We start from the raw sequence: 72,089 nt of genomic DNA on the forward strand, positions 1-72,089 counted from the left end.
TTCTCCGGATATTATGAACGGATTTTATGGTTTTGCATGTTTTTTATCAGGGAACATTTAATTTTGTACCGTAGAAACACTAATTGGTTCCACACGGAGACACCAGCTCTACACATTTGTATTTTCTAGGGAGAAAGCTAGAGGAACTGCGGCAAACAAACATGATATTTCTGTTTGTATAGATGACATTTTATGCACTTTCCTAACAAAAAGACTTTACTTTTCTCCAAAACCATTTTTACTGTGATTTTCTCGGTCCATTGCATATGAATTCCACCTCGCTTTGTCCGGATATGACTGGATGAAACCAGAAATATCCGTTTTTTTTTTTTTTTGGCTTACTATATCCCAGATATTACTACAGACTCTGTGTTTGTGTTTTCTGGATATTATCGATGGATTATATTGTTTTGAATGTTTTTATCAGGGAACATTTAATTTTGTGCTGGGAAACACTAATTGGTTCCACATGGAGACACCAGTCTACACATTCGTATTTTCTAGGGAGAAAGCTAGAATAACTGCGGTAAACAAACATGATGTTTCTGTTTGTATAGATGACATTTTATGCACTGGCTTAAGGAAAAGACTTTGTTTTACTCCAAAACCATTTTTACTGCGATTTTCCCGGTTCATTGCATACGAATTCCACCAAACTTAGTCCGGATATGACTGGATGAAACCAGAAATATCCGGTTGTGTTTTGGCTAACTCAATCCCAGATATTGTGAAAGCTTCTGTATTTGTGTTCTCCGGATATTATGAACGGATTTTATGGTTTTGCATGTTTTTTATCAGGGAACATTTAATTTTGTACCGTAGAAACACTAATTGGTTCCACACGGAGACACCAGCTCTACACATTTGTATGTTCTAGGGAGAAAGCTAGAGGAACTGCGGCAAACAAACATGATATTTCTGTTTGTATAGATGACATTTTATGCACTTTCCTAAGAAAAAGACTTTACTTTTCTCCAAAACCATTTTTACTGTGATTTTCTCGGTCCATTGCATACGAATTCCACCTCACTTTGTCCGGATATGACTGGATGAAACCAGAAATATCCGTTTTCTTTTTTTTTGGCTTACTATATCCCAGATATTACTACAGACTCTGTGTTTGTGTTTTCTGGATATTATCGATGGATTATATTGTTTTGAATGTTTTTATCAGGGAACATTTAATTTTGTTCCTTAGAAACACTAATAGGTTCAACATGGAGACACCAGTATACACATTCGTATGTTCTAGGGAGAAAGTTAGAGGAACTGCGGCAAACAAACATGATATTTCTGTTTGTATACATGACATTTTATGCACTTGCATAACGAAAAAATCTTTGCTTTTCTCCAAAACCATTTTTACTGTGATTTTCTCGGTCCATTGCATACGAATTCCACCTCGCTTTGTCCGGATATGACTGGATGAAACCAGAAATATCCGGTTGTGTTTTGGCTTACTACAACCCAGATATTGTGAAAGCCTCTGTGTTTATGTTTTCCGGATATTATCAACGGAATTTATGTTTTTGCATGTTATTTATCAGGGAACATTTAATTTTGTGCTGGGAAACACTAATTGGTTCCACATGGAGACACCAGCTCTACACATTCGTATTTTCTAGGGAGAAAGCTAGAGGAACTGCGGCAAACAAACATGATATTTCTGTTTGTATAGATGACATTTTATGCACTTTCCTAAAGAAAAGACTTTGCTTTTCTCCAAAACCATTTTTCCTGTGATATTCTCGATCCATTACATATGAATTCCACCCCACTTTGTCCGGATATGAGTGGATGAAACCAGAAATATCCGGTTGTGTTTTGTCTTACTATATCCCAGATATTGCTACAGCCTCAGTGTCTGTGTTTTCTGGATATTATCGATGGATTTTATTGTTTTGAATGTTTTTATCAGGGAACATTTAATTTTGTACCGTAGAAACACTAATTGGTTCCACATGGAGACACCAGTCTACACATTCGTATTTTCTAGGGAGAAAGCTAGAATAACTGCGGTAAACAAACATGATGTTTCTGTTTGTATAGATGACATTTTATGCACTGGCTTAAGGAAAAGACTTTGTTTTACTCCAAAACCATTTTTACTGCGATTTTCCCGGTTCATTGCATACGAATTCCACCAACCTTAGTCCGGATATGACTGGATGAAACCAGAAATATCCGGTTGTGTTTTGGCTTACTACAACCCAGATATTGTGAAAGCCTCTGTGTTTATGTTTTCCGGATATTATCAACGGAATTTATGTTTTTGCATGTTATTTATCAGGGAACATTTAATTTTGTGCTGGGAAACACTAATTGGTTCCACATGGAGACACCAGCTCTACACATTCGTATGTTCTAGGGAGAAAGCTAGAGGAACTGCGGCAAACAAACATGATATTTCTGTTTGTATAGATGACATTTTATGCACTTTCCTAAAGAAAAGACTTTGCTTTTCTCCAAAACCATTTTTCCTGTGATATTCTCGATCCATTACATATGAATTCCACCCCACTTTGTCCGGATATGAGTGGATGAAACCAGAAATATCAGGTTGTGTTTTGTTTTACTATATCCCAGATATTGCTACAGCCTCAGTGTCTGTGTTTTCTGGATATTATCGATGGATTTTATTGTTTTGAATGTTTTTATCAGGGAACATTTAATTTTGTACCGTAGAAATACAATTTGGTTCCACATGGAGACACCAGTAACACATTCCTATGTTCTAGGGAGAAAGCTTGAGGAACTGCAAATCGATATGATATGTCTGTTTGTATAGATGACATTTTATGCACTTGCGATGGAAAAGACTTTTTGCCTTTCTCTAAAACCATTTTTACTGTGATTTTGTTGGTCCATTGCATACGAATTCCAACCCACTTTGTCCGGATATGACTGGATGAAACCAGAAATATCCGGTTGTGTTTTGGCTTACTATAACCCAGATATTGTGAAAGCTTCTGTATTTGTGTTCTCCGGATATTATGAACGGATTTTATGGTTTTGCATGTTTTTTATCAGGGAACATTTAATTTTGTACTGTAGAAACACTAATAGGTTCAACATGGAGACACCAGTATACACATTCGTATGTCTAGGGAGAAAGTTAGAGGAACTGCGGCAAACAAACATGGTATTTCTGTTTGTATACATGACATTTTATGCACTTGCATAACGAAAAAAACTTTGCTTTTCTCCAAAAGCATTTTTACTGTGATTTTCTCGGTCCATTGCATACGAATTCCACCTCACTTTGTCCGGATATGACTGGATGAAACCAGAAATATCCGTTTTCTTTTTTTTTGGCTTACTATATCCCAGATATTACTACAGACTCTGTGTTTGTGTTTTCTGGATATTATCGATGGATTTTATTGTTTTGAATGTTTTTATCAGGGAACATTTAATTTTGTACCGTAGAAACACTAATTGGTTCCACACGGAGACACCAGCTCTACACATTTGTATTTTCTAGGGAGAAAGCTAGAGGAACTGCGGCAAACAAACATGATATTTCTGTTTGTATAGATGACATTTTATGCACTTTCCTAAGAAAAAGACTTTACTTTTCTCCAAAACCATTTTTACTGTGATTTTCTCGGTCCATTGCATACGAATTCCACCTCACTTTGTCCGGATATGACTGGATGAAACCAGAAATATCCGTTTTCTTTTTTTTTTGGCTTACTATATCCCAGATATTACTACAGACTCTGTGTTTGTGTTTTCTGGATATTATCGATGGATTATATTGTTTTGAATGTTTTTATCAGGGAACATTTAATTTTGTTCCTTAGAAACACTAATAGGTTCAACATGGAGACACCAGTATACACATTCGTATATTCTAGGGAGAAAGTTAGAGGAACTGCGGCAAACAAACATGATATTTCTGTTTGTATACATGACATTTTATGCACTTGCATAACGAAAAAAAACTTTGCTTTTCTCCAAAACCATTTTTACTGTGATTTTCTCGGTCCATTGCATACGAATTCCACCTCACTTTGTCCGGATATGACTGGATGAAACCAGAAATATCCGGTTGTGTTTTGGCTTACTACAACCCAGATATTGTGAAAGCCTCTGTGTTTATGTTTTCCGGATATTATCAACGGAATTTATGTTTTTGCATGTTATTTATCAGGGAACATTTAATTTTGTGCTGGGAAACTCTAATTGGTTCCACATGGAGACACCAGCTCTACACATTCGTATGTTCTAGGGAGAAAGTTAGAGGAACTGCGGCAAACAAACATGATATTTCTGTTTGTATACATGACATTTTATGCACTTTCCTAAAGAAAAGACTTTACTTTTCTCCAAAACCATTTTTCCTGTGATATTCTCGATCCATTACATATGAATTCCACCCCACTTTGTCCGGATATGAGTGGATGAAACCAGAAATATCCGGTTGTGTTTTGTCTTACTATATCCCAGATATTGCTACAGCCTCAGTGTCTGTGTTTTCTGGATATTATCGATGGATTTTATTGTTTTGAATGTTTTTATCAGGGAACATTTAATTTTGTACCATAGAAATACAATTTGGTTCCACATGGAGACACCAGGAACACATTCCTATGTTCTAGGGAGAAAGCTTGAGGAACTGCAAATCGATATGATATGTCTGTTTGTATAGATGACATTTTATGCACTTGCGATGGAAAAGACTTTTTGCCTTTCTCTAAAACCATTTTTACTGTGATTTTGTTGGTCCATTGCATACGAATTCCAACCCACTTTGTCCGGATATGACTGGATGAAACCAGAAATATCCGGTTGTGTTTTGGCTTACTATAACCCAGATATTGTGAAAGCTTCTGTATTTGTGTTCTCCGGATATTATGAACGGATTTTATGGTTTTGCTTGTTTTTTATCAGGGAACATTTAATTTTGTACCGTAGAAACACTAATAGGTTCAACATGGAGACACCAGTATACACATTCGTATGTCTAGGCAGAAAGTTAGAGGAACTGCGGCAAACAAACATGATATTTCTGTTTGTATACATGATATTTTATGCACTTGCATAACGAAAAAAACTTTGCTTTTCTCCAAAACCATTTTTACTGTGATTTTCTCGGTCCATTGCATACGAATTCCACCTCACTTTTTCCGGATATGATTGGATGAAACCAGAAATATCCGTTTTCTTTTTTTTTGGCTTACTATATCCCAGATATTACTACAGACTCTGTGTTTGTGTTTTCTGGATATTATCGATGGATTATATTGTTTTGAATGTTTTTATCAGGGAACATTTAATTTTGTGCTGGGAAACACTAATTGGTTCCACATGGAGACACCAGTCTACACATTCGTATTTTCTAGGGAGAAAGCTAGAATAACTGCGGTAAACAAACATGATGTTTCTGTTTGTATAGATGATATTTTATGCACTGGCTTAAGGAAAAGACTTTGTTTTACTCCAAAACCATTTTTACTGCGATTTTCCCGGTTCATTGCATACAAATTCCACCAAACTTAGTCGGGATATGACTGGATGAAACCAGAAATATCCGGTTGTGTTTTGGCTAACTCAATCCCAGATATTGTGAAAGCTTCTGTATTTGTGTTTTCCGGATATTATCAACGGATTTTATGGTTTTGCATGTTTTTTATCAGGGAACATTTAATTTTGTACCTTAGAAACACTAATTGGTTCCACACGGAGACACCAGCTCTACACATTTGTATTTTCTAGGGAGAAAGCTAGAGGAACTGCGGCAAACAAACATGATATTTCTGTTTGTATACATGACATTTTATGCACTTGCATAACGAAAAAAACTTTGCTTTTCTCCAAAACCATTTTTACTGTGATTTTCTCAGTCCATTGCATATGAATTCCACCTCACTTTGTCCGGATATGACTGGATGAAACCAGAAATATCCGGTTGTGTTTTGGCTTACAACAACCCAGATATTGTGAAAGCCTCTGTGTTTATGTTTTCCGGATATTATCAACGGAATTTATGTTTTTGCATGTTATTTATCAGGGAACATTTAATTTTGTGCTGGGAAACACTAATTGGTTCCACATGGAGACACCAGCTCTACACATTCGTATTTTCTAGGGAGAAAGCTAGAGGAACTGCGACAAACAAACATGATATTTCTGTTTGTATACATGACATTTTATGCACTTTCCTAAAGAAAAGACTTTGCTTTTCTCCAAAACCATTTTTCCTGTGATATTCTCGATCCATTTCATATGAATTCCACCCCACTTTGTCCGGATATGAGTGGATGAAACCAGAAATATCCGGTTGTGTTTTGTCTTACTATATCCCAGATATTGCTACAGCCTCAGTGTCTGTGTTTTCTGGATATTATCGATGGATTTTATTGTTTTGAATGTTTTTATCAGGGAACATTTAATTTTGTACCATAGAAATACAATTTGGTTCCACATGGAGACACCAGTAACACATTCCTATGTTCTAGGGAGAAAGCTTGAGGAACTGCAAATCGATATGATATGTCTGTTTGTATAGATGACATTTTATGCACTTGCGATGGAAAAGACTTTTTGCCTTTCTCTAAAACCATTTTTACTGTGATTTTGTTGGTCCATTGCATACGAATTCCAACCCACTTTGTCCGGATATGACTGGATGAAACCAGAAATATCTGGTTGTGTTTTGGCTTACTATAACCCAGATATTGTGAAAGCTTCTGTATTTGTGTTCTCCGGATATTATGAACGGATTTTATGGTTTTGCATGTTTTTTATCAGGGAACATTTAATTTTGTACCGTAGAAACACTAATAGGTTCAACATGGAGTCACCAGTATACACATTCGTATGTCTAGGGAGAAAGTTAGAGGAACTGCGGCAAACAAACATGATATTTCTGTTTGTATACATGATATTTTATGCACTTGCATAACGAAAAAAACTTTGCTTTTCTCCAAAACCATTTTTACTGTGATTTTCTCGGTCCATTGCATACGAATTCCACCTCACTTTGTCCGGATATGACTGGATGAAACCAGAAATATCCGTTTTCTTTTTTTTTGGCTTACTATATCCCAGATATTACTACAGACTATGTGTTTGTGTTTTCTGGATATTATCGATGGATTATATTGTTTTGAATGTTTTTATCAGGGAACATTTAATTTTGGGCTGGGAAACACTAATTGGTTCCACATGGAGACACCAGTCTACACATTCGTATTTTCTAGGGAGAAAGCTAGAATAACTGCGGTAAACAAACATGATGTTTCTGTTTGTATAGATGACATTTTATGCACTGGCTTAAGGAAAAGACTTTGTTTTACTCCAAAACCATTTTTACTGCGATTTTCCCGGTTCATTGCATACGAATTCCACCAAACTTAGTCCGGATATGACTGGATGAAACCAGAAATATCCTGTTGTGTTTTGGCTAACTCAATCCCAGATATTGCGATGGACTCTGTGTTTGTGTTTTCTGGACATTATCAACGGACTTTATTGTTTTGAATGTTTTTATCAGGGAACATTTAATTTTGTACCTTAGAAACACTAATAGGTTCAACATGGAGACACCAGTATACACATTCGTATGTTCTAGGGAGAAAGTTAGAGGAACTGCGGCAAACAAACATGATATTTCTGTTTGTATAGATGACATTTTATGCACTTTCCTAAGAAAAAGACTTTACTTTTCTCCAAAACCATTTTTACTGTGATTTTCTCCGTCCATTGCATACGAATTCCACCTCGCTTTGTCCGGATATGACTGGATGAAACCAGAAATATCCGTTTTCTTTTTTTTTTTGGCTTACAATATCCCTGATATTACTACAGACTCTGTGTTTGTGTTTTCTGGATATTATCGATGGATTATATGGTTTTGAATGTTTTTATCAGGGAACATTTAATTTTGTGCTGGGAAACACTAATTGGTTCCACATGGAGACACCAGTCTACACATTCGTATTTTCTAGGGAGAAAGCTAGAATAACTGCGGTAAACAAACATGATGTTTCTGTTTGTATAGATGACATTTTATGCACTGGCTTAAGGAAAAGACTTTGTTTTACTCCAAAACCATTTTTACTGTGATTTTCCCGGTTCATTGCATACGAATTCCACCAAACTTAGTCCGGATATGACTGGATGAAACCAGAAATATCCGGTTGTGTTTTGGCTTACTACAACCCAGATATTGTGAAAGCCTCTGTGTTTATGTTTTCCGGATATTATCAACGGAATTTATGTTTTTGCATGTTATTTATCAGGGAACATTTAATTTTGTGCTGGGAATCACTAATTGGTTCCACATGGAGACACCAGCTCTACACATTCGTATTTTCTAGGGAGAAATCTAGAGGAACTGCGGCAAACAAACATGATATTTCTGTTTGTATAGATGACATTTTATGCACTTTCCTAAAGAAAAGACTTTGCTTTTCTCCAAAACCATTTTTCCTGTGATATTCTTGATCCATTACATATGAATTCCACCCCACTCTGTCCGGATATGAGTGGATGAAACCAGAAATATCCGGTTGTGTTTTGTCTTACTATATCCCAGATATTGCTACAGCCTCAGTGTCTGTGTTTTCTGGATATTATCGATGGCTTTTATTGTTTTGAATGTTTTTATCAGGGAACATTTAATTTTGTACCTTAGAAACACTAATTGGTTCCACATGGAGACACCAGTAACACATTCCTATGTTCTAGGGAGAAAGCTTGAGGAACTGCAAATCGATATGATATGTCTGTTTGTATAGATGACATTTTATGCACTTGCGATGGAAAAGACTTTTTGCCTTTCTCTAAAACCATTTTTACTGTGATTTTGTTGGTCCATTGCATACGAATTCCAACCCACTTTGTCCGGATATGACTGGATGAAACCAGAAATATCCGGTTGTGTTTTGGCTAACTCAATCCCAGATATTGTGAAAGCTTCTGTATTTGTGTTCTCCGGATATTATGAACGGATTTTATGGTTTTGCATGTTTTTTATCAGGGAACATTTAATTTTGTACCATAGAAACACTAACTGGTTCCACACGGAGACACCAGCTCTACACATTTGTATTTTCTAGGGAGAAAGCTAGAGGAACTGCGGCAAACAAACATGATATTTCTGTTTGTATAGATGACATTTTATGCACTTTCCTAAGAAAAAGACTTTACTTTTCTCCAAAACCATTTTTACAGTGATTTTCTCGGTCCATTGCATACGAATTCCACCTCACTTTGTCCGGATATGACTGGATGAAACCAGAAATATCCGGTTGTGTTTTGGCTTACTACAACCCAGATATTGTGAAAGCCTCTGTGTTTATGTTTTCCGGATATTATCAACGGAATTTATGTTTTTGCATGTTATTTATCAGGGAACATTTAATTTTGTGCTGGGAAACACTAATTGGTTCCACATGGAGACACCAGCTCTACACATTCGTATTTTCTAGGGAGAAAGCTAGAGGAACTGCGGCAAACAAACATCATATTTCTGTTTGTATAGATGACATTTTATGCACTTTCCTAAAGAAAAGACTTTGCTTTTCTCCAAAACCATTTTTCCTGTGATATTCTCGATCCATTACATATGAATTCCACCCCACTTTGTCCGGATATGAGTGGATGAAACCAGAAATATCCGGTTGTGTTTTGTCTTACTATATCCCAGATATTGCTACAGCCTCAGTGTCTGTGTTTTCTGGATATTATCGATGGCTTTTATTGTTTTGAATGTTTTTATCAGGGAACATTTAATTTTGTACCGTAGAAACACTAATTGGTTCCACATGGAGACACCAGTAACACATTTCTATGTTGTAGGGGGAAAGCTTGAGGAACTGCAAATCGATATGATATGTCTGTTTGTATAGATGACATTTTATGCACTTGCGATGGAAAAGACTTTTTGCCTTTCTCTAAAACCATTTTTACTGCGATTTTGTTGGTCCATTGCATACGAATTCCAACCCACTTTGTCCGGATATGACTGGATGAAACCAGAAATATCCGGTTGTGTTTTGGCTAACTCAATCCCAGATATTGTGAAAGCTTCTGTATTTGTGTTCTCCGGATATTATGAACGGATTTTATGGTTTTGCATGTTTTTTATCAGGGAACATTTAATTTTGTACCTTAGAAACACTAACTGGTTCCACACGGAGACACAAGCTCTACACATTCGTATGTCTAGGGAGAAAGCTAGAGGAACTGCGGCAAACAAACATGATATTTCTGTTTGTATACATGATATTTTATGCACTTGCATAACGAAAAAAACTTTGCTTTTCTCCAAAACCATTTTTACTGTGATTTTCTCGGTCCATTGCATACGAATTCCACCTCACTTTGTCCGGATATGACTGGATGAAACCAGAAATATCCGTTTTCTTTTTTTTTGGCTTACTATATCCCAGATATTACTACAGACTATGTGTTTGTGTTTTCTGGATATTATCGATGGATTATATTGTTTTGAATGTTTTTATCAGGGAACATTTAATTTTGTGCTGGGAAACACTAATTGGTTCCACATGGAGACACCAGTCTACACATTCGTATTTTCTAGGGAGAAAGCTAGAATAACTGCGGTAAACAAACATGATGTTTCTGTTTGTATAGATGACATTTTATGCACTGGCTTAAGGAAAAGACTTTGTTTTACTCCAAAACCATTTTTACTGCGATTTTCCCGGTTCATTGCATACGAATTCCACCAAACTTAGTCCGGATATGACTGGATGAAACCAGAAATATCCGGTTGTGTTTTGGCTAACTCAATCCCAGATATTGCGACGGACTCTGTGTTTGTGTTTTCTGGACATTATCAACGGACTTTATTGTTTTGAATGTTTTTATCAGGGAACATTTAATTTTGTACCTTGGAAACACTAATAGGTTCAACATGGAGACACCAGTCTACACATTCGTATGTTCTAGGGAGAAAGTTAGAGGAACTGCGGCAAACAAACATGATATTTCTGATGTATACATGACATTTTATGCACTTGCATAACGAAAAAAACTTTGCTTTTCTCCAAAACAATTTTTAATGTGATTTTCTCGGTCCATTGCATACGAATTCCAACCCACTTTGTCCGGATATGACTGGATGAAACCAGAAATATCCGGTTGTGTTTTGGCTAACTCAATCCCAGATATTGTGAAAGCTTCTGTATTTGTGTTCTCCGGATATTATGAATGGATTTATGTTTTTTTACATGTTTTTTATCAAGGAACATTTAATTTTGTACCGTAGAAACACTAATTGGTTCCACACGGAGACACCAGCTCTACACATTTGTATTTTCTAGGGAGAAAGCTAGAGGAACTGCGGCAAACAAACATGATATTTCTGTTTGTATAGATGACATTTTATGCACTTTCCTAAGAAAAAGACTTTACTTTTCTCCAAAACCATTTTTACTGTGATTTTCTCCGTCCATTGCATACGAATTCCACCTCGCTTTGTCCGGATATGACTGGATGAAACCAGAAATATCCGTTTTCTTTTTTTTTTTGGCTTACAATATCCCTTATATTACTACAGACTCTGTGTTTGTGTTTTCTGGATATTATCGATGGATTATATGGTTTTGAATGTTTTTATCAGGGAACATTTAATTTTGTGCTGGGAAACACTAATTGGTTCCACATGGAGACACCAGTCTACACATTCGTATTTTCTAGGGAGAAAGCTAGAATAACTGCGGTAAACAAACATGATGTTTCTGTTTGTATAGATGACATTTTATGCACTGGCTTAAGGAAAAGACTTTGTTTTACTCCAAAACCATTTTTACTGTGATTTTCCCGGTTCATTGCATACGAATTCCACCAAACTTAGTCCGGATATGACTGGATGAAACCAGAAATATCCGGTTGTGTTTTGGCTTACTACAACCCAGATATTGTGAAAGCCTCTGTGTTTATGTTTTCCGGATATTATCAACGGAATTTATGTTTTTGCATGTTATTTATCAGGGAACATTTAATTTTGTGCTGGGAATCACTAATTGGTTCCACATGGAGACACCAGCTCTACACATTCGTATTTTCTAGGGAGAAAGCTAGAGGAACTGCGGCAAACAAACATGATATTTCTGTTTGTATACATGACATTTTATGCACTTTCCTAAAGAAAAGACTTTGCTTTTCTCCAAAACCATTTTTCCTGTGATATTCTTGATCCATTACATATGAATTCCACCCCACTCTGTCCGGATATGAGTGGATGAAACCAGAAATATCCGGTTGTGTTTTGTCTTACTATATCCCAGATATTGCTACAGCCTCAGTGTCTGTGTTTTCTGGATATTATCGATGGCTTTTATTGTTTTGAATGTTTTTATCAGGGAACATTTAATTTTGTACCTTAGAAACACTAATTGGTTCCACATGGAGACACCAGTAACACATTCCTATGTTCTAGGGAGAAAGCTTGAGGAACTGCAAATCGATATGATATGTCTGTTTGTATAGATGACATTTTATGCACTTGCGATGGAAAAGACTTTTTGCCTTTCTCTAAAACCATTTTTACTGTGATTTTGTTGGTCCATTGCATACGAATTCCAACCCACTTTGTCCGGATATGACTGGATGAAACCAGAAATATCCGGTTGTGTTTTGGCTAACTCAATCCCAGATATTGTGAAAGCTTCTGTATTTGTGTTCTCCGGATATTATGAACGGATTTTATGGTTTTGCATGTTTTTTATCAGGGAACATTTAATTTTGTACCATAGAAACACTAACTGGTTCCACACGGAGACACCAGCTCTACACATTTGTATTTTCTAGGGAGAAAGCTAGAGGAACTGCGGCAAACAAACATGATATTTCTGTTTGTATAGATGACATTTTATGCACTTTCCTAAGAAAAAGACTTTACTTTTCTCCAAAACCATTTTTACAGTGATTTTCTCGGTCCATTGCATACGAATTCCACCTCACTTTGTCCGGATATGACTGGATGAAACCAGAAATATCCGGTTGTGTTTTGGCTTACTACAACCCAGATATTGTGAAAGCCTCTGTGTTTATGTTTTCCGGATATTATCAACGGAATTTATGTTTTTGCATGTTATTTATCAGGGAACATTTAATTTTGTGCTGGGAAACACTAATTGGTTCCACATGGAGACACCAGCTCTACACATTCGTATTTTCTAGGGAGAAAGCTAGAGGAACTGCGGCAAACAAACATCATATTTCTGTTTGTATAGATGACATTTTATGCACTTTCCTAAAGAAAAGACTTTGCTTTTCTCCAAAACCATTTTTCCTGTGATATTCTCGATCCATTACATATGAATTCCACCCCACTTTGTCCGGATATGAGTGGATGAAACCAGAAATATCCGGTTGTGTTTTGTCTTACTATATCCCAGATATTGCTACAGCCTCAGTGTCTGTGTTTTCTGGATATTATCGATGGCTTTTATTGTTTTGAATGTTTTTATCAGGGAACATTTAATTTTGTACCGTAGAAACACTAATTGGTTCCACATGGAGACACCAGTAACACATTTCTATGTTGTAGGGGGAAAGCTTGAGGAACTGCAAATCGATATGATATGTCTGTTTGTATAGATGACATTTTATGCACTTGCGATGGAAAAGACTTTTTGCCTTTCTCTAAAACCATTTTTACTGCGATTTTGTTGGTCCATTGCATACGAATTCCAACCCACTTTGTCCGGATATGACTGGATGAAACCAGAAATATCCGGTTGTGTTTTGGCTAACTCAATCCCAGATATTGTGAAAGCTTCTGTATTTGTGTTCTCCGGATATTATGAACGGATTTTATGGTTTTGCATGTTTTTTATCAGGGAACATTTAATTTTGTACCTTAGAAACACTAACTGGTTCCACACGGAGACACAAGCTCTACACATTCGTATGTCTAGGGAGAAAGCTAGAGGAACTGCGGCAAACAAACATGATATTTCTGTTTGTATACATGATATTTTATGCACTTGCATAACGAAAAAAACTTTGCTTTTCTCCAAAACCATTTTTACTGTGATTTTCTCGGTCCATTGCATACGAATTCCACCTCACTTTGTCCGGATATGACTGGATGAAACCAGAAATATCCGTTTTCTTTTTTTTTGGCTTACTATATCCCAGATATTACTACAGACTATGTGTTTGTGTTTTCTGGATATTATCGATGGATTATATTGTTTTGAATGTTTTTATCAGGGAACATTTAATTTTGTGCTGGGAAACACTAATTGGTTCCACATGGAGACACCAGTCTACACATTCGTATTTTCTAGGGAGAAAGCTAGAATAACTGCGGTAAACAAACATGATGTTTCTGTTTGTATAGATGACATTTTATGCACTGGCTTAAGGAAAAGACTTTGTTTTACTCCAAAACCATTTTTACTGCGATTTTCCCGGTTCATTGCATACGAATTCCACCAAACTTAGTCCGGATATGACTGGATGAAACCAGAAATATCCGGTTGTGTTTTGGCTAACTCAATCCCAGATATTGTGACGGACTCTGTGTTTGTGTTTTCTGGACATTATCAACGGACTTTATTGTTTTGAATGTTTTTATCAGGGAACATTTAATTTTGTACCTTGGAAACACTAATAGGTTCAACATGGAGACACCAGTCTACACATTCGTATGTTCTAGGGAGAAAGTTAGAGGAACTGCGGCAAACAAACATGATATTTCTGATGTATACATGACATTTTATGCACTTGCATAACGAAAAAAACTTTGCTTTTCTCCAAAACAATTTTTAATGTGATTTTCTCGGTCCATTGCATACGAATTCCAACCCACTTTGTCCGGATATGACTGGATGAAACCAGAAATATCCGGTTGTGTTTTGGCTAACTCAATCCCAGATATTGTGAAAGCTTCTGTATTTGTGTTCTCCGGATATTATGAATGGATTTATGTTTTTTTACATGTTTTTTATCAAGGAACATTTAATTTTGTACCGTAGAAACACTAATTGGTTCCACACGGAGACACCAGCTCTACACATTTGTATTTTCTAGGGAGAAAGCTAGAGGTACTGCGGCAAACAAACATGATATTTCTGTTTGTATAGATGACATTTTATGCACTTTCCTAAGAAAAAGACTTTACTTTTCTCCAAAACCATTTTTACTGTGATTTTCTCGGTCCATTGCATACGAATTCCACCTCGCTTTGTCCGGATATGACTGGATGAAACCAGAAATATCCGTTTTCTTTTTTTTTTTGGCTTACAATATCCCTGATATTACTACAGACTCTGTGTTTGTGTTTTCTGGATATTATCGATGGATTATATGGTTTTGAATGTTTTTATCAGGGAACATTTAATTTTGTGCTGGGAAACACTAATTGGTTCCACATGGAGACACCAGTCTACACATTCGTATTTTCTAGGGAGAAAGCTAGAATAACTGCGGTAAACAAACATGATGTTTCTGTTTGTATAGATGACATTTTATGCACTGGCTTAAGGAAAAGACTTTGTTTTACTCCAAAACCATTTTTACTGCGATTTTCCCGGTTCATTGCATACGAATTCCACCAAACTTAGTCCGGATATGACTGGATGAAACCAGAAATATCCGGTTGTGTTTTGGCTTACTACAACCCAGATATTGTGAAAGCCTCTGTGTTTATGTTTTCCGGATATTATCAACGGAATTTATGTTTTTGCATGTTATTTATCAGGGAACATTTAATTTTGTGCTGGGAATCACTAATTGGTTCCACATGGAGACACCAGTAACACATTTCTATGTTGTAGGGAGAAAGCTTGAGGAACTGCAAATCGATATAATATGTCTGTTTGTATAGATGACATTTTATGCACTTGCGATGGAAAAGACTTTTTGCCTTTCTCTAAAACCATTTTTACTGCGATTTTGTTGGTCCATTGCATACGAATTCCAACCCACTTTGTCCGGATATGACTGGATGAAACCAGAAATATCCGGTTGTGTTTTGGCTAACTCAATCCCAGATATTGTGAAAGCTTCTGTATTTGTGTTCTCCGGATATTATGAACGGATTTTATGGTTTTGCATGTTTTTTATCAGGGAACATTTAATTTTGTACCTTAGAAACACTAACTGGTTCCACACGGAGACACAAGCTCTACACATTCGTATGTCTAGGGAGAAAGCTAGAGGAACTGCGGCAAACAAACATGATATTTCTGTTTGTATACATGATATTTTATGCACTTGCATAACGAAAAAAACTTTGCTTTTCTCCAAAACCATTTTTACTGTGATTTTCTCGGTCCATTGCATACGAATTCCACCTCACTTTGTCCGGATATGACTGGATGAAACCAGAAATATCCGTTTTCTTTTTTTTTGGCTTACTATATCCCAGATATTACTACAGACTATGTGTTTGTGTTTTCTGGATATTATCGATGGATTATATTGTTTTGAATGTTTTTATCAGGGAACATTTAATTTTGTGCTGGGAAACACTAATTGGTTCCACATGGAGACACCAGTCTACACATTCGTATTTTCTAGGGAGAAAGCTAGAATAACTGCGGTAAACAAACATGATGTTTCTGTTTGTATAGATGACATTTTATGCACTGGCTTAAGGAAAAGACTTTGTTTTACTCCAAAACCATTTTTACTGCGATTTTCCCGGTTCATTGCATACGAATTCCACCAAACTTAGTCCGGATATGACTGGATGAAACCAGAAATATCCTGTTGTGTTTTGGCTAACTCAATCCCAGATATTGCGACGGACTCTGTGTTTGTGTTTTCTGGACATTATCAACGGACTTTATTGTTTTGAATGTTTTTATCAGGGAACATTTAATTTTGTACCTTGGAAACACTAATAGGTTCAACATGGAGACACCAGTCTACACATTCGTATGTTCTAGGGAGAAAGTTAGAGGAACTGCGGCAAACAAACATGATATTTCTGATGTATACATGACATTTTATGCACTTGCATAACGAAAAAAACTTTGCTTTTCTCCAAAACAATTTTTAATGTGATTTTCTCGGTCCATTGCATACGAATTCCAACCCACTTTGTCCGGATATGACTGGATGAAACCAGAAATATCCGGTTGTGTTTTGGCTAACTCAATCCCAGATATTGTGAAAGCTTCTGTATTTGTGTTCTCCGGATATTATGAACGGATTTATGTTTTTTTACATGTTTTTTATCAAGGAACATTTAATTTTGTACCGTAGAAACACTAATTGGTTCCACACGGAGACACCAGCTCTACACATTTGTATTTTCTAGGGAGAAAGCTAGAGGAACTGCGGCAAACAAACATGATATTTCTGTTTGTATAGATGACATTTTATGCACTTTCCTAAGAAAAAGACTTTACTTTTCTCCAAAACCATTTTTACTGTGATTTTCTCCGTCCATTGCATACGAATTCCACCTCGCTTTGTCCGGATATGACTGGATGAAACCAGAAATATCCGTTTTCTTTTTTTTTTTGGCTTACAATATCCCTGATATTACTACAGACTCTGTGTTTGTGTTTTCTGGATATTATCGATGGATTATATGGTTTTGAATGTTTTTATCAGGGAACATTTAATTTTGTGCTGGGAAACACTAATTGGTTCCACATGGAGACACCAGTCTACACATTCGTATTTTCTAGGGAGAAAGCTAGAATAACTGCGGTAAACAAACATGATGTTTCTGTTTGTATAGATGACATTTTATGCACTGGCTTAAGGAAAAGACTTTGTTTTACTCCAAAACCATTTTTACTGCGATTTTCCCGGTTCATTGCATACGAATTCCACCAAACTTAGTCCGGATATGACTGGATGAAACCAGAAATATCCGGTTGTGTTTTGGCTTACTACAACCCAGATATTGTGAAAGCCTCTGTGTTTATGTTTTCCGGATATTATCAACGGAATTTATGTTTTTGCATGTTATTTATCAGGGAACATTTAATTTTGTGCTGGGAATCACTAATTGGTTCCACATGGAGACACCAGCTCTACACATTCGTATTTTCTAGGGAGAAAGCTAGAGGAACTGCGGCAAACAAACATGATATTTCTGTTTGTATACATGACATTTTATGCACTTTCCTAAAGAAAAGACTTTGCTTTTCTCCAAAACCATTTTTCCTGTGATATTCTTGATCCATTACATATGAATTCCACCCCACTCTGTCCGGATATGAGTGGATGAAACCAGAAATATCCGGTTGTGTTTTGTCTTACTATATCCCAGATATTGCTACAGCCTCAGTGTCTGTGTTTTCTGGATATTATCGATGGCTTTTATTGTTTTGAATGTTTTTATCAGGGAACATTTAATTTTGTACCGTAGAAACACTAATTGGTTCCACATGGAGACACCAGTAGCACATTCCTATGTTCTAGGGAGAAAGCTTGAGGAACTGCAAATCGATATGATATGTCTGTTTGTATAGATGACATTTTATGCACTTGCGATGGAAAAGACTTTTTGCCTTTCTCTAAAACCATTTTTACTGTGATTTTGTTGGTCCATTGCATACGAATTCCAACCCACTTTGTCCGGATATGACTGGATGAAACCAGAAATATCCGGTTGTGTTTTGGCTAACTCAATCCCAGATATTGTGAAAGCTTCTGTATTTGTGTTCTCCGGATATTATGAACGGATTTTATGGTTTTGCATGTTTTTTATCAGGGAACATTTAATTTTGTACCGTAGAAACACTAACTGGTTCCACACGGAGACACCAGCTCTACACATTTGTATTTTCTAGGGAGAAAGCTAGAGGAACTGCGGCAAACAAACATGATATTTCTGTTTGTATAGATGACATTTTATGCACTTTCCTAAGAAAAAGACTTTACTTTTCTCCAAAACCATTTTTACAGTGATTTTCTCGGTCCATTGCATACGAATTCCACCTCACTTTGTCCGGATATGACTGGATGAAACCAGAAATATCCGGTTGTGTTTTGGCTTACTACAACCCAGATCTTGTGAAAGCCTCTGTGTTTATGTTTTCCGGATATTATCAACGGAATTTATGTTTTTGCATGTTATTTATCAGGGAACATTTAATTTTGTGCTGGGAAACACTAATTGGTTCCACATGGAGACACCAGCTCTACACATTCGTATTTTCTAGGGAGAAAGCTAGAGGAACTGCGGCAAACAAACATGATATTTCTGTTTGTATACATGACATTTTATGCACTTTCCTAAAGAAAAGACTTTGCTTTTCTCCAAAACCATTTTTCCTTTGATATTCTTGATCCATTACATATGAATTCCACCCCACTTTGTCCGGATATGAGTGGATGAAACCAGAAATATCCGGTTGTGTTTTGTCTTACTATATCCCAGATATTGCTACAGCCTCAGTGTCTGTGTTTTCTGGATATTATCGATGGCTTTTATTGTTTTGAATGTTTTTATCAGGGAACATTTAATTTTGTACCGTAGAAACACTAATTGGTTCCACATGGAGACACCAGTAACACATTCCTATGTTCTAGGGAGAAAGCTTGAGGAACTGCAAATCGATATGATATGTCTGTTTGTATAGATGACATTTTATGCACTTGCGATGGAAAAGACTTTTTGCCTTTCTCTAAAACCATTTTTACTGTGATTTTGTTGGTCCATTGCATACGAATTCCAACCCACTTTGTCCGGATATGACTGGATGAAACCAGAAATATCCGGTTGTGTTTTGGCTAACTCAATCCCAGATATTGTGAAAGCTTCTGTATTTGTGTTCTCCGGATATTATGAACGGATTTTATGGTTTTGCATGTTTTTTGTGAGGGAACATTTAATTTTGTACCGTAGAAACACTAACTGGTTCCACACGGAGACACCAGCTCTACACATTTGTATTTTCTAGGGAGAAAGCTAGAGGAACTGCGGCAAACAAACATGATATTTCTGTTTGTATAGATGACATTTTATGCACTTTCCTAAGAAAAAGACTTTACTTTTCTCCAAAACCATTTTTACAGTGATTTTCTCGGTCCATTGCATACGAATTCCACCTCACTTTGTCCGGATATGACTGGATGAAACCAGAAATATCCGGTTGTGTTTTGGCTTACTACAACCCAGATATTGTGAAAGCCTCTGTGTTTATGTTTTCCGGATATTATCAACGGAATTTATGTTTTTGCATGTTATTTATCAGGGAACATTTAATTTTGTGCTGGGAAACACTAATTGGTTCCACATGGAGACACCAGCTCTACACATTCATATTTTCTAGGGAGAAAGCTAGAGGAACTGCGGCAAACAAACATCATATTTCTGTTTGTATAGATGACATTTTATGCACTTTCCTAAAGAAAAGACTTTGCTTTTCTCCAAAACCATTTTTCCTGTGATATTCTCAATCCATTACATATGAATTCCACCCCACTCTGTCCGGATATGAGTGGATGAAACCAGAAATATCCGGTTGTGTTTTGTCTTACTATATCCCAGATATTGCTACAGCCTCATTGTCTGTGTTTTCTGGATATTATCGATGGATTTTATTGTTTTGAATGTTTTTATCAGGGAACATTTAATTTTGTACCGTAGAAACACTAATTGGTTCCACATGGAGACACCAGTAACACATTCCTATGTTCTAGGGAGAAAGCTTGAGGAACTGCAAATCGATATGATATGTCTGTTTGTATAGATGACATTTTATGCACTTGCGATGGAAAAGACTTTTTGCCTTTCTCTAAAACCATTTTTACTGCGATTTTGTTGGTCCATTGCATACGAATTCCAACCCACTTTGTCCGGATATGACTGGATGAAACCAGAAATATCCGGTTGTGTTTTGGCTAACTCAATCCCAGATATTGTGAAAGCTTCTGTATTTGTGTTCTCCGGATATTATGAACGGATTTTATGGTTTTGCATGTTTTTTGTCAGGGAACATTTAATTTTGTACCGTAGAAACACTAACTGGTTCCACACGGAGACACCAGCTCTACACATTTGTATTTTCTAGGGAGAAAGCTAGAGGAACTGCGGCAAACCAACATGATATTTCTGTTTTTATAGATGACATTTTATGCACTTTCTTAACAAAAAGACTTTACTTTTCTCCAAAACCATTTTTACTGTGATTTTCTCGGTCCATTGCATACGAATTCCACCTCGCTTTGTCCGGATATGAGTGGATGAAACCAGAAATATCCGTTTTCTTTTTTTTTTGGCTTACTATATCCCAGATATTACTACAGACTCTGTGTTTGTGTTTTCTGGATAATATCGATGGATTATATTTTTTTGAATGTTTTTATCAGGGAACATTTAATTTTGTGCTGGGAAACACTAATTGGTTCCACATGGAGACACCAGTCTACACATTCGTATTTTCTAGGGAGAAAGCTAGAATAACTGCGGTAAACAAACATGATGTTTCTGTTTGTATAGATGACATTTTATGCACTGGCTTAAGGAAAAGACTTTGTTTTACTCCAAAACCATTTTTACTGCGATTTTCCCGGTTCATTGCATACGAATTCCACCAAACTTAGTCCGGATATGACTGGATGAAACCAGAAATATCCGGTTGTGTTTTGGCTAACTCAATCCCAGATATTGCGACGGACTCTGTGTTTGTGTTTTATGGACATTATCAACGGACTTTATTGTTTTGAATGTTTTTATCAGGGAACATTTAATTTTGTACCTTAGAAACACTAATAGGTTCAACATGGAGACACCAGTCTACACATTCGTATGTTCTAGGGAGAAAGTTAGAGGAACTGCGGCAAACAAACATGATATTTCTGTTTGTATACATGACATTTTATGCACTTGCATAACGAAAAAAACTTTGCTTTTCTCCAAAACCATTTTTACTGTGATTTTCTCGGTCCATTGCATACGAATTCCACCTCGCTTTGTCCGGATATGACTGGATGAAACCAGAAATATCCGGTTGTGTTTTGGCTAACTCAATCCCAGATATTGTGAAAGCTTCTGTATTTGTGTTCTCCGGATATTATGAACGGATTTTATGGTTTTGCATGTATTTTATCAGGGAACGTTTAATTTTGTACCGTAGAAACACTAATTGGTTCCACACGGAGACACCAGCTCTACACATTTGTATTTTCTAGGGAGAAAGCTAGAGGAACTGCGGCAAACAAACATGATATTTCTGTTTGTATAGATGACATTTTATGCACTTTCCTAACAAAAAGACTTTACTTTTCTCCAAAACCATTTTTACTGTGATTTTCTCTGTCCATTGCATACGAATTCCACCTCACTTTGTCCGGATATGACTGGATGAAACCAGAAATATCCGTTTTATTTTTTTTTGGCTTACTATATCCCAGATATTACTACAGACTCTGTGTTTGTGTTTTCTGGATATTATCGGTGGATTATATTGTTTTGAATGTCTTTATCAGGGAACATTTCATTTTGTGCTGGGAAACACTAATTGGTTCTACATGGAGACACCAGTCTACACATTCGTATTTTCTAGGGAGAAAGCTAGAATAACTGCGGTAAACAAACATGATGTTTCTGTTTGTATAGATGACATTTTATGCACTGGATTAAGGAAAAGACTTTGTTTTACTCCAAAACCATTTTTACTGCGATTTTCCCGGTTCATTGCATACGAATTCCACCAACCTTAGTCCGGATATGACTGGATGAAACCAGAAATATCCGGTTGTGTTTTGGCTAACTCAATCCCAGATATTGCGACGGACTCTGTGTTTGTGTTTTCTGGACATTATCAACGGACTTTATTGTTTTGAATGTTTTTATCAGGGAACATTTAATTTTGTACCTTAGAAACACTAATAGGTTCAACATGGAGACACCAGTCTACACATTCGTATGTTCTAGGGAGAAAGTTAGAGGAACTGCGGCAAACAAACATGATATTTCTGTTTGTATACATGACATTTTATGCACTTGCATAACGAAAAAAACTTTGCTTTTCTCCAAAACCATTTTTACTGTGATTTTCTCGGTCCATTGCATACGAATTCCACCTCGCTTTGTCCGGATATGACTGGATGAAACCAGAAATATCCGGTTGTGTTTTGGCTTACTACAACCCAGATATTGTGAAAGCCTCTGTGTTTATGTTTCCGGATATTATCATCGGAATTTATGTTTTTGCATGTTATTTATCAGGGAACATTTAATTTTGTGCTGGGAAACACTAATTGGTTCCACATGGAGACACCAGCTCTACATATTCATATTTTCTAGGGAGAAAGCTAGAGGAACTGCGGCAAACAAACATCATATTTCTGTTTGTATAGATGACATTTTATGCACTTTCCTAACAAAAAGACTTTACTTTTCTCCAAAACCATTTTTACTGTGATTTTCTCGGTCCATTGCATACGAATTCCACCTCACTTTGTCCGGATATGACTGGATGAAACCAGAAATATCCGTTTTCTTTTTTTTTTTGGCTTACTATATCCCAGATATTACTACAGACTCTGTGTTTGTGTTTTCTGGATAATATCGATGGATTATATTGTTTTGAATGTTTTTATCAGGGAACATTTAATTTTGTGCTGGGAAACACCAATTGGTTCCACATGGAGACACCAGTCTACATATTCGTATTTTCTAGGGAGAAAGCTAGAATAATTGCGGTAAACAAACATGATGTTTCTGTTTGTATAGATGACATTTTATGCACTGGCTTAAGGAAAAGACTTTGATTTACTCCAAAACCATTTTTACTGCGATTTTCCCGGTTCATTGCATACGAATTCCACCAAACTTAGTCCGGATATGACTGGATGAAACCAGAAATATCCGGTTGTGTTTTGGCTTACTACAACCCAGATATTGTGAAAGCCTCTGTGTTTATGTTTTCCGGATATTATCAACGGAATTTATGTTTTTGCATGTTATTTATCAGGGAACATTTAATTTTGTGCTGGGAAACACTAATTGGTTCCACATGGAGACACCAGCTCTACACATTCGTATTTTCTAGGGAGAAAGCTAGAATAACTGCGGTAAACAAACATGATGTTTCTGTTTGTATAGATGACATTTTATGCACTGGCTTAAGGAAAAGACTTTGTTTTACTCCAAAACCATTTTTACTGCGATTTTCCCGGTTCATTGCATACGAATTCCACCAACCTTAGTCTGGATATGACTGGATGAAACCAGAAATATCCGGTTGTGTTTTGGCTAACTCAATCCCAGATATTGCGACGGACTCTGTGTTTGTGTTTTCTGGACATTATCAACGGACTTTATTGTTTTGAATGTTTTTATCAGGGAACATTTAATTTTGTACCTTGGAAACACTAATAGGTTCAACATGGAGACACCAGTCTACACATTCGTATGTTCTAGGGAGAAAGTTAGAGGAACTGCGGCAAACAAACATGATATTTCTGATGTATACATGACATTTTATGCACTTGCATAACGAAAAAAACTTTGCTTTTCTCCAAAACAATTTTAATGTGATTTTCTCGGTCCATTGCATACGAATTCCAACCCACTTTGTCCGGATATGACTGGATGAAACCAGAAATATCCGGTTGTGTTTTGGCTAACTCAATCCCAGATATTGTGAAAGCTTCTGTATTTGTGTTCTCCGGATATTATGAACGGATTTATGTTTTTTTACATGTTTTTTATCAAGGAACATTTAATTTTGTACCGTAGAAACACTAATTGGTTCCACACGGAGACACCAGCTCTACACATTTGTATTTTCTAGGGAGAAAGCTAGAGGAACTGCGGCAAACAAACATGATATTTCTGTTTGTATAGATGACATTTTATGCACTTTCCTAAGAAAAAGACTTTACTTTTCTCCAAAACCATTTTTACTGTGATTTTCTCGGTCCATTGCATACGAATTCCAGCTCGCTTTGTCCGGATATGACTGGATGAAACCAGAAATATCCGGTTGTGTTTTGGCTTACTACAACCCAGATATTGTGAAAGCATCTGTGTTTATGTTTTCCGGATATTATCAACGGAATTTATGTTTTTGCATGTTATTTATCAGGGAACATTTCATTTTGTGCTGGGAAACACTAATTGGTTCCACATGGAGACACCAGCTCTACACATTCATATTTTCTAGGGAGAAAGCTAGAGGAACTGCGGCAAACAAACATGATATTTCTGTTTGTATAGATGACATTTTATGCACTTTCCTAAAGAAAAGACTTTACTTTTCTCCAAAACCATTTTTCCTGTGATATTCTCAATCCATTACATATGAATTCCACCCCACTTTGTCCGGATATGAGTGGATGAAACCAGAAATATCCGGTTGTGTTTTGTCTTACTATATCCCAGATATTGCTACAGCCTCAGTGTCTGTGTTTTCTGGATATTATCGATGGATTTTATTGTTTTGAATGTTTTTATCAGGGAACATTTAATTTTGTACCGTAGAAACACTAATTGGTTCCACATGGAGACACCAGTAACGCATTCCTATGTTCTAGGGAGAAAGCTTGAGGAACTGCAAATCGATATGATATGTCTGTTTGTATAGATGACATTTTATGCACTTGCGATGGAAAAGACTTTTTGCCTTTCTCTAAAACCATTTTTACTGTGATTTTGTTGGTCCATTGCATACGAATTCCAACCCACTTTGTCCGGATATGACTGGATGAAACCAGAAATATCCGGTTGTGTTTTGGCTAACTCAATCCCAGATATTGTGAAAGCTTCTGTATTTGTGTTCTCCGGATATTATGAACGGATTTTATGGTTTTGCATGTTTTTTGTGAGGGAACATTTAATTTTGTACCGTAGAAACACTAATTGGTTCCACACGGAGACACCAGCTCTACACATTTGTATTTTCTAGGGAGAAAGCTAGAGGAACTGCGGCAAACAAACATGATATTTCTGTTTTTATAGATGACATTTTATGCACTTTCCTAAGAAAAAGACTTTACTTTTCTCCAAAACCATTTTTACTGTGATTTTCTCGGTCCATTGCATACGAATTCCACCTCACTTTGTCCGGATATGATTGGATGAAACCAGAAATATCCGGTTGTGTTTTGGCTAACTCAATCCCAGATATTGTGAAAGCTTCTGTATTTGTGTTCTCCGGATATTATGAACGGATTTTATGGTTTTGCATGTTTTTTGTGAGGGAGCATTTAATTTTGTACCGTAGAAACACTAATTGGTTCCACACGGAGACACCAGCTCTACACATTTGTATTTTCTAGGGAGAAAGCTAGAGGAACTGCGGCAAACAAACATGATATTTCTGTTTGTATAGATGACATTTTATGCACTTTCCTAACAAAAAGACTTTACTTTTCTCCAAAACCATTTTTACTGTGATTTTCTCGGTCCATTGCATACGAATTCCACCTCACTTTGTCCGGATATGACTGGATGAAACCAGAAATATCCGTTTTCTTTTTTTTTGGCTTACTATATCCCAGATATTACTACAGACTCTGTGTTTGTGTTTTCTGGATATTATCGATGGATTATATTGTTTTGAATGTTTTTATCAGGGAACATTTAATTTTGTGCTGGGAAACACTAATTGGTTCCACATGGAGACACCAGCTCTACACATTCGTATTTTCTAGGGAGAAAGCTAGAATAACTGCGGTAAACAAACATGATGTTTCTGTTTGTATAGATGACATTTTATGCACTGGATTAAGGAAAAGACTTTGTTTTACTCCAAAACCATTTTTACTGCGATTTTCCCGGTTCATTGCATACGAATTCCACCAACCTTAGTCCGGATATGACTGGATGAAACCAGAAATATCCGGTTGTGTTTTGGCTAACTCAATCCCAGATATTGCGACGGACTCTGTGTTTGTGTTTTCTGGACATTATCAACGGACTTTATTGTTTTGAATGTTTTTATCAGGGAACATTTAATTTTGTACCTTAGAAACACTAATAGGTTCAACATGGAGACACCAGTCTACACATTCGTATGTTCTAGGGAGAAAGTTAGAGGAACTGCGGCAAACAAACATGATATTTCTGTTTGTATACATGACATTTTATGCACTTGCATAACGAAAAAAACTTTGCTTTTCTCCAAAACCATTTTTACTGTGATTTTCTCGGTCCATTGCATACGAATTCCACCTCGCTTTGTCCGGATATGACTGGATGAAACCAGAAATATCCGGTTGTGTTTTGGCTTACTACAACCCAGATATTGTGAAAGCCTCTGTGTTTATGTTTTCCGGATATTATCAACGGAATTTATGTTTTTGCATGTTATTTATCAGGGAACATTTAATTTTGTGCTGGGAAACACTAATTGGTTCCACATGGAGACACCAGCTCTACATATTCATATTTTCTAGGGAGAAAGCTAGAGGAACTGCGGCAAACAAACATCATATTTCTGTTTGTATAGATGACATTTTATGCACTTTCCTAACAAAAAGACTTTACTTTTCTCCAAAACCATTTTTACTGTGATTTTCTCGGTCCATTGCATACGAATTCCACCTCACTTTGTCCGGATATGACTGGATGAAACCAGAAATATCCGTTTTCTTTTTTTTTTTGGCTTACTATATCCCAGATATTACTACAGACTCTGTGTTTGTGTTTTCTGGATAATATCGATGGATTATATTGTTTTGAATGTTTTTATCAGGGAACATTTAATTTTGTGCTGGGAAACACTAATTGGTTCCACATGGAGACACCAGCTCTACACATTCGTATTTTCTAGGGAGAAAGCTAGAGGAACTGCGGCAAACAAACATGATATTTCTGTTTGTATAGATGACATTTTATGCACTTTCCTAAAGAAAAGACTTTGCTTTTCTCCAAAACCATTTTTCCTGTGATTTTCTCGATCCATTACATATGAATTCCACCTCGCTTTGTCCGGATATGAGTGGATGAAACCAGAAATATCCGGTTGTGTTTTGTCTTACTATATCCCAGATATTGCTACAGCCTCAGTGTCTGTGTTTTCTGGATATTATCGATGGATTTTATTGTTTTGAATGTTTTTATCAGGGAACATTTAATTTTGTACCGTAGAAACACTAATTGGTTCCACATGGAGACACCAGTAACGCATTCCTATGTTCTAGGGAGAAAGCTTGAGGAACTGCAAATCGATATGATATGTCTGTTTGTATAGATGACATTTTATGCACTTGCGATGGAAAAGACTTTTTGCCTTTCTCTAAAACCATTTTTACTGTGATTTTGTTGGTCCATTGCATACGAATTCCAACCCACTTTGTCCGGATATGACTGGATGAAACCAGAAATATCCGGTTGTGTTTTGGCTAACTCAATCCCAGATATTGTGAAAGCTTCTGTATTTGTGTTCTCCGGATATTATGAACGGATTTTATGGTTTTGCATGTTTTTTGTGAGGGAACATTTAATTTTGTACCGTAGAAACACTAATTGGTTCCACACGGAGACACCAGCTCTACACATTTGTATTTTCTAGGGAGAAAGCTAGAGGAACTGCGGCAAAGAAACATGATATTTCTGTTTTTATAGATGACATTTTATGCACTTTCCTAAGAAAAAGACTTTACTTTTCTCCAAAACCATTTTTACTGTGATTTTCTCGGTCCATTGCATACGAATTCCACCTCACTTTGTCCGGATATGATTGGATGAAACCAGAAATATCCGGTTGTGTTTTGGCTAACTCAATCCCAGATATTGTGAAAGCTTCTGTATTTGTGTTCTCCGGATATTATGAACGGATTTTATGGTTTTGCATGTTTTTTGTGAGGGAGCATTTAATTTTGTACCGTAGAAACACTAATTGGCTCCACACGGAGACACCAGCTCTACACATTTGTATTTTCTAGGGAGAAAGCTAGAGGAACTGCGGCAAACAAACATGATATTTCTGTTTGTATAGATGACATTTTATGCACTTTCCTAACAAAAAGACTTTACTTTTCTCCAAAACCATTTTTACTGTGATTTTCTCGGTCCATTGCATACGAATTCCACCTCACTTTGTCCGGATATGACTGGATGAAACCAGAAATATCCGTTTTCTTTTTTTTTGGCTTACTATATCCCAGATATTACTACAGACTCTGTGTTTGTGTTTTCTGGATATTATCGATGGATTATATTGTTTTGAATGTTTTTATCAGGGAACATTTAATTTTGTGCTGGGAAACACTAATTGGTTCCACATGGAGACACCAGCTCTACACATTCGTATTTTCTAGGGAGAAAGCTAGAATAACTGCGGTAAACAAACATGATGTTTCTGTTTGTATAGATGACATTTTATGCACTGGATTAAGGAAAAGACTTTGTTTTACTCCAAAACCATTTTTACTGCGATTTTCCCGGTTCATTGCATACGAATTCCACCAACCTTAGTCCGGATATGACTGGATGAAACCAGAAATATCCGGTTGTGTTTTGGCTAACTCAATCCCAGATATTGCGACGGACTCTGTGTTTGTGTTTTCTGGACATTATCAACGGACTTTATTGTTTTGAATGTTTTTATCAGGGAACATTTAATTTTGTACCTTAGAAGCACTAATAGGTTCAACATGGAGACACCAGTCTACACATTCGTATGTTCTAGGGAGAAAGTTAGAGGAACTGCGGCAAACAAACATGATATTTCTGTTTGTATACATGACATTTTATGCACTTGCATAACGAAAAAAACTTTGCTTTTCTCCAAAACCATTTTTACTGTGATTTTCTCGGTCCATTGCATACGAATTCCACCTCGCTTTGTCCGGATATGACTGGATGAAACCAGAAATATCCGGTTGTGTTTTGGCTTACTACAACCCAGATATTGTGAAAGCCTCTGTGTTTATGTTTTCCGGATATTATCATCGGAATTTATGTTTTTGCATGTTATTTATCAGGGAACATTTAATTTTGTGCTGGGAAACACTAATTGGTTCCACATGGAGACACCAGCTCTACATATTCATATTTTCTAGGGAGAAAGCTAGAGGAACTGCGGCAAACAAACATCATATTTCTGTTTGTATAGATGACATTTTATGCACTTTCCTAACAAAAAGACTTTACTTTTCTCCAAAACCATTTTTACTGTGATTTTCTCGGTCCATTGCATACGAATTCCACCTCACTTTGTCCGGATATGACTGGATGAAACCAGAAATATCCGTTTTCTTTTTTTTTTTGGCTTACTATATCCCAGATATTACTACAGACTCTGTGTTTGTGTTTTCTGGATAATATCGTTGGATTATATTATTTTGAATGTTTTTATCAGGGAACATTTAATTTTGTGCTGGGAAACACTAATTGGTTCCACATGGAGACACCAGTCTACACATTCGTATTTTCTAGGGAGAAAGCTAGAATAATTGCGGTAAACAAACATGATGTTTCTGTTTGTATAGATGACATTTTATGCACTGGCTTAAGGAAAAGACTTTGTTTTACTCCAAAACCATTTTTAATGCGATTTTCCCGGTTCATTGCATACGAATTCCACCTCGCTTTGTCCGGATATGACTGGATGAAACCAGAAATATCCGGTTGTGTTTTGGCTAACTCAATCCCAGATATTGTGAAAGCTTCTGTATTTGTGTTCTCCGGATATTATGAACGGATTTTATGGTTTTGCATGTATTTTATCAGGGAACATTTAATTTTGTACTGTAGAAACACTAATTGGTTCCACACGGAGACACCAGCTCTACACATTTGTATTTTCTAGGGAGAAAACTAGAGGAACTGCGGCAAACAAACATGATATTTCTGTTTGTATAGATGACATTTTATGCACTTTCCTAACAAAAAGACTTTACTTTTCTCCAAAACCATTTTTACTGTGATTTTCTCAGTCCATTGCATACGAATTCCACCTCACTTTGTCCGGATATGACTGGATGAAACCAGAAATATCCGTTTTCTTTTTTTTTCGCTTACTATATCCCCGATATTACTACAGACTCTGTGTTTGTGTTTTCTGGATATTATCGATGGATTATATTGTTTTGAATGTTTTTATCAGGGAACATTTAATTTTGTGCTGGGAAACACTATTTGTTTGCACATGGAGACACCAGTCTACACATTTGTATTTTCTAGGGAGAAAGCTAGAATAACTGCGGTAAACAAACATGATGTTTCTGTTTGTATAGATGACATTTTATGCACTGGCTTAAGGAAAAGACTTTGTTTTACTCCAAAACCATTTTTACTGCGATTTTCCCGGTTCATTGCATACGAATTCCACCAACCTTAGTCCGGATATGACTGGATGAAACCAGAAATATCCGGTTATCTTTTGGCTAAATCAATCCCAGATATTGCGACGGACTCTGTGTTTGTGTTTTCTGGACATTATCAACGGATTTTATGGTTTTGCATGTTTTTTATCAGGGAACATTTAATTTTGTACCGTAGAAACACTAATTGGTTCCACACGGAGACACCAGCTCTACACATTTGTATTTTCTAGGGAGAAAGCTAGAGGAACTGCGGCAAACAAACATGATATTTCTGTTTGTATACATGACATTTTATGCACTTGCGATGGAAAAGACTTTTTGCCTTTCTCTAAAACCATTTTTACTGTGATTTTGTTGGTCCATTGCATACGAATTCCAACCCACTTTGTCCGGATATGACTGGATGAAACCAGAAATATCCGGTTGTGTTTTGGCTAACTCAATCCCAGATATTGTGAAAGCTTCTGTATTTGTGTTCTCCGGATATTATGAACGGATTTTATGGTTTTGCATGTTTTTTTTCAGGGAACATTTAATTTTGTACCGTAGAAACACTAACTGGTTCCACACGGAGACACCAGCTCTACACATTTGTATTTTCTAGGGAGAAAGCTAGAGGAACTGCGGCAAACAAACATCATATTTCTGTTTGTATAGATGACATTTTATGCACTTTCCTAACAAAAAGACTTTACTTTTCTCCAAAACCATTTTTACTGTGATTTTCTCGGTCCATTGCATACGAATTCCACCTCACTTTGTCCGGATATGACTGGATGAAACCAGAAATATCCGTTTTCTTTTTTTTTTTGGCTTACTATATCCCAGATATTACTACAGACTCTGTGTTTGTGTTTTCTGGATAATATCGATGGATTATATTGTTTTGAATGTTTTTATCAGGGAACATTTAATTTTGTGCTGGGAAACACTAATTGGTTCCACATGGAGACACCAGCTCTACACATTCGTATTTTCTAGGGAGAAAGCTAGAGGAACTGCGGCAAACAAACATGATATTTCTGTTTGTATAGATGACATTTTATGCACTTTCCTAAAGAAAAGACTTTGCTTTTCTCCAAAACCATTTTTCCTGTGATTTTCTCGATCCATTACATATGAATTCCACCTCGCTTTGTCCGGATATGAGTGGATGAAACCAGAAATATCCGGTTGTGTTTTGTCTTACTATATCCCAGATATTGCTACAGCCTCAGTGTCTGTGTTTTCTGGATATTATCGATGGATTTTATTGTTTTGAATGTTTTTATCAGGGAACATTTAATTTTGTACCGTAGAAACACTAATTGGTTCCACATGGAGACACCAGTAACGCATTCCTATGTTCTAGGGAGAAAGCTTGAGGAACTGCAAATCGATATGATATGTCTGTTTGTATAGATGACATTTTATGCACTTGCGATGGAAAAGACTTTTTGCCTTTCTCTAAAACCATTTTTACTGTGATTTTGTTGGTCCATTGCATACGAATTCCAACCCACTTTGTCCGGATATGACTGGATGAAACCAGAAATATCCGGTTGTGTTTTGGCTAACTCAATCCCAGATATTGTGAAAGCTTCTGTATTTGTGTTCTCCGGATATTATGAACGGATTTTATGGTTTTGCATGTTTTTTGTGAGGGAACATTTAATTTTGTACCGTAGAAACACTAATTGGTTCCACACGGAGACACCAGCTCTACACATTTGTATTTTCTAGGGAGAAAGCTAGAGGAACTGCGGCAAACAAACATGATATTTCTGTTTTTATAGATGACATTTTATGCACTTTCCTAAGAAAAAGACTTTACTTTTCTCCAAAACCATTTTTACTGTGATTTTCTCGGTCCATTGCATACGAATTCCACCTCACTTTGTCCGGATATGATTGGATGAAACCAGAAATATCCGGTTGTGTTTTGGCTAACTCAATCCCAGATATTGTGAAAGCTTCTGTATTTGTGTTCTCCGGATATTATGAACGGATTTTATGGTTTTGCATGTTTTTTGTGAGGGAGCATTTAATTTTGTACCGTAGAAACACTAATTGGTTCCACACGGAGACACCAGCTCTACACATTTGTATTTTCTAGGGAGAAAGCTAGAGGAACTGCGGCAAACAAACATGATATTTCTGTTTGTATAGATGACATTTTATGCACTTTCCTAACAAAAAGACTTTACTTTTCTCCAAAACCATTTTTACTGTGATTTTCTCGGTCCATTGCATACGAATTCCACCTCACTTTGTCCGGATATGACTGGATGAAACCAGAAATATCCGTTTTCTTTTTTTTTGGCTTACTATATCCCAGATATTACTACAGACTCTGTGTTTGTGTTTTCTGGATATTATCGATGGATTATATTGTTTTGAATGTTTTTATCAGGGAACATTTAATTTTGTGCTGGGAAACACTAATTGGTTCCACATGGAGACACCAGCTCTACACATTCGTATTTTCTAGGGAGAAAGCTAGAATAACTGCGGTAAACAAACATGATGTTTCTGTTTGTATAGATGACATTTTATGCACTGGATTAAGGAAAAGACTTTGTTTTACTCCAAAACCATTTTTACTGCGATTTTCCCGGTTCATTGCATACGAATTCCACCAACCTTAGTCCGGATATGACTGGATGAAACCAGAAATATCCGGTTGTGTTTTGGCTAACTCAATCCCAGATATTGCGACGGACTCTGTGTTTGTGTTTTCTGGACATTATCAACGGACTTTATTGTTTTGAATGTTTTTATCAGGGAACATTTAATTTTGTACCTTAGAAACACTAATAGGTTCAACATGGAGACACCAGTCTACACATTCGTATGTTCTAGGGAGAAATTTAGAGGAACTGCGGCAAACAAACATGATATTTCTGTTTGTATACATGACATTTTATGCACTTGCATAACGAAAAAAACTTTGCTTTTCTCCAAAACCATTTTTACTGTGATTTTCTCGGTCCATTGCATACGAATTCCACCTCGCTTTGTCCGGATATGACTGGATGAAACCAGAAATATCCGGTTGTGTTTTGGCTTACTACAACCCAGATATTGTGAAAGCCTCTGTGTTTATGTTTCCGGATATTATCATCGGAATTTATGTTTTTGCATGTTATTTATCAGGGAACATTTAATTTTGTGCTGGGAAACACTAATTGGTTCCACATGGAGACACCAGCTCTACATATTCATATTTTCTAGGGAGAAAGCTAGAGGAACTGCGGCAAACAAACATCATATTTCTGTTTGTATAGATGACATTTTATGCACTTTCCTAACAAAAAGACTTTACTTTTCTCCAAAACCATTTTTACTGTGATTTTCTCGGTCCATTGCATACGAATTCCACCTCACTTTGTCCGGATATGACTGGATGAAACCAGAAATATCCGTTTTCTTTTTTTTTTTGGCTTACTATATCCCAGATATTACTACAGACTCTGTGTTTGTGTTTTCTGGATAATATCGTTGGATTATATTATTTTGAATGTTTTTATCAGGGAACATTTAATTTTGTGCTGGGAAACACTAATTGGTTCCACATGGAGACACCAGTCTACACATTCGTATTTTCTAGGGAGAAAGCTAGAATAATTGCGGTAAACAAACATGATGTTTCTGTTTGTATAGATGACATTTTATGCACTGGCTTAAGGAAAAGACTTTGTTTTACTCCAAAACCATTTTTAATGCGATTTTCCCGGTTCATTGCATACGAATTCCACCTCGCTTTGTCCGGATATGACTGGATGAAACCAGAAATATCCGGTTGTGTTTTGGCTAACTCAATCCCAGATATTGTGAAAGCTTCTGTATTTGTGTTCTCCGGATATTATGAACGGATTTTATGGTTTTGCATGTATTTTATCAGGGAACATTTAATTTTGTACTGTAGAAACACTAATTGGTTCCACACGGAGACACCAGCTCTACACATTTGTATTTTCTAGGGAGAAAACTAGAGGAACTGCGGCAAACAAACATGATATTTCTGTTTGTATAGATGACATTTTATGCACTTTCCTAACAAAAAGACTTTACTTTTCTCCAAAACCATTTTTACTGTGATTTTCTCAGTCCATTGCATACGAATTCCACCTCACTTTGTCCGGATATGACTGGATGAAACCAGAAATATCCGTTTTCTTTTTTTTTCGCTTACTATATCCCCGATATTACTACAGACTCTGTGTTTGTGTTTTCTGGATATTATCGATGGATTATATTGTTTTGAATGTTTTTATCAGGGAACATTTAATTTTGTGCTGGGAAACACTATTTGTTTGCACATGGAGACACCAGTCTACACATTTGTATTTTCTAGGGAGAAAGCTAGAATAACTGCGGTAAACAAACATGATGTTTCTGTTTGTATAGATGACATTTTATGCACTGGCTTAAGGAAAAGACTTTGTTTTACTCCAAAACCATTTTTACTGCGATTTTCCCGGTTCATTGCATACGAATTCCACCAACCTTAGTCCGGATATGACTGGATGAAACCAGAAATATCCGGTTATCTTTTGGCTAAATCAATCCCAGATATTGCGACGGACTCTGTGTTTGTGTTTTCTGGACATTATCAACGGATTTTATGGTTTTGCATGTTTTTTATCAGGGAACATTTAATTTTGTACCGTAGAAACACTAATTGGTTCCACACGGAGACACCAGCTCTACACATTTGTATTTTCTAGGGAGAAAGCTAGAGGAACTGCGGCAAACAAACATGATATTTCTGTTTGTATACATGACATTTTATGCACTTGCGATGGAAAAGACTTTTTGCCTTTCTCTAAAACCATTTTTACTGTGATTTTGTTGGTCCATTGCATACGAATTCCAACCCACTTTGTCCGGATATGACTGGATGAAACCAGAAATATCCGGTTGTGTTTTGGCTAACTCAATCCCAGATATTGTGAAAGCTTCTGTATTTGTGTTCTCCGGATATTATGAACGGATTTTATGGTTTTGCATGTTTTTTGTCAGGGAACATTTAATTTTGTACCGTAGAAACACTAACTGGTTCCACACGGAGACACCAGCTCTACACATTTGTATTTTCTAGGGAGAAAGCTAGAGGAACTGCGGCAAACAAACATGATATTTCTGTTTGTATAGATGACATTTTATGCACTTTCCTAAGAAAAAGACTTTACTTTTCTCCAAAACCATTTTTACTGTGATTTTCTCGGTCCATTGCATACGAATTCCACCTCACTTTGTCCGGATATGACTGGATGAAACCAGAAATATCCGTTTTCTTTTTTTTTTTGGCTTACTATATCCCAGATATTACTACAGACTGTGTGTTTGTGTTTTCTGGATAATATCGATGGATTATATTGTTTTGAATGTTTTTATCAGGGAACATTTAATTTTGTGCTGGGAAACACTAATTGGTTCCACATGGAGACACCATTCTACACATTCGTATTTTCTAGGGAGAAAGCTAGAATAACTGCGGTAAACAAACATGATGTTTCTGTTTGTATAGATGACATTTTATGCACTGGCTTAAGGAAAAGACTTTGTTTTACTCCAAAACCATTTTTACTGCGATTTTCCCGGTTCATTGCATACGAATTCCACCAACCTTAGTCTGGATATGACTGGATGAAACCAGAAATATCCGGTTGTGTTTTGGCTAACTCAATCCCAGATATTGCGACGGACTCTGTGTTTGTGTTTTCTAGACATTATCAACGGACTTTATAGTTTTGAATGTTTTTATCAGGGAACATTTAATTTTGTACCTTAGAAACACTAATAGGTTCAACATGGAGACACCAGTCTACACATTCGTATGTTCTAGGGAGAAAGTTAGAGGAACTGCGGCAAACAAACATGATATTTCTGTTTGTATACATGACATTTTATGCACTTGCATAACGAAAAAAACTTTGCTTTTCTCCAAAACCATTTTTACTGTGATTTTCTCGGTCCATTGCATACGAATTCCACCTCGCTTTGTCCGGATATGACTGGATGAAACCAGAAATATCCGGTTGTGTTTTGGCTTACTACAACCCAGATATTGTGAAAGCCTCTGTGTTTATGTTTTCCGGATATTATCAACGGAATTTATGTTTTTGCATGTTATTTATCAGGGAACATTTAATTTTGTGCTGGGAAACACTAATTGGTTCCACATGGAGACACCAGCTCTACACATTCATATTTTCTAGGGAGAAAGCTAGAGGAACTGCGGCAAACAAACATCATATTTCTGTTTGTATAGATGACATTTTATGCACTTTCCTAAAGAAAAGACTTTGCTTTTCTCCAAAACCATTTTTCCTGTGATATTCTCAATCCATTACATATGAATTCCACCCCACTTTGTCCGGATATGAGTGGATGAAACCAGAAATATCCGGTTGTGTTTTGTCTTACTATATCCCAGATATTGCTACAGCCTCAGTGTCTGTGTTTTCTGGATATTATCGATGGCTTTTATTGTTTTGAATGTTTTTATCAGGGAACATTTAATTTTGTACCGTAGAAACACTAATTGGTTCCACATGGAGACACCAGTAACGCATTCCTATGTTCTAGGGAGAAAGCTTGAGGAACTGCAAATCGATATGATATGTCTGTTTGTATAGATGACATTTTATGCACTTGCGATGGAAAAGACTTTTTGCCTTTCTCTAAAACCATTTTTACTGTGATTTTGTTGGTCCATTGCATACGAATTCCAACCCACTTTGTCCGGATATGACTGGATGAAACCAGAAATATCCGGTTGTGTTTTGGCTAACTCAATCCCAGATATTGTGAAAGCTTCTGTATTTGTGTTCTCCGGATATTATGAACGGATTTTATGGTTTTGCATGTTTTTTGTGAGGGAACATTTAATTTTGTACCGTAGAAACACTAATTGGTTCCACACGGAGACACCAGCTCTACACATTTGTATTTTCTAGGGAGAAAGCTAGAGGAACTGCGGCAAACAAACATGATATTTCTGTTTTTATAGATGACATTTTATGCACTTTCCTAAGAAAAAGACTTTACTTTTCTCCAAAACCATTTTTACTGTGATTTTCTCGGTCCATTGCATACGAATTCCACCTCACTTTGTCCGGATATGATTGGATGAAACCAGAAATATCCGGTTGTGTTTTGGCTAACTCAATCCCAGATATTGTGAAAGCTTCTGTATTTGTGTTCTCCGGATATTATGAACGGATTTTATGGTTTTGCATGTTTTTTGTGAGGGAGCATTTAATTTTGTACCGTAGAAACACTAATTGGTTCCACACGGAGACACCAGCTCTACACATTTGTGTTTTCTAGGGAGAAAGCTAGAGGAACTGCGGCAAACAAACATGATACTTCTGTTTGTATAGATGACATTTTATGCACTTTCCTAACAAAAAGACTTTACTTTTCTCCAAAACCATTTTTACTGTGATTTTCTCGGTCCATTGCATACGAATTCCACCTCACTTTGTCCGGATATGACTGGATGAAACCAGAAATATCCGTTTTCTTTTTTTTTGGCTTACTATATCCCAGATATTACTACAGACTCTGTGTTTGTGTTTTCTGGATATTATCGATGGATTATATTGTTTTGAATGTTTTTATCAGGGAACATTTAATTTTGTGCTGGGAAACACTAATTGGTTCCACATGGAGACACCAGCTCTACACATTCGTATTTTCTAGGGAGAAAGCTAGAATAACTGCGGTAAACAAACATGATGTTTCTGTTTGTATAGATGACATTTTATGCACTGGATTAAGGAAAAGACTTTGTTTTACTCCAAAACCATTTTTACTGTGATTTTCCCGGTTCATTGCATACGAATTCCACCAACCTTAGTCCGGATATGACTGGATGAAACCAGAAATATCCGGTTGTGTTTTGGCTAACTCAATCCCAGATATTGCGACGGACTCTGTGTTTGTGTTTTCTGGACATTATCAACGGACTTTATTGTTTTGAATGTTTTTATCAGGGAACATTTAATTTTGTACCTTAGAAACACTAATAGGTTCAACATGGAGACACCAGTCTACACATTCGTATGTTCTAGGGAGAAAGTTAGAGGAACTGCGGCAAACAAACATGATATTTCTGTTTGTATACATGACATTTTATGCACTTGCATAACGAAAAAAACTTTGCTTTTCTCCAAAACCATTTTTACTGTGATTTTCTCGGTCCATTGCATACGAATTCCACCTCGCTTTGTCCGGATATGACTGGATGAAACCAGAAATATCCGGTTGTGTTTTGGCTTACTACAACCCAGATATTGTGAAAGCCTCTGTGTTTATGTTTCCGGATATTATCATCGGAATTTATGTTTTTGCAAGTTATTTATCAGGGAACATTTAATTTTGTGCTGGGAAACACTAATTGGTTCCACATGGAGACACCAGCTCTACATATTCATATTTTCTAGGGAGAAAGCTAGAGGAACTGCGGCAAACAAACATCATATTTCTGTTTGTATAGATGACATTTTATGCACTTTCCTAACAAAAAGACTTTACTTTTCTCCAAAACCATTTTTACTGTGATTTTCTCGGTCCATTGCATACGAATTCCACCTCACTTTGTCCGGATATGACTGGATGAAACCAGAAATATCCGTTTTCTTTTTTTTTTTTGGCTTACTATATCCCAGATATTACTACAGACTCTGTGTTTGTGTTTTCTGGATAATATCGTTGGATTATATTATTTTGAATGTTTTTATCAGGGAACATTTAATTTTGTGCTGGGAAACACTAATTGGTTCCACATGGAGACACCAGTCTACACATTCGTATTTTCTAGGGAGAAAGCTAGAATAATTGCGGTAAACAAACATGATGTTTCTGTTTGTATAGATGACATTTTATGCACTGGCTTAAGGAAAAGACTTTGTTTTACTCCAAAACCATTTTTAATGCGATTTTCCCGGTTCATTGCATACGAATTCCACCTCGCTTTGTCCGGATATGACTGGATGAAACCAGAAATATCCGGTTGTGTTTTGGCTAACTCAATCCCAGATATTGTGAAAGCTTCTGTATTTGTGTTCTCCGGATATTATGAACGGATTTTATGGTTTTGCATGTATTTTATCAGGGAACATTTAATTTTGTACTGTAGAAACACTAATTGGTTCCACACGGAGACACCAGCTCTACACATTTGTATTTTCTAGGGAGAAAACTAGAGGAACTGCGGCAAACAAACATGATATTTCTGTTTGTATAGATGACATTTTATGCACTTTCCTAACAAAAAGACTTTACTTTTCTCCAAAACCATTTTTACTGTGATTTTCTCAGTCCATTGCATACGAATTCCACCTCACTTTGTCCGGATATGACTGGATGAAACCAGAAATATCCGTTTTCTTTTTTTTTCGCTTACTATATCCCCGATATTACTACAGACTCTGTGTTTGTGTTTTCTGGATATTATCGATGGATTATATTGTTTTGAATGTTTTTATCAGGGAACATTTAATTTTGTGCTGGGAAACACTATTTGTTTGCACATGGAGACACCAGTCTACACATTTGTATTTTCTAGGGAGAAAGCTAGAATAACTGCGGTAAACAAACATGATGTTTCTGTTTGTATAGATGACATTTTATGCACTGGCTTAAGGAAAAGACTTTGTTTTACTCCAAAACCATTTTTACTGCGATTTTCCCGGTTCATTGCATACGAATTCCACCAACCTTAGTCCGGATATGACTGGATGAAACCAGAAATATCCGGTTATCTTTTGGCTAAATCAATCCCAGATATTGCGACGGACTCTGTGTTTGTGTTTTCTGGACATTATCAACGGATTTTATGGTTTTGCATGTTTTTTATCAGGGAACATTTAATTTTGTACCGTAGAAACACTAATTGGTTCCACACGGAGACACCAGCTCTACACATTTGTATTTTCTAGGGAGAAAGCTAGAGGAACTGCGGCAAACAAACATGATATTTCTGTTTGTATACATGACATTTTATGCACTTGCGATGGAAAAGACTTTTTGCCTTTCTCTAAAACCATTTTTACTGTGATTTTGTTGGTCCATTGCATACGAATTCCAACCCACTTTGTCCGGATATGACTGGATGAAACCAGAAATATCCGGTTGTGTTTTGGCTAACTCAATCCCAGATATTGTGAAAGCTTCTGTATTTGTGTTCTCCGGATATTATGAACGGATTTTATGGTTTTGCATGTTTTTTGTCAGGGAACATTTAATTTTGTACCGTAGAAACACTAACTGGTTCCACACGGAGACACCAGCTCTACACATTTGTATTTTCTAGGGAGAAAGCTAGAGGAACTGCGGCAAACAAACATGATATTTCTGTTTGTATAGATGACATTTTATGCACTTTCCTAAGAAAAAGACTTTACTTTTCTCCAAAACCATTTTTACTGTGATTTTCTCGGTCCATTGCATACGAATTCCACCTCACTTTGTCCGGATATGACTGGATGAAACCAGAAATATCCGTTTTCTTTTTTTTTTTTGGCTTACTATATCCCAGATATTACTACAGACTCTGTGTTTGTGTTTTCTGGATAATATCGATGGATTATATTGTTTTGAATGTTTTTATCAGGGAACATTTAATTTTGTGCTGGGAAACACTAATTGGTTCCACATGGAGACACCATTCTACACATTCGTATTTTCTAGGGAGAAAGCTAGAATAACTGCGGTAAACAAACATGATGTTTCTGTTTGTATAGATGACATTTTATGCACTGGCTTAAGGAAAAGACTTTGTTTTACTCCAAAACCATTTTTACTGCGATTTTCCCGGTTCATTGCATACGAATTCCACCAACCTTAGTCTGGATATGACTGGATGAAACCAGAAATATCCGGTTGTGTTTTGGCTAACTCAATCCCAGATATTGCGACGGACTCTGTGTTTGTGTTTTCTGGACATTATCAACGGACTTTATAGTTTTGAATGTTTTTATCAGGGAACATTTAATTTTGTACCTTAGAAACACTAATAGGTTCAACATGGAGACACCAGTCTACACATTCGTATGTTCTAGGGAGAAAGTTAGAGGAACTGCGGCAAACAAACATGATATTTCTGTTTGTATACATGACATTTTATGCACTTGCATAACGAAAAAAACTTTGCTTTTCTCCAAAACCATTTTTACTGTGATTTTCTCGGTCCATTGCATACGAATTCCACCTCGCTTTGTCCGGATATGACTGGATGAAACCAGAAATATCCGGTTGTGTTTTGGCTTACTACAACCCAGATATTGTGAAAGCCTCTGTGTTTATGTTTTCCGGATATTATCAACGGAATTTATGTTTTTGCATGTTATTTATCAGGGAACATTTAATTTTGTGCTGGGAAACACTAATTGGTTCCACATGGAGACACCAGCTCTACACATTCATATTTTCTAGGGAGAAAGCTAGAGGAACTGCGGCAAACAAACATCATATTTCTGTTTGTATAGATGACATTTTATGCACTTTCCTAAAGAAAAGACTTTACTTTTCTCCAAAACCATTTTTCCTGTGATATTCTCAATCCATTACATATGAATTCCACCCCACTTTGTCCGGATATGAGTGGATGAAACCAGAAATATCCGGTTGTGTTTTGTCTTACTATATCCCAGATATTGCTACAGCCTCAGTGTCTGTGTTTTCTGGATATTATCGATGGCTTTTATTGTTTTGAATGTTTTTATCAGGGAACATTTAATTTTGTACCGTAGAAACACTAATTGGTTCCACATGGAGACACCAGTAACGCATTCCTATGTTCTAGGGAGAAAGCTTGAGGAACTGCAAATCGATATGATATGTCTGTTTGTATAGATGACATTTTATGCACTTGCGATGGAAAAGACTTTTTGCCTTTCTCTAAAACCATTTTTACTGTGATTTTGTTGGTCCATTGCATACGAATTCCAACCCACTTTGTCCGGATATGACTGGATGAAACCAGAAATATCCGGTTGTGTTTTGGCTAACTCAATCCCAGATATTGTGAAAGCTTCTGTATTTGTGTTCTCCGGATATTATGAACGGATTTTATGGTTTTGCATGTTTTTTGTGAGGGAACATTTAATTTTGTACCGTAGAAACACTAATTGGTTCCACACGGAGACACCAGCTCTACACATTTGTATTTTCTAGGGAGAAAGCTAGAGGAACTGCGGCAAACAAACATGATATTTCTGTTTTTATAGATGACATTTTATGCACTTTCCTAAGAAAAAGACTTTACTTTTCTCCAAAACCATTTTTACTGTGATTTTCTCGGTCCATTGCATACGAATTCCACCTCACTTTGTCCGGATATGATTGGATGAAACCAGAAATATCCGGTTGTGTTTTGGCTAACTCAATCCCAGATATTGTGAAAGCTTCTGTATTTGTGTTCTCCGGATATTATGAACGGATTTTATGGTTTTGCATGTTTTTTGTGAGGGAGCATTTAATTTTGTACCGTAGAAACACTAATTGGTTCCACACGGAGACACCAGCTCTACACATTTGTATTTTCTAGGGAGAAAGCTAGAGGAACTGCGGCAAACAAACATCATATTTCTGTTTGTATAGATGACATTTTATGCACTTTCCTAACAAAAAGACTTTACTTTTCTCCAAAACCATTTTTACTGTGATTTTCTCGGTCCATTGCATACGAATTCCACCTCACTTTGTCCGGATATGACTGGATGAAACCAGAAATATCCGTTTTCTTTTTTTTTGGCTTACTATATCCCAGATATTACTACAGACTCTGTGTTTGTGTTTTCTGGATATTATCGATGGATTATATTGTTTTGAATGTTTTTATCAGGGAACATTTAATTTTGTGCTGGGAAACACTAATTGGTTCCACATGGAGACACCAGCTCTACACATTCGTATTTTCTAGGGAGAAAGCTAGAATAACTGCGGTAAACAAACATGATGTTTCTGTTTGTATAGATGACATTTTATGCACTGGATTAAGGAAAAGACTTTGTTTTACTCCAAAACCATTTTTACTGTGATTTTCCCGGTTCATTGCATACGAATTCCACCAACCTTAGTCCGGATATGACTGGATGAAACCAGAAATATCCGGTTGTGTTTTGGCTAACTCAATCCCAGATATTGCGACGGACTCTGTGTTTGTGTTTTCTGGACATTATCAACGGACTTTATTGTTTTGAATGTTTTTATCAGGGAACATTTAATTTTGTACCTTAGAAACACTAATAGGTTCAACATGGAGACACCAGTCTACACATTCGTATGTTCTAGGGAGAAAGTTAGAGGAACTGCGGCAAACAAACATGATATTTCTGTTTGTATACATGACATTTTATGCACTTGCATAACGAAAAAAACTTTGCTTTTCTCCAAAACCATTTTTACTGTGATTTTCTCGGTCCATTGCATACGAATTCCACCTCGCTTTGTCCGGATATGACTGGATGAAACCAGAAATATCCGGTTGTGTTTTGGCTTACTACAACCCAGATATTGTGAAAGCCTCTGTGTTTATGTTTCCGGATATTATCATCGGAATTTATGTTTTTGCATGTTATTTATCAGGGAACATTTAATTTTGTGCTGGGAAACACTAATTGGTTCCACATGGAGACACCAGCTCTACATATTCATATTTTCTAGGGAGAAAGCTAGAGGAACTGCGGCAAACAAACATCATATTTCTGTTTGTATAGATGACATTTTATGCACTTTCCTAACAAAAAGACTTTACTTTTCTCCAAAACCATTTTTACTGTGATTTTCTCGGTCCATTGCATACGAATTCCACCTCACTTTGTCCGGATATGACTGGATGAAACCAGAAATATCCGTTTTCTTTTTTTTTTTTGGCTTACTATATCCCAGATATTACTACAGACTCTGTGTTTGTGTTTTCTGGATAATATCGTTGGATTATATTATTTTGAATGTTTTTATCAGGGAACATTTAATTTTGTGCTGGGAAACACTAATTGGTTCCACATGGAGACACCAGTCTACACATTCGTATTTTCTAGGGAGAAAGCTAGAATAATTGCGGTAAACAAACATGATGTTTCTGTTTGTATAGATGACATTTTATGCACTGGCTTAAGGAAAAGACTTTGTTTTACTCCAAAACCATTTTTAATGCGATTTTCCCGGTTCATTGCATACGAATTCCACCTCGCTTTGTCCGGATATGACTGGATGAAACCAGAAATATCCGGTTGTGTTTTGGCTAACTCAATCCCAGATATTGTGAAAGCTTCTGTATTTGTGTTCTCCGGATATTATGAACGGATTTTATGGTTTTGCATGTATTTTATCAGGGAACATTTAATTTTGTACTGTAGAAACACTAATTGGTTCCACACGGAGACACCAGCTCTACACATTTGTATTTTCTAGGGAGAAAACTAGAGGAACTGCGGCAAACAAACATGATATTTCTGTTTGTATAGATGACATTTTATGCACTTTCCTAACAAAAAGACTTTACTTTTCTCCAAAACCATTTTTACTGTGATTTTCTCAGTCCATTGCATACGAATTCCACCTCACTTTGTCCGGATATGACTGGATGAAACCAGAAATATCCGTTTTCTTTTTTTTTCGCTTACTATATCCCCGATATTACTACAGACTCTGTGTTTGTGTTTTCTGGATATTATCGATGGATTATATTGTTTTGAATGTTTTTATCAGGGAACATTTAATTTTGTGCTGGGAAACACTATTTGTTTGCACATGGAGACACCAGTCTACACATTTGTATTTTCTAGGGAGAAAGCTAGAATAACTGCGGTAAACAAACATGATGTTTCTGTTTGTATAGATGACATTTTATGCACTGGCTTAAGGAAAAGACTTTGTTTTACTCCAAAACCATTTTTACTGCGATTTTCCCGGTTCATTGCATACGAATTCCACCAACCTTAGTCCGGATATGACTGGATGAAACCAGAAATATCCGGTTATCTTTTGGCTAAATCAATCCCAGATATTGCGACGGACTCTGTGTTTGTGTTTTCTGGACATTATCAACGGATTTTATGGTTTTGCATGTTTTTTATCAGGGAACATTTAATTTTGTACCTTAGAAACACTAATTGGTTCCACACGGAGACACCAGCTCTACACATTTGTATTTTCTAGGGAGAAAGCTAGAGGAACTGCGGCAAACAAACATGATATTTCTGTTTGTATACATGACATTTTATGCACTTGCGATGGAAAAGACTTTTTGCCTTTCTCTAAAACCATTTTTACTGTGATTTTGTTGGTCCATTGCATACGAATTCCAACCCACTTTGTCCGGATATGACTGGATGAAACCAGAAATATCCGGTTGTGTTTTGGCTAACTCAATCCCAGATATTGTGAAAGCTTCTGTATTTGTGTTCTCCGGATATTATGAACGGATTTTATGGTTTTGCATGTTTTTTGTGAGGGAGCATTTAATTTTGTACCGTAGAAACACTAATTGGTTCCACACGGAGACACCAGCTCTACACATTTGTATTTTCTAGGGAGAAAGCTAGAGGAACTGCGGCAAACAAACATCATATTTCTGTTTGTATAGATGACATTTTATGCACTTTCCTAACAAAAAGACTTTACTTTTCTCCAAAACCATTTTTACTGTGATTTTCTCGGTCCATTGCATACGAATTCCACCTCACTTTGTCCGGATATGACTGGATGAAACCAGAAATATCCGTTTTCTTTTTTTTTTTGGCTTACTATATCCCAGATATTACTACAGACTCTGTGTTTGTGTTTTCTGGATAATATCGATGGATTATATTGTTTTGAATGTTTTTATCAGGGAACATTTAATTTTGTGCTGGGAAACACTAATTGGTTCCACATGGAGACACCATTCTACACATTCGTATTTTCTAGGGAGAAAGCTAGAATAACTGCGGTAAACAAACATGATGTTTCTGTTTGTATAGATGACATTTTATGCACTGGCTTAAGGAAAAGACTTTGTTTTACTCCAAAACCATTTTTACTGCGATTTTCCCGGTTCATTGCATACGAATTCCACCAACCTTAGTCTGGATATGACTGGATGAAACCAGAAATATCCGGTTGTGTTTTGGCTAACTCAATCCCAGATATTGCGACGGACTCTGTGTTTGTGTTTTCTGGACATTATCAACGGACTTTATAGTTTTGAATGTTTTTATCAGGGAACATTTAATTTTGTACCTTAGAAACACTAATAGGTTCAACATGGAGACACCAGTCTACACATTCGTATGTTCTAGGGAGAAAGTTAGAGGAACTGCGGCAAACAAACATGATATTTCTGTTTGTATACATGACATTTTATGCACTTGCATAACGAAAAAAACTTTGCTTTTCTCCAAAACCATTTTTACTGTGATTTTCTCGGTCCATTGCATACGAATTCCACCTCGCTTTGTCCGGATATGACTGGATGAAACCAGAAATATCCGGTTGTGTTTTGGCTTACTACAACCCAGATATTGTGAAAGCCTCTGTGTTTATGTTTTCCGGATATTATCAACGGAATTTATGTTTTTGCATGTTATTTATCAGGGAACATTTAATTTTGTGCTGGGAAACACTAATTGGTTCCACATGGAGACACCAGCTCTACACATTCATATTTTCTAGGGAGAAAGCTAGAGGAACTGCGGCAAACAAACATCATATTTCTGTTTGTATAGATGACATTTTATGCACTTTCCTAAAGAAAAGACTTTACTTTTCTCCAAAACCATTTTTCCTGTGATATTCTCAATCCATTACATATGAATTCCACCCCACTTTGTCCGGATATGAGTGGATGAAACCAGAAATATCCGGTTGTGTTTTGTCTTACTATATCCCAGATATTGCTACAGCCTCAGTGTCTGTGTTTTCTGGATATTATCGATGGCTTTTATTGTTTTGAATGTTTTTATCAGGGAACATTTAATTTTGTACCGTAGAAACACTAATTGGTTCCACATGGAGACACCAGTAACGCATTCCTATGTTCTAGGGAGAAAGCTTGAGGAACTGCAAATCGATATGATATGTCTGTTTGTATAGATGACATTTTATGCACTTGCGATGGAAAAGACTTTTTGCCTTTCTCTAAAACCATTTTTACTGTGATTTTGTTGGTCCATTGCATACGAATTCCAACCCACTTTGTCCGGATATGACTGGATGAAACCAGAAATATCCGGTTGTGTTTTGGCTAACTCAATCCCAGATATTGTGAAAGCTTCTGTATTTGTGTTCTCCAGATATTATGAATGGATTTTATGGTTTTGCATGTTTTTTGTGAGGGAACATTTAATTTTGTACCGTAGAAACACTAATTGGTTCCACACGGAGACACCAGCTCTACACATTTGTATTTTCTAGGGAGAAAGCTAGAGGAACTGCGGCAAACAAACATGATATTTCTGTTTTTATAGATGACATTTTATGCACTTTCCTAAGAAAAAGACTTTACTTTTCTCCAAAACCATTTTTACTGTGATTTTCTCGGTCCATTGCATACGAATTCCACCTCACTTTGTCCGGATATGATTGGATGAAACCAGAAATATCCGGTTGTGTTTTGGCTAACTCAATCCCAGATATTGTGAAAGCTTCTGTATTTGTGTTCTCCGGATATTATGAACGGATTTTATGGTTTTGCATGTTTTTTGTGAGGGAGCATTTAATTTTGTACCGTAGAAACACTAATTGGTTCCACACGGAGACACCAGCTCTACACATTTGTATTTTCTAGGGAGAAAGCTAGAGGAACTGCGGCAAACAAACATGATATTTCTGTTTGTATAGATGACATTTTATGCACTTTCCTAACAAAAAGACTTTACTTTTCTCCAAAACCATTTTTACTGTGATTTTCTCGGTCCATTGCATACGAATTCCACCTCACTTTGTCCGGATATGACTGGATGAAACCAGAAATATCCGTTTTCTTTTTTTTTGGCTTACTATATCCCAGATATTACTACAGACTCTGTGTTTGTGTTTTCTGGATATTATCGATGGATTATATTGTTTTGAATGTTTTTATCAGGGAACATTTAATTTTGTGCTGGGAAACACTAATTGGTTCCACATGGAGACACCATTCTACACATTCGTATTTTCTAGGGAGAAAGCTAGAATAACTGCGGTAAACAAACATGATGTTTCTGTTTGTATAGATGACATTTTATGCACTGGATTAAGGAAAAGACTTTGTTTTACTCCAAAACCATTTTTACTGCGATTTTCCCGGTTCATTGCATACGAATTCCACCAACCTTAGTCCGGATATGACTGGATGAAACCAGAAATATCCGGTTGTGTTTTGGCTAACTCAATCCCAGATATTGCGACGGACTCTGTGTTTGTGTTTTCTGGACATTATCAACGGACTTTATTGTTTTGAATGTTTTTATCAGGGAACATTTAATTTTGTACCTTAGAAGCACTAATAGGTTCAACATGGAGACACCAGTCTACACATTCGTATGTTCTAGGGAGAAAGTTAGAGGAACTGCGGCAAACAAACATGATATTTCTGTTTGTATACATGACATTTTATGCACTTGCATAACGAAAAAAACTTTGCTTTTCTCCAAAACCATTTTTACTGTGATTTTCTCGGTCCATTGCATACGAATTCCACCTCGCTTTGTCCGGATATGACTGGATGAAACCAGAAATATCCGGTTGTGTTTTGGCTTACTACAACCCAGATATTGTGAAAGCCTCTGTGTTTATGTTTTCCGGATATTATCATCGGAATTTATGTTTTTGCATGTTATTTATCAGGGAACATTTAATTTTGTGCTGGGAAACACTAATTGGTTCCACATGGAGACACCAGCTCTACATATTCATATTTTCTAGGGAGAAAGCTAGAGGAACTGCGGCAAACAAACATCATATTTCTGTTTGTATAGATGACATTTTATGCACTTTCCTAACAAAAAGACTTTACTTTTCTCCAAAACCATTTTTACTGTGATTTTCTCGGTCCATTGCATACGAATTCCACCTCACTTTGTCCGGATATGACTGGATGAAACCAGAAATATCCGTTTTCTTTTTTTTTTTGGCTTACTATATCCCAGATATTACTACAGACTCTGTGTTTGTGTTTTCTGGATAATATCGTTGGATTATATTATTTTGAATGTTTTTATCAGGGAACATTTAATTTTGTGCTGGGAAACACTAATTGGTTCCACATGGAGACACCAGTCTACACATTCGTATTTTCTAGGGAGAAAGCTAGAATAATTGCGGTAAACAAACATGATGTTTCTGTTTGTATAGATGACATTTTATGCACTGGCTTAAGGAAAAGACTTTGTTTTACTCCAAAACCATTTTTAATGCGATTTTCCCGGTTCATTGCATACGAATTCCACCTCGCTTTGTCCGGATATGACTGGATGAAACCAGAAATATCCGGTTGTGTTTTGGCTAACTCAATCCCAGATATTGTGAAAGCTTCTGTATTTGTGTTCTCCGGATATTATGAACGGATTTTATGGTTTTGCATGTATTTTATCAGGGAACATTTAATTTTGTACTGTAGAAACACTAATTGGTTCCACACGGAGACACCAGCTCTACACATTTGTATTTTCTAGGGAGAAAACTAGAGGAACTGCGGCAAACAAACATGATATTTCTGTTTGTATAGATGACATTTTATGCACTTTCCTAACAAAAAGACTTTACTTTTCTCCAAAACCATTTTTACTGTGATTTTCTCAGTCCATTGCATACGAATTCCACCTCACTTTGTCCGGATATGACTGGATGAAACCAGAAATATCCGTTTTCTTTTTTTTTCGCTTACTATATCCCCGATATTACTACAGACTCTGTGTTTGTGTTTTCTGGATATTATCGATGGATTATATTGTTTTGAATGTTTTTATCAGGGAACATTTAATTTTGTGCTGGGAAACACTATTTGTTTGCACATGGAGACACCAGTCTACACATTTGTATTTTCTAGGGAGAAAGCTAGAATAACTGCGGTAAACAAACATGATGTTTCTGTTTGTATAGATGACATTTTATGCACTGGCTTAAGGAAAAGACTTTGTTTTACTCCAAAACCATTTTTACTGTGATTTTCCCGGTTCATTGCATACGAATTCCACCAACCTTAGTCCGGATATGACTGGATGAAACCAGAAATATCCGGTTATCTTTTGGCTAAATCAATCCCAGATATTGCGACGGACTCTGTGTTTGTGTTTTCTGGACATTATCAACGGATTTTATGGTTTTGCATGTTTTTTATCAGGGAACATTTAATTTTGTACCGTAGAAACACTAATTGGTTCCACACGGAGACACCAGCTCTACACATTTGTATTTTCTAGGGAGAAAGCTAGAGGAACTGCGGCAAACAAACATGATATTTCTGTTTGTATACATGACATTTTATGCACTTGCGATGGAAAAGACTTTTTGCCTTTCTCTAAAACCATTTTTACTGTGATTTTGTTGGTCCATTGCATACGAATTCCAACCCACTTTGTCCGGATATGACTGGATGAAACCAGAAATATCCGGTTGTGTTTTGGCTAACTCAATCCCAGATATTGTGAAAGCTTCTGTATTTGTGTTCTCCGGATATTATGAACGGATTTTATGGTTTTGCATGTTTTTTGTCAGGGAACATTTAATTTTGTACCGTAGAAACACTAACTGGTTCCACACGGAGACACCAGCTCTACACATTTGTATTTTCTAGGGAGAAAGCTAGAGGAACTGCGGCAAACAAACATGATATTTCTGTTTGTATAGATGACATTTTATGCACTTTCCTAAGAAAAAGACTTTACTTTTCTCCAAAACCATTTTTACTGTGATTTTCTCGGTCCATTGCATACGAATTCCACCTCACTTTGTCCGGATATGACTGGATGAAACCAGAAATATCCGTTTTCTTTTTTTTTTTGGCTTACTATATCCCAGATATTACTACAGACTCTGTGTTTGTGTTTTCTGGATAATATCGATGGATTATATTGTTTTGAATGTTTTTATCAGGGAACATTTAATTTTGTGCTGGGAAACACTAATTGGTTCCACATGGAGACACCATTCTACACATTCGTATTTTCTAGGGAGAAAGCTAGAATAACTGCGGTAAACAAACATGATGTTTCTGTTTGTATAGATGACATTTTATGCACTGGCTTAAGGAAAAGACTTTGTTTTACTCCAAAACCATTTTTACTGCGATTTTCCCGGTTCATTGCATACGAATTCCACCAACCTTAGTCTGGATATGACTGGATGAAACCAGAAATATCCGGTTGTGTTTTGGCTAACTCAATCCCAGATATTGCGACGGACTCTGTGTTTGTGTTTTCTGGACATTATCAACGGACTTTATAGTTTTGAATGTTTTTATCAGGGAACATTTAATTTTGTACCTTAGAAACACTAATAGGTTCAACATGGAGACACCAGTCTACACATTCGTATGTTCTAGGGAGAAAGCTAGAGGAACTGCGGCAAACAAACATGATATTTCTGTTTGTATACATGACATTTTATGCACTTGCATAACGAAAAAAACTTTGCTTTTCTCCAAAACCATTTTTACTGTGATTTTCTCGGTCCATTGCATACGAATTCCACCTCGCTTTGTCCGGATATGACTGGATGAAACCAGAAATATCCGGTTGTGTTTTGGCTTACTACAACCCAGATATTGTGAAAGCCTCTGTGTTTATGTTTTCCGGATATTATCAACGGAATTTATGTTTTTGCATGTTATTTATCAGGGAACATTTAATTTTGTGCTGGGAAACACTAATTGGTTCCACATGGAGACACCAGCTCTACACATTCATATTTTCTAGGGAGAAAGCTAGAGGAACTGCGGCAAACAAACATCATATTTCTGTTTGTATAGATGACATTTTATGCACTTTCCTAAAGAAAAGACTTTACTTTTCTCCAAAACCATTTTTCCTGTGATATTCTCAATCCATTACATATGAATTCCACCCCACTTTGTCCGGATATGAGTGGATGAAACCAGAAATATCCGGTTGTGTTTTGTCTTACTATATCCCAGATATTGCTACAGCCTCAGTGTCTGTGTTTTCTGGATATTATCGATGGCTTTTATTGTTTTGAATGTTTTTATCAGGGAACATTTAATTTTGTACCGTAGAAACACTAATTGGTTCCACATGGAGACACCAGTAACGCATTCCTATGTTCTAGGGAGAAAGCTTGAGGAACTGCAAATCGATATGATATGTCTGTTTGTATAGATGACATTTTATGCACTTGCGATGGAAAAGACTTTTTGCCTTTCTCTAAAACCATTTTTACTGTGATTTTGTTGGTCCATTGCATACGAATTCCAACCCACTTTGTCCGGATATGACTGGATGAAACCAGAAATATCCGGTTGTGTTTTGGCTAACTCAATCCCAGATAATGTGAAAGCTTCTGTATTTGTGTTCTCCGGATATTATCAACGGATTTTATGGTTTTGCATGTTTTTTGTGAGGGAACATTTAATTTTGTACCGTAGAAACACTAATTGGTTCCACACGGAGACACCAGCTCTACACATTTGTATTTTCTAGGGAGAAAGCTAGAGGAACTGCGGCAAACAAACATGATATTTCTGTTTTTATAGATGACATTTTATGCACTTTCCTAAGAAAAAGACTTTACTTTTCTCCAAAACCATTTTTACTGTGATTTTCTCGGTCCATTGCATACGAATTCCACCTCACTTTGTCCGGATATGATTGGATGAAACCAGAAATATCCGGTTGTGTTTTGGCTAACTCAATCCCAGATATTGTGAAAGCTTCTGTATTTGTGTTCTCCGGATATTATGAACGGATTTTATGGTTTTGCATGTTTTTTTTGAGGGAGCATTTAATTTTGTACCGTAGAAACACTAATTGGTTCCACACGGAGACACCAGCTCTACACATTTGTATTTTCTAGGGAGAAAGCTAGAGGAACTGCGGCAAACAAACATCATATTTCTGTTTGTATAGATGACATTTTATGCACTTTCCTAACAAAAAGACTTTACTTTTCTCCAAAACCATTTTTACTGTGATTTTCTCGGTCCATTGCATACGAATTCCACCTCACTTTGTCCGGATATGACTGGATGAAACCAGAAATATCCGTTTTCTTTTTTTTTGGCTTACTATATCCCAGATATTACTACAGACTCTGTGTTTGTGTTTTCTGGATATTATCGATGGATTATATTGTTTTGAATGTTTTTATCAGGGAACATTTAATTTTGTGCTGGGAAACACTAATTGGTTCCACATGGAGACACCAGCTCTACACATTCGTATTTTCTAGGGAGAAAGCTAGAATAACTGCGGTAAACAAACATGATGTTTCTGTTTGTATAGATGACATTTTATGCACTGGATTAAGGAAAAGACTTTGTTTTACTCCAAAACCATTTTTACTGCGATTTTCCCGGTTCATTGCATACGAATTCCACCAACCTTAGTCCGGATATGACTGGATGAAACCAGAAATATCCGGTTGTGTTTTGGCTAACTCAATCCCAGATATTGCGACGGACTCTGTGTTTGTGTTTTCTGGACATTATCAACGGACTTTATTGTTTTGAATGTTTTTATCAGGGAACATTTAATTTTGTACCTTAGAAACACTAATAGGTTCAACATGGAGACACCAGTATACACATTCGTATGTTCTAGGGAGAAAGTTAGAGGAACTGCGGCAAACAAACATGATATTTCTGTTTGTATACATGACATTTTATGCACTTGCATAACGAAAAAAACTTTGCTTTTCTCCAAAACCATTTTTACTGTGATTTTCTCGGTCCATTGCATACGAATTCCACCTCGCTTTGTCCGGATATGACTGGATGAAACCAGAAATATCCGGTTGTGTTTTGGCTTACTACAACCCAGATATTGTGAAAGCCTCTGTGTTTATGTTTCCGGATATTATCATCGGAATTTATGTTTTTGCATGTTATTTATCAGGGAACATTTAATTTTGTGCTGGGAAACACTAATTGGTTCCACATGGAGACACCAGCTCTACATATTCATATTTTCTAGGGAGAAAGCTAGCGGAACTGCGGCAAACAAACATCATATTTCTGTTTGTATAGATGACATTTTATGCACTTTCCTAACAAAAAGACTTTACTTTTCTCCAAAACCATTTTTACTGTGATTTTCTCGGTCCATTGCATACGAATTCCACCTCACTTTGTCCGGATATGACTGGATGAAACCAGAAATATCCGTTTTCTTTTTTTTTTTGGCTTACTATATCCCAGATATTACTACAGACTCTGTGTTTGTGTTTTCTGGATAATATCGATGGATTATATTGTTTTGAATGTTTTTATCAGGGAACATTTAATTTTGTGCTGGGAAACACTAATTGGTTCCACATGGAGACACCAGCTCTACACATTCGTATTTTCGAGGGAGAAAGCTAGAGGAACTGCGGCAAACAAACATGATATTTCTGTTTGTATAGATGACATTTTATGCACTTTCCTAAAGAAAAGACTTTGCTTTTCTCCAAAACCATTTTTCCTGTGATTTTCTCGATCCATTACATATGAATTCCACCTCGCTTTGTCCGGATATGAGTGGATGAAACCAGAAATATCCGGTTGTGTTTTGTCTTACTATATCCCAGATATTGCTACAGCCTCAGTGTCTGTGTTTTCTGGATATTATCGATGGATTTTATGGTTTTGAATGTTTTTATCAGGGAACATTTAATTTTGTACCGTAGAAACACTAATTGGTTCCACATGGAGACACCAGTAACACATTCCTATGTTCTAGGGAGAAAGCTTGAGGAACTGCAAATCGATATGGTATGTCTGTTTGTATAGATGATATTTTATGCACTTGCGATGGAAAAGACTTTTTGCCTTTCTCTAAAACCATTTTTACTGTGATTTTGTTGGTCCATTGCATACGAATTCCAACCCACTTTGTCCGGATATGACTGGATGAAACCAGAAATATCCGGTTGTGTTTTAGCTAACTCAATGCCAGATATTGTGAAAGCTTCTGTATTTGTGTTCTCCGGATATTATGAATGGATTTTATGGTTTTGCATGTTTTTTATCAGGGAACATTTAATTTTGTACCGTAGAAACACTAATTGGTTCCACACGGAGACACCAGCTCTACACATTTGTATTTTCTAGGGAGAAAGCTAGAGGAACTGCGGCAAACAAACATGATATTTCTGTTTGTATACATGACATTTTATGCACTTTCCTAACAAAAAGACTTTACTTTTCTCCAAAACCATTTTTACTGTGATTTTCTCAGTCCATTGCATACGAATTCCACCTCACTTTGTCCGGATATGACTGGATGAAACCAGAAATATCCGTTTTCTTTTTTTTTGGCTTACTATATCCCAGATATTACTACAGACTCTGTGTTTGTGTTTTCTGGATATTATCGATGGATTATATTGTTTTGAATGTTTTTATCAGGGAACATTTAATTTTGTGCTGGGAAACACTAATTGGTTCCACATGGAGACACCAAGTCTACACATTCGTATTTTCTAGGGAGAAAGCTAGAATAACTGCGGTAAACAGACATGATGTTTCTGTTTGTATAGATGACATTTTATGCACTGGCTTAAGGAAAAGACTTTGTTTTACTCCAAAACCATTTTTACTGCGATTTTCCCGGTTCATTGCATGCGAATTCCACCAAACTTAGTCCGGATATGACTGGATGAAACCAGAAATATCCGGTTGTGTTTTGGCTAACTCAATCCCAGATATTTGAAAGCTTCTGTATTGGTGTTTTCCAGATATTATCAACGGATTTATGGTTTTGCATGTTTTTTATCAGGGAACATTTAATTTTGTACCGTAGAAACACTAATTGGTTCCACACGGAGACACCAGCTCTACACATTTGTATTTTCTAGGGAGAAAGCTAGAGGAACTGCGGCAAACAAACATGATATTTCTGTTTGTATACATGACATTTTATGCACTTTCCTAACAAAAAGACTTCACTTTTCTCCAAAACCATTTTTACTGTGATTTTCTCAGTCCATTGCATACGAATTCCACCTCACTTTGTCCGGATATGACTGGATGAAACCAGAAATATCCGTTTTCTTTTTTTTTTGGCTTACTATATCCCAGATATTACTACAGACTCTGTGTTTGTGTTTTCTGGATATTATCGATGGATTATATTGTTTTGAATGTTATTATCAGGGAACATTTAATTTTGTGCTGGGAAACACTAATTGGTTCCACATGGAGACACCAAGTCTACACATTCGTATTTTCTAGGGAGAAAGCTAGAATAACTGCGGTAAACAAACATGATGTTTCTGTTTGTATAGATGACATTTTATGCACTGGCTTAAGGAAAAGACTTTGTTTTACTCCAAAACCATTCTTACTGCGATTTTCCTGGTTCATTGCATACGAATTCCACCAAACTTAGTCCGGATATGACTGGATGAAACCAGAAATATCCGGTTGTGTTTTGGCTAAATCAATCCCAGATATTGCGAGGGACTCTGTGTTTGTGTTTTCTGGACATTATCAACGGACTTTATTGTTTTGAATGTTTTTATCAGGGAACATTTAATTTTGTACCTTAGAAACACTAATAGGTTCAACATGGAGACACCAGTATACACATTCGTATGTTCTAGGGAGAAAGTTAGAGGAACTGCGGCAAACAAACATGATATTTCTGTTTGTATACATGACATTTTATGCACTTGCATAACGAAAAAATCTTTGCTTTTCTCCGAAACCATTTTCACTGTGATTTTCTCGGTCCATTGCATACGAATTCCACCTCGCTTTGTCCGGATATGACTGGATTAAACCAGAAATATCGGGTTGTGTTTTGGCTTACTACAACCCAGATATTGTGAAAGCCTCTGTGTTTATGTTTTCCGGATATTATCAACGGAATTTATGTTTTTGCATGTTATTTATCAGGGAACATTTAATTTTGTGCTGGGAAACACTAATTGGTTCCACATGGAGACACCAGCTCTACACATTCGTATTTTCGAGGGAGAAAGCTAGAGGAACTGCGGCAAACAAACATGATATTTCTGTTTGTATAGATGACATTTTATGCACTTTCCTAAAGAAAAGACTTTGCTTTTCTCCAAAACCACTTTTCCTGTGATTTTCTCGATCCATTACATATGAATTCCACCTCGCTTTGTCCGGATATGAGTGGATGAAACCAGAAATATCCGGTTGTGTTTTGTCTTACTATATCCCAGATATTGCTACAGCCTCAGTGTCTGTGTTTTCTGGATATTATCGATGGATTTTATTGTTTTGAATGTTTTTATCAGGGAACATTTAATTTTGTACCGTAGAAACACTAATTGGTTCCACATGGAGACACCAGTAACACATTCCTATGTTCTAGGGAGAAAGCTTGAGGAACTGCAAATCGATATGGTATGTCTGTTTGTATAGATGATATTTTATGCACTTGCGATGGAAAAGACTTTTTGCCTTTCTCTAAAACCATTTTTACTGTGATTTTGTTGGTCCATTGCATACGAATTCCAACCCACTTTGTCCGGATATGACTGGATGAAACCAGAAATATCCGGTTGTGTTTTAGCTAACTCAATGCCAGATATTGTGAAAGCTTCTGTATTTGTGTTCTCCGGATATTATGAATGGATTTTATGGTTTTGCATGTTTTTTATCAGGGAACATTTAATTTTGTACCGTAGAAACACTAATTGGTTCCACACGGAGACACCAGCTCTACACATTTGTATTTTCTAGGGAGAAAGCTAGAGGAACTGCGGCAAACAAACATGATATTTCTGTTTGTATACATGACATTTTATGCACTTGCATAACGAAAAAAACTTTGCTTTTCTCCAAAACCATTTTTACTGTGATTTTCTCAGTCCATTGCATACGAATTCCACCTCACTTTGTCCGGATATGACTGGATGAAACCAGAAATATCCGTTTTCTTTTTTTTTGGCTTACTATATCCCAGATATTACTACAGACTCTGTGTTTGTGTTTTCTGGATATTATCGATGGATTATATTGTTTTGAATGTTTTTATCAGGGAACATTTAATTTTGTGCTGGGAAACACTAATTGGTTCCACATGGAGACACCAAGTCTACACATTCGTATTTTCTAGGGAGAAAGCTAGAATAACTGCGGTAAACAAACATGATGTTTCTGTTTGTATAGATGACATTTTATGCACTGGCTTAAGGAAAAGACTTTGTTTTACTCCAAAACCATTTTTACTGCGATTTTCCCGGTTCATTGCATGCGAATTCCACCAAACTTAGTCCGGATATGACTGGATGAAACCAGAAATATCCGGTTGTGTTTTGGCTAACTCAATCCCAGATATTTGAAAGCTTCTGTATTGGTGTTTTCCAGATATTATCAACGGATTTTATGGTTTTGCATGTTTTTTATCAGGGAACATTTAATTTTGTACCTTAGAAACACTAATTGGTTCCACACGGAGACACCAGCTCTACACATTTGTATTTTCTAGGGAGAAAGCTAGAGGAACTGCGGTAAACAAACATGATATTTCTGTTTGTATAGATGACATTTTATGCACTTTCCTAAGGAAAAGACTTTACTTTTCTCCAAAAACATTTTTACTGTGATTTTCTCAGTCCATTGCATACGAATTCCACCTCACTTTGTCCGGATATGACTGGATGAAACCAGAAATATCCGTTTTCTTTTTTTTTGGCTTACTATATCCCAGATATTACTACAGACTCTGTGTTTGTGTTTTCTGGATATTATCGATGGATTATATTGTTTTGAATGTTTTTATCAGGGAACATTTAATTTTGTGCTGGGAAACACTAATTGGTTCCACATGGAGACACCAGTCTACACATTCGTATTTTCTAGGGAGAAAGCTAGAATAACTGCGGTAAACAAACATGATGTTTCTGTTTGTATAGATGACATTTTATGCACTGGCTTAAGGAAAAGACTTTGTTTTACTCCAAAACCATTTTTACTGCGATTTTCCCGGTTCATTGCATACGAATTCCACCTCACTTTGTCCGGATATGACTGGATGAAACCAGAAATATCCGGTTGTGTTTTGGCTAAATCAATCCCAGATATTGCGACGGACTCTGTGTTTGTGTTTTCTGGACATTATCAACGGACTTTATTGTTTTGAATGTTTTTATCAGGGAACATTTAATTTTGTACCTTAGAAACACTAATAGGTTCAACATGGAGACACCAGTATACACATTCGTATGTTCTAGGGAGAAAGTTAGAGGAACTGCAGCAAACAAACATGATATTTCTGTTTGTATACATGACATTTTATGCACTTGCATAACGAAAAAAACTTTGCTTTTCTCCAAAACCATTTTTACTGTGATTTTCTCGGTCCATTGCATACGAATTCCACCTCGCTTTGTCCGGATATGACTGGATGAAACCAGAAATATCCGGTTGTGTTTTGGCTAAATCAATCCCAGTTATTGCGACGGACTCTGTGTTTGTGTTTTCTGGACATTATCAACGGACTTTATTGTTTTGAATGTTTTTATCAGGGAACATTTAATTTTGTACCTTAGAAACACTAATAGGTTCAACATGGAGACACCAGTATACACATTCGTATGTTCTAGGGAGAAAGTTAGAGGAACTGCGGCAAACAAACATGATATTTCTGTTTGTATACATGACATTTTATGCACTTGCATAACGAAAAAAACTTTGCTTTTCTCCAAAACCATTTTTACTGTGATTTTCTCGGTCCATTGCATACGAATTCCACCTCGCTTTGTCCGGATATGACTGGATGAAACCAGAAATATCCGGTTGTGTTTTGGCTTACTACAACCCAGATATTGTGAAAGCCTCTGTGTTTATGTTTTCCGGATATTATCAACGGAATTTATGTTTTTGCATGTTATTTATCAGGGAACATTTAATTTTGTGCTGGGAAACACTAATTGGTTCCACATGGAGACACCAGCTCTACACATTTGTATTTTCTAGGGAGAAAGCTAGAGGAACTGCGGCAAACAAACATGATGTTTCTGTTTGTATAGATGACATTTTATGCACTTTCCTAAAGAAAAGACTTTGCTTTTCTCCAAAACCATTTTTACTGTGATTTTCTCGGTCCATTGCATACGAATTCCACCTCACTTTGTCCGGATATGACTGGATGAAACCAGAAATATCCGTTTTCTTTTTTTTTTTTTGGCTTACTATATCCCAGATATTACTACAGACTCTGTGTTTGTGTTTTCTGGATATTATCGATGGATTATATTGTTTTGAATGTTTTTATCAGGGAACATTTAATTTTGTGCTGGGAAACACTAATTGGTTCCACATGGAGACACCAGTCTACACATTTGTATTTTCTAGGGAGAAAGCTAGAGGAACTGCGGCAAACAAACATGATGTTTCTGTTTTTATAGATGACATTTTATGCACTTTCCTAAGAAAAAGACTTTACTTTTCTCCAAAACCATTTTTACTGTGATTTTCTCGGTCCATTGCATACGAATTCCACCTCACTTTGTCCGGATATGACTGGATGAAACCAGAAATATCCGTTTTCTTTTTTTTTGGCTTACTATATCCCAGATATTACTACAGACTCTGTGTTTGTGTTTTCTGGATATTATCGATGGATTATATTGTTTTGAATGTTTTTATCAGGGAACATTTAATTTTGTGCTGGGAAACACTAATTGGTTCCACATGGAGACACCAGTCTACACATTCGTATTTTCTAGGGAGAAAGCTAGAATAACTGCGGTAAACAAACATGATGTTTCTGTTTGTATAGATGACATTTTATGCACTGGCTTAAGGAAAAGACTTTGTTTTACTCCAAAACCATATTTAATGCGATTTTCCCGGTTCATTGCATACAAATTCCACCAAACTTAGTCCGGATATGACTGGATGAAACCAGAAATATCCGGTTGTGTTTTGGCTAACTCAATCCCAGATATTGTGAAAGCTTCTGTATTGGTGTTTTCCGGGTATTATCAACGGATTTTATGGCTTTGCATGTTTTTTATCAGGGAACATTTAATTTTGTACCTTAGAAACACTAATTGGTTCCACACGGAGACACCAGCTCTACACATTTGTATTTTCTAGGGAGAAAGCTAGAGGAACTGCGGCAAACAAACATGATATTTCTGTTTGTATAGATGAGATTTTATGCACTTTCCTAAGAAAAAGACTTTACTTTTCTCCAAAACCATTTTTACTGTGATTTTCTCGGTCCATTGCATACGAATTCCACCTCACTTTGTCCGGATATGACTGGATGAAACCAGAAATATCCGTTTTCTTTTTTTTTGGCTTACTATATCCCAGATATTGCGACGGACTCTGTGTTGGTGTTTTCTGTGCATTATCAACGGACTTTATTGTTTTGAATGTTTTTATCAGGGAACATTTAATTTTGTACCTTAGAAACACTAATAGGTTCAACATGGAGACACCAGTATACACATTCGTATGTTCTAGGGAGAAAGTTAGAGGAACTGTGGCAAACAAACATGATATTTCTGTTTGTATACATGACATTTTATGCACTTGCATAACGAAAAAAACTTTGCTTTTCTCCAAAACCATTTTTACTGTGATTTTCTCAGTCCATTGCATACGAATTCCACCTCGCTTTGTCCGGATATGACTGGATGAAACCAGAAATATCTGGTTGTGTTTTGGCTTACTACAACCCAGATATTGTGAAAGCCTCTGTGTTTACGTTTTCCGGATATTATCAACGGAATTTATGTTTTTGCATGTTATTTATCAGGGAACATTTAATTTTGTGCTGGGAAACACTAATTGGTTCCACATGGAGACACCAGCTCTACACATTCGTATTTTCTAGGGAGAAAGCTAGAGGAACTGCGGCAAACAAACATGATATTTCTGTTTGTATAGATGACATTTTATGCACTTTCCTAAGAAAAAGACTTTACTTTTCTCCAAAACCATTTTTACTGTGATTTTCTCGGTCCATTGCATACGAATTCCACCTCACTTTGTCCGGATATGAGTGGATGAAACCAGAAATATCCGTTTTCTTTTTTTTTTGGCTTACTATATCCCAGATATTACTACAGACTCTGTGTTTGTGTTTTCTGGATATTATCGATGGAGTATATTGTTTTGAATGTTTTTATCAGGGAACATTTAATTTTGTGCTGGGAAACACTAATTGGTTCCACATGGAGACACCAGTCTACACATTCGTATTTTCTAGGGAGAAAGCTAGAATAACTGCGGTAAACAAACATGATGTTTCTGTTTGTATAGATGACATTTTATGCACTGGCTTAAGGAAAAGACTTTGTTTTACTCCAAAACCATTTTTACTGCGATTTTCCCGGTTCATTGCATACGAATTCCACCAAGCTTAGTCCGGATATGACTGGATGAAACCAGAAATATCCGGTTGTGTTTTGGCTAACTCAATCCCAGATATTGTGAAAGCTTCTGTATTGGTGTTTTCCGGATATTATCAACGGACTTTATGGTATTGCATGTTTTTTATCAGGGAACATTTAATTTTGTACCTTAGAAACACTAATTGGTTCCACACGGAGACACCAGTCTACACATTCGTATTTTCTAGGGAGAAAGCTAGAATAACTGCGGTAAACAAACATGATGTTTCTGTTTGTATAGATGACATTTTATGCACTGGCTTAAGGAAAAGACTTTGTTTTACTCCAAAACCATTTTTACTGCGATTTTCCCGGTTCATTGCATAAAATTCCACCAAACTTAGTCCGGATATGACTGGATGAAACCAGAAATATCCGGTTGTGTTTTGGCTAAATCAATCCCAGATATTGCGACGGACTCTGTGTTTGTGTTTTCTGGACATTATCAACGGACTTTATTGTTTTGAATGTTTTTATCAGGGAACATTTAATTTTGTACCTTAGAAACACTAATAGGTTCAACATGGAGACACAAGTATACACATTCGTATGTTCTAGGGAGAAAGTTAGAGGAACTGTTGCAAACAAACATGATATTTCTGTTTGTATACATGACATTTTATGCACTTGCATAACGAAAAAAACTTTGCTTTTCTCCAAAACCATTTTTACTGTGATTTTCTCGGTCCATTGCATACGAATTCCAACTCACTTTGTCCGGATATGACTGGATGAAACCAGAAATATCCGTTTTCTTTTTTTTTGGCTTACTATATCCCAGATATTACTACAGACTCTGTGTTTGTGTTTTCTGGATATTATCGATGGATTATATTGTTTTGAATGTTTTTATCAGGGAACATTTAATTTTGTGCTGGGAAACACTAATTGGTTCCACACGGAGACACCAGCTCTACACATTTGTATTTTCTAGGGAGAAAGCTAGAGGAACTGCGGCAAACAAACATGATATTTCTGTTTGTATAGATGACATTTTATGCACTTTCCTAAGAAAAAGACTTTACTTTTCTCCAAAACCATTTTTACTGTGATTTTCTCGGTCCATTGCATACGAATTCCACCTCACTTTGTCCGGATATGACTGGATGAAACCAGAAATATCCGTTTTCTTTTTTTTTTTGGCTTACTATATCCCAGATATTACTACAGACTCTGTGTTTGTGTTTTCTGGATATTATCGATGGATTATATTGTTTTGAATGTTTTTATCAGGGAACATTTAATTTTGTGCTGGGAAACACTAACTGGTTCCACATGGAGACACCAGTCTACACATTCGTATTTTCCAGGGAGAAAGCTAGAATAACTGCGGTAAACAAACATGATATTTCTGTTTGTATAGATGACATTTTATGCACTGGCTTAAGGAAAAGACTTTGTTTTACTCCAAAACCATTTTTACTGCGATTTTCCCGGTTCATTGCATAGGAATTCCACCAAACTTAGTCCGGATATGACTGGATGAAACCAGAAATATCCGGTTGTGTTTTGGCTAACTCAATCCCAGATATTGTGAAAGCTTCTGTATTGGTGTTTTCCGGATATTATCAATGGACTTTATGGTTTTGCATGTTTTTTATCAGGGAACATTTAATTTTGTACCTTAGAAACACTAATTGGTTCCACACAGAGACACCAGTCTACACATTCGTATTTTCTAGGGAGAAAGCTAGAATAACTGCGGTAAACAAACATGATGTTTCTGTTTGTATAGATGACATTTTATGCACTGGCTTAAGGAAAAGACTTTGTTTTACTCCAAAACCATTTTTACTGCGATTTTCCCGGTTCATTGCATACGAATTCCACCAAACTTATTCCGGATATGACTGGATGAAACCAGAAATATCCGGATGTGTTTTGGCTAACTCAATCCCAGATATTGCGACGGACTCTCTGTTTGTGTTTTCTGGATATTATCGATGGTTTATATTGTTTTGAATGTTTTTATCAGGGAACACTTAATTTTGTGCTGGGAAACACTAATTGGTTCCACATGGAGACACCAGTCTACACATTCGTATTTTCTAGGGAGAAAGCTAGAATAACTGCGGTAAACAAACATGATGTTTCTGTTTGTATAGATGACATTTTATGCACTGGCTTAAGGAAAAGACTTTGTTTTACTCCAAAACCATTTTTACTGCGATTTTCCCGGTTCATTGCATACGAATTCCACCAAACTTAGTCCGGATATGACTGGATGAAACCAGAAATATCCGGTTGTATTTTGGCTAAATCAATCCCAGATATTGCGAAGGAGTCTGTGTTGGTGTTTTCTGGACATTATCAACGGACTTTATTGTTTTGAATGTTTTTATCAGGGAACATTTAATTTTGTACCTTAGAAACACTAATAGGTTCAACATGGAGACACCAGTATACACATTCGTATGTTCTAGGGAGAAAGTTAGAGGAACTGCGGCAAACAAACATGATATTTCTGTTTGTATACATGACATTTTATGCACTTGCATAACGAAAAAAACTTTGCTTTTCTCCAAAACCATTTTTACTGCGATTTTCCCGGTTCATTGCATACGAATTCCACCTCGCTTTGTCCGGATATGACTGGATGAAACCAGAAATATCCGGTTGTGTTTTGGCTTACTACAACCCAGATATTGTGAAAGCCTCTGTGTTTATGTTTTCCGGATACTATCAACGGAATTTATGTTTTTGCATGTTATTTATCAGGGAACATTTAATTTTGTGCTGGGAAACACTAATTGGTTCCACATGGAGACACCAGCTCTACACATTTGTATTTTCTAGGGAGAAAGCTAGAGGAACTGCGGCAAACAAACATGATATTTCTGTTTGTATAGATGACATTTTATGCACTTTCCTAAAGAAAAGACTTTGCTTTTCTCCAAAACCATTTTTCCTGTGATATTCTCGATCCATTACATATGAATTCCACCCCACTTTGTCCGGATATGAGTGGATGAAACCAGAAATATCCAGTTGTGTTTTGTCTTACTATATCCCAGATATTGCTACAGCCTCAGTGTCTGTGTTTTCTGGATATTATCGATGGATTTTATTGTTTTGAATGTTTTTATCAGGGAACATTTAATTTTGTACCATAGAAACACTAATTGGTTCCACATGGAGACACCATTAACACATTCCTATGTTCTAGGGAGAAAGCTTGAGGAACTGCAAATCGATATGATATGTCTGTTTGTATAGATGACATTTTATGCACTTGCGATGGAAAAGACTTTTTGCCTTTCTCTAAAACCATTTTTACTGTGATTTTGTTGGTCCATTGCATACGAATTCCACCAAACTTAGTCCGGATATGACTGGATGAAACCAGAAATATCCAGTTGTGTTTTGGCTAACTCAATCCCAGATATTGTGAAAGCTTATGTATTTGTGTTTTCCGGATATTATGAACGGATTTTATGATTTTGCATGTATTTTGTCAGGGAACATTTAATTTTGTACCGTAGAAACACTAATTGGTTCCACACGGAGACACCAGCTCTACATATTCATATTTTCTAGGGAGAAAGCTAGAGGAACTGCGGCAAACAAACATCATATTTCTGTTTGTATAGATGACATTTTATGCACTTTCCTAAGAAAAAGACTTTACTTTTCTCCAAAACCATTTTTACTCTGATTTTCTCGGTCCATTGCATACGAATTCCACCTCGCTTTGTCCGGATATGACTGGATGAAACCAGAAATATCCGTTTTCTTTTTTTTTTGGCTTACTATATCCCAGATATTACTACAGACTCTGTGTTTGTGTTTTCTGGATATTATCGATGGATTATATTGTTTTGAATGTTTTTATCAGGGAACATTTAATTTTGTGCTGGGAAACACTAATTGGTTCCACATGGAGACACCAGTCTACACATTCGTATTTTCTAGGGAGAAAGCTAGAATAACTGCGGTAAACAAACATGATGTTTCTGTTTGTATAGATGACATTTTATGCACTGGCTTAAGGAAAAGACTTTGTTTTACTCCAAAACCATTTTTACTGCGATTTTCCCGGTTCATTGCATACGAATTCCACCAAACTTAGTCCGGATATGACTGGATGAAACCAGAAATATCCGGTTGTGTTTTGGCTAAATCAATCCCAGATATTGCGACGGACTCTGTGTTGGTGTTTTCTGGACATTATCAACGGACTTTATTGTTTTGAATGTTTTTATCAGGGAACATTTAATTTTGTACCTTAGAAACACTAATAGGTTCAACATGGAGACACCAGTATACACATTCGTATGTTCTAGGGAGAAAGTTAGAGGAACTGCGGCAAACAAACATGATATTTCTGTTTGTATACATGACATTTTATGCACTTGCATAACGAAAAAAACTTTGCTTTTCTCCAAAACCATTTTTACTGTGATTTTCTCGGTCCATTGCATACGAATTCCACCTCGCTTTGTCCGGATATGACTGGATGAAACCAGAAATATCCGGTTGTGTTTTGGCTTACTACAACCCAGATATTGTGAAAGCCTCTGTGTTTATGTTTTCCGGATATTATCAACGGAATTTATGTTTTTGCATGTTATTTATCAGGGAACATTTAATTTTGTGCTGGGAAACACTAATTGGTTCCACATGGAGACACCAGCTCTACACATTCGTATTTTCTAGGGAGAAAGCTAGAGGAACTGCGGCAAACAAACATGATATTTCTGTTTGTATAGATGACATTTTATGCACTTTCCTAAAGAAAAGACATTGCTTTTCTCCAAAACCATTTTTCCTGTGATATTCTCGATCCATTACATATGAATTCCACCCCACTTTGTCCGGATATGAGTGGATGAAACCAGAAATATCCGTTTTCTTTTTTTTTGGCTTACTATATCCCAGATATTGCGACGGACTCTGTGTTGGTGTTTTCTGTGCATTATCAACGGACTTTATTGTTTTGAATGTTTTTATCAGGGAACATTTAATTTTGTACCTTAGAAACACTAATAGGTTCAACATGGAGACACCAGTATACACATTCGTATGTTCTAGGGAGAAAGTTAGAGGAACTGTGGCAAACAAACATGATATTTCTGTTTGTATACATGACATTTTATGCACTTGCATAACGAAAAAAACTTTGCTTTTCTCCAAAACCATTTTTACTGTGATTTTCTCAGTCCATTGCATACGAATTCCACCTCGCTTTGTCCGGATATGACTGGATGAAACCAGAAATATCTGGTTGTGTTTTGGCTTACTACAACCCAGATATTGTGAAAGCCTCTGTGTTTATGTTTTCCGGATATTATCAACGGAATTTATGTTTTTGCATGTTATTTATCAGGGAACATTTAATTTTGTGCTGGGAAACACTAATTGGTTCCACATGGAGACACCAGCTCTACACATTCGTATTTTCTAGGGAGAAAGCTAGAGGAACTGCGGCAAACAAACATGATATTTCTGTTTGTATACATGACATTTTATGCACTTTCCTAAGAAAAAGACTTTACTTTTCTCCAAAACCATTTTTACTGTGATTTTCTCGGTCCATTGCATACGAATTCCACCTCACTTTGTCCGGATATGAGTGGATGAAACCAGAAATATCCGTTTTCTTTTTTTTTTGGCTTACTATATCCCAGATATTACTACAGACTCTGTGTTTGTGTTTTCTGGATATTATCGATGGAGTATATTGTTTTGAATGTTTTTATCAGGGAACATTTAATTTTGTGCTGGGAAACACTAATTGGTTCCACATGGAGACACCAGTCTACACATTCGTATTTTCTAGGGAGAAAGCTAGAATAACTGCGGTAAACAAACATGATGTTTCTGTTTGTATAGATGACATTTTATGCACTGGCTTAAGGGAAAGACTTTGTTTTACTCCAAAACCATTTTTACTGCGATTTTCCCGGTTCATTGCATACGAATTCCACCAAGCTTAGTCCGGATATGACTGGATGAAACCAGAAATATCCGGTTGTGTTTTGGCTAACTCAATCCCAGATATTGTGAAAGCTTCTGTATTGGTGTTTTCCGGATATTATCAACGGACTTTATGGTATTGCATGTTTTTTATCAGGGAACATTTAATTTTGTACCTTAGAAACACTAATTGGTTCCACACGGAGACACCAGTCTACACATTCGTATTTTCTAGGGAGAAAGCTAGAATAACTGCGGTAAACAAACATGATGTTTCTGTTTGTATAGATGACATTTTATGCACTGGCTTAAGGAAAAGACTTTGTTTTACTCCAAAACCATTTTTACTGCGATTTTCCCGGTTCATTGCATACGAATTCCACCAAACTTAGTCCGGATATGACTGGATGAAACCAGAAATATCCGGTTGTGTTTTGGCTAACTCAATCCCAGATATTGTGAAAGCTTCTGTATTGGTGTTTTCCGGATATTATCAACGGACTTTATGGTATTGCATGTTTTTTATCAGGGAACATTTAATTTTGTACCTTAGAAACACTAATTGGTTCCACACGGAGACACCAGTCTACACATTCGTATTTTCTAGGGAGAAAGCTAGAATAACTGCGGTAAACAAACATGATGTTTCTGTTTGTATAGATGACATTTTATGCACTGGCTTAAGGAAAAGACTTTGTTTTACTCCAAAACCATTTTTACTGCGATTTTCCCGGTTCATTGCATACGAATTCCACCAAACTTAGTCCGGATATGACTGGATGAAACCAGAAATATCCGGTTGTGTTTTGGCTAAATCAATCCCAGATATTGCGACGGACTCTGTGTTTGTGTTTTCTGGACATTATCAACGGACTTTATTGTTTTGAATGTTTTTATCAGGGAACATTTAATTTTGTACCTTAGAAACACTAATAGGTTCAACATGGAGACACAAGTATACACATTCGTATGTTCTAGGGAGAAAGTTAGAGGAACTGTTGCAAACAAACATGATATTTCTGTTTGTATACATGACATTTTATGCACTTGCATAACGAAAAAAACTTTGCTTTTCTCCAAAACCATTTTTACTGTGATTTTCTCGGTCCATTGCATACGAATTCCAACTCACTTTGTCCGGATATGACTGGATGAAACCAGAAATATCCGTTTTCTTTTTTTTTGGCTTACTATATCCCAGATATTACTACAGACTCTGTGTTTGTGTTTTCTGGATATTATCGATGGATTATATTGTTTTGAATGTTTTTATCAGGGAACATTTAATTTTGGGCTGGGAAACACTAATTGGTTCCACATGGAGACACCAGTCTACACATTCGTATTTTCTAGGGAGAAAGCTAGAATAACTGCGGTAAACAAACATGATGTTTCTGTTTGTATAGATGACATTTTATGCACTGGCTTAAGGAAAAGACTTTGTTTTACTCCAAAACCATTTTTACTGCGATTTTCAAGGTTCATTGCATACGAATTCCACCAAACTTAGTCCGGATATGACTGGATGAAACCAGAAATATCCGGTTGTGTTTTGGCTAACTCAATCCCAGATATTGCGACGGACTCTGTGTTTGTGTTTTCTGTGCATTATCAACGGACTTTATTGTTTTGAATGTTTTTATCAGGGAACATTTAATTTTGTACCTTAGAAACACTAATAGGTTCAACATGGAGACACCAGTAACACATTCCTATGTTCTAGGGAGAAAGCTTGAGGAACTGCGGCAAAGAAACATGATATTTCTGTTTGTATACATGACATTTTATGCACTTGCATAACGAAAAAAAACTTTGCTTTTCTCCAAAACCATTTTTACTGTGATTTTCTCGGTCCATTGCATACGAATTCCACCTCGCTTTGTCCGGATATGACTGGATGAAACCAGAAATATCCGGTTGTGTTTTGGCTTACTACAACCCAGATATTGTGAAAGCCTCTGTGTTTATGTTTTCCGGATATTATCAACGGAATTTATGTTTTTGCATGTTATTTATCAGGGAACATTTAATTTTGTGCTGGGAAACACTAATTGGTTCCACATGGAGACACCAGCTCTACACATTCGTATTTTCTAGGGAGAAAGCTAGAGGAACTGCGGCAAACAAACATGATATTTCTTTTGTATAGATGACATTTTATGCACTTTCCTAAAGAAAAGACTTTTCTTTTCTCCAAAACCATTTTTCCTGTGATATTCTTGATCCATTACATATGAATTCCACCCCACTTTGTCCAGATATGACTGGATGAAACCAGAAATATCCGGTTGTGTTTTGTCTTACTATATCCCAGATATTACTACAGACTCTGTGTTTGTGTTTTCTGGATATTATCGATGGATTATATTGTTTTGAATGTTTTTATCAGGGAACATTTAATTTTGTGCTGGGAAACACTAATTGGTTCCACATGGAGACACCAGTCTACACATTCGTATTTTCTAGGGAGAAAGCTAGAATAACTGCGGTAA

This window comes from Lepus europaeus, chromosome 19 (genome assembly GCF_033115175.1).
Source record: "Lepus europaeus isolate LE1 chromosome 19, mLepTim1.pri, whole genome shotgun sequence".
NCBI classification, from domain to species: Eukaryota; Metazoa; Chordata; class Mammalia; order Lagomorpha; family Leporidae; genus Lepus; species Lepus europaeus.